This window comes from Cyclopterus lumpus, chromosome 24 (assembly GCF_009769545.1).
Source record: "Cyclopterus lumpus isolate fCycLum1 chromosome 24, fCycLum1.pri, whole genome shotgun sequence".
Classification (NCBI taxonomy): Eukaryota; Metazoa; Chordata; class Actinopteri; order Perciformes; family Cyclopteridae; genus Cyclopterus; species Cyclopterus lumpus.
This window is the reverse complement of record NC_046989.1, coordinates 4,741,226-4,799,336: the sequence shown is the minus strand read 5'-3', so window position 1 is coordinate 4,799,336 and position 58,111 is coordinate 4,741,226. Positions and strand designations below refer to the sequence as shown.

Below are 58,111 nucleotides of genomic sequence, written 5' to 3'. Positions count from 1 at the left end.
GCGTTCAATCCCGCCCGGTGGATTAGTGACGTCGGCAGGAACTCACCCTCTCCCTCTGATAAGGCCACGCGCCGCTGCCTCCCGCTCTCTGCTCCCCGCGCTCAATTTCAGATAGTGCTAATGGAATCTGTCCTGCGCGATTGTAATGCGAGCGAGACTCATTTTCCACGGAGCTTGGAGCTGTCAGCTTGGCAGGACTGTTTTTGGGGGATGCGGGGGGGGGGTGAAGAGAGGGTGGATGGGAGGACGAGGAAGGAGAGGCTGATGATGATGAGGAGGAGGAGGAAGGGGTGTGAGAGTGTGTTTGTGTGTGTCTTGACGTGCGTTATGGTCGGCCTCCTCCCTCTTGTCAGGAAGCTGTAGAGTAGCTTCTCACACACGTTTTCCATTTCTCACACACACACACACACACACATTCCCAGATGTTTACAGTACAGGTTGACTTGCCATTAGTATTTTGAGTATTGAGAATTGTTCCTATGTATTTAAAAAAAATAAATGTTATGTTTTGATGCCGTGAGTGCCACAAAAACAGATGCCACTTTAATACATTTTGGGGGGGGGGGCACGTAAAAAAAAAATCCCGGACAAATCGAACCATTTGCACGGCTACGCTAACGCCATGTTTTTTTTTTGTAAATTTGGTATTTGGGCCCTTTTTAAAAAAAAAAAATATTTTTAGCGATTATCATTATTTTGTCAGCGAAGTCTCGGATGCAGTCGAAAACCTTTTTCCCAGCAGACGCAGCGGGCGTGTCATAGTGGGAACAGGTGTCGTCTGCCCAGTGTTTCCCAGTAAGCCTGCGACAGTGAGCCAGCATGCAAAATGGAGTTCAGCCTTCATTACAGTCATTTCATTATGTACACCTGCATTTCTATACTTAGACGTTGGTAAAATGTTTTCCACAAAAATAGATGCCATGTCTTGAGTTTATCCAGAAAATGATAAGACGTGTAACCTGACTATATATTAAAATAAAAAATGTTAAATAGATATATTTAGGATTTGTGTTCTACACCAAATGTTCCCACAAACAGGTTTTAACATCTGGAATGTATGAGTCCGGTCTACCAGGGTCCAGCTTGGCCACTGGTTCTTAGGCCTATATATATATATATATATATATATATATATATTACTAATGTATTACATTTATATATAATATTAGTTTTATATTTTATATATATATATAAATAAATAAATATCTAATATGAATATATAGAATAATGTTATGTAGGTCTTTTTTGAAAACTTGAAAAATTATCTTGAACATTTTTAAATGGGCTTGGAAGGAACATTTTAAAGCTATTTAAATCAAGTTGTCTCTGGTGGACATACTCCATTTCTATAAGAGGGACACTTTAAAAATAGTCACCGCCAACCTCGTTTGTGGACTGCAACTTCTTGTTTCTTATTGCCAATTTATCATCTATATAAATAATATTGATTTGTGTCTAATTGTAAATAACATAAATGCAACTGATTATGAAGCGGTTGTGTTTTTCAGAGCAGCCTGCAGGTGGCAGTGTTTGCATTATAAACTAAGAGAATGGTTGCTGACCAATAAGCCACTTTCTGCTCCACTTTGTTCCATTCTTTTCTGATCATTTCCTGTATTTAGTCTCTAATTTATTACCTACTTATTATTATTATTAGTTTTCAGAAGTGCATCCACGTCTCTCTTTACACATATCTCCTCAGCAGAGCTAATGTTTTCTTTTCCTTTTTCGAGAGCACCGACGCAACCAGATTCCTGAGACTAATTCCTCATAACAATTGTTGGCACGAACTGTGTTTCTGCAGAAGAATTTAGAGAGAAATTCAGTCGACTCCAAACCAACCGCAGGGCCGGGGAGTTCAGTCGGATCAGTCCTCGCAAGTCTCTCTGCGACGCTCATTCTCTTCCTGTCCCGGTCTCCAACCATTCGGTGCCGCTCGGCTCAGGCAACGGAAAGGAAATACCAATTTGGCAGCGCTTCAGGGATTATGGCGGTAGTGGGCATTTTTAATCTGGGACAGACTGTGGCATTTGTCTGCACTTAAAAAGCTGTCATCAGTCCTGCCCCCCCATCTATCGGCCTGTCACCCCCCTCCCATCCCGTTAAGAGAAAACATGAAACACGGCTGGAGCTGATTAGACTCTTTTTAAAATAAATAAATAAAATAAATAAACAGTAACCTAAATCTCACAGCCGGGGCTTTACGCAGCCAGAGCCCCCATTACTGGTACTCTTGCCCCCCTGGGAAGAGTTTAGTGTCAACAGACCCCCCTCCTCCTGCCGGGGGTGGAGGACGGTCCCCATCCTCGGACATTAAATTAAATGTCTAAAAAAAGAGGGAGGAGTATATTGATATGTACAAATATTGTGTAGAAGTCCAGACCTGTGCAGTTTACCCTGAAGAAAACTTCTAGGGAAGAGCAAACAACCTCTAATGGCCTCGAATAGAGCGTGAGGACACGTATAAATGCTCACACACACACACACACACACACACATATGCAAAAGAGCATATGCTTAATCACCACTGGAGTTTCCCAGGAAGTAAAAAAAAAAAAAAAAAAGAAGCGTGGATTAAATCCATTCGAGCTGAACATTAGAGAAGTGCAGGGTTCAGCTCTTACAGAAAAAGAGGCAAATCATTATCTTCCAGAGAGAGAGAGAGAGAGAGAGGAAGAATCAGAGGTTGAAGGCGGCGGGATGTGATACTGAGGAATAAAGGCGTCACGTTGAGAGGAAGACAGACTGATAAAAGAAGGAAGCCATCAGCGGAGGAAGAGAGAAAAGGCCCCACAAATTGGCAAAGGGAAGTCAGGGTCTCTCTGCTTTGCATTTCATTTACATGGCTGGCCGTATCGACCAATCGGATTGGGAGCGCAGCCCGTGGCTTAGGAAGGCGAATAAAGACTCCAAATGCCTTCACTGCTCTCATCCCTCTCTCTCATAATACCCTGTCTGCCCTTCTTTTCTCTCGCTCTCTCTCTTTTCTCTCCTCACTGTCATAATACCCTTTCTCTCTCCCATTCTCTGCTCTCTGGCGTGGTACTATAAGTAGACCCTGTCCGATGTGATAGTGGGATGAGGAGAGGGGGAGGAGGAGGGGAGCTTGCAGGGATGACTTTGCTGCCACCCACTAAAAGTAAAAAAAAAAAAAAAGCGAGATAGTGCATTTGTGGGCGCATGTGCACGCGGGTTTGTTTTTTTGTTGTTGTTTTTTCTGATATAAACCAGACACGAGCGGAAGCACTTTCATCCCTTGTTTGTTGTTTGTTGTTGTTGTTGTTTTGGAGGGTTCCTGTGGCGCTTACCTGCATGACACGAGCGATGTAACGGCAGCAGAACATTTTGTTTACCTGCCAAAATCCATCGCAGCAGAGCCGACGCAAAGAGACGCACCAAAGGGAGAGACACAATACATGCTAATTAATTTATAAACGCTCTATAATTAATGGTATTAATGTCTGTGTAATTACGTATTACACATAGTAGATGATAATTAACACTGATGGCTATCATGTGACTTTTTTTGATTTAAAATCGATGGTGCATTTTGTCAAAGGAATGTATTAGTGCGCACACACACACACACACACACACACACACACACACACACACGCGCGCGCGCACGCGATTATACACTTGAATTCATTTGAATAATGTAGACAGACGCATTAGAAAAACCCATGAATGACCCCGGGCATTTCTCACAGAAGATATGCAACCACTTAACGCTTAAACACACACACACACACACACACACACACACACACACACAGAGAGAGTCTCACACAGACCTTGAAGATATAATTTTGTGCCATATTACAAGTCTAATACTTAACCTTTCGTCCATGCAAGCGAGACCCCCCCCCCCCCCCATCCGCGAGTCACATTAAAGTTTTGGGGAAGGAGGTGACGGATGAGACCAGAATATATTCACTCCTGTCATAGATGATAACTATCATGCCAGAGCAGCATATTTAGATATTCCCCAATTATGTTTTTAATAGCAAAATAAAAAGACTAAATCACAAGTACAACTCCTGTATTCATACATTCTCCGAAGTAGAATCACCTGGAACATTTTAACTGTTACATTATATCCTTGTATGTTTAATGGGAGCTACGATATTCTTATATGTGCCCGACTCGGCCACAAGAAGACGCGAGTTTCCCACCAGAAATCTCCGCTCTTCCATTCCCACATCAACACAGAGGTACGTCGTCATCTCAGCCGGGCCAGTAAGTCGTCCACCGGCGTTTAACAGCACCGCCGATGGCCGTGTGAAGAAAGCCGGTCTCACCTTTTTACCGACACTCAATCGCAGATCCAGCGGGGGACCCGGAGGTCAGAAAAAAGAGGTGTAACAGAGGTGTAAAAGAGGCGTCGACATCGGCCTCCGGAGGTTCGATGCACGGCAGCAGCTGCGAGGTTTCTTTTTTTTTTTTGCTTAAACCAGAAACACATGAATAAACAAAGTCCCTGCAGGAGGATTATGAAGGAGGAGGACTGTGCTTCAAAAGACAAGTGTCAGCAAAGAAACTAGAGACTCCCCACCACCTTCAACCAGCAGCGGCACTAAGCATCCAAAACCCTCACTGACAGTGTGTGTGTGTGTGTGTGTGTGTGTGTGTGTGTGTGTGTGTGTGTGTGTGTGTGTGTGTGTGTGTGTGTGTGTGTGTGTGTGTGTGTGTGTGTGTGTGTGTGTGTGTGTGTGTGTGTGTGTGTGTGTGTTACATTATATTACATAAAATATGAATCTGCAAAGTACCAGTCCAGCTGTCTGATAAATTAAGAAGAAAAAAAAATGCACGAATCCCCTGGGACATGAAGTGAAGTAGAAATATATATATTAGCAGAAAATAGAAGCGCTCAAGTAAAGTGCCACAAAACCTCCAACTTTCTACTGTTAATACAACACAAATATTATCTCCTCAGACCTACTGTATGCATCTTTTTCCACATTAATATGGTACAATGTTTAAAGTAAGCACAGTGATGTCTTCCATTAGTTTGTGTATTGTTGTTTTGAAGCCTCAAGTTTGGCTTTTTTTTTTTTTTTTTTTGTCCGTCGCCATCTTGGATTTATTTTTCGTCGCTATGTCGTCTTTTTACAACCGGTAGAGACACGAGAGGGCGGAGCTACCCAAAAGGTAACTTCGATGAACTGAAAACACACTTTGAAAGGAACTTGAAGTTCTAAGATAAAAACAGCGGTAGCTACCTGTCAATCACAAGGTAGCCCCGCCCTAAAGCATACCCTGCTTTATGGTCTATTTGACTCTAAATAAGGACCATAATTTACTAAATAAACATCACGCTGTATTGAAGAACACCTAAAACTAGAGATTGAGACCATAAACTCATGTTTACAATGTGAGGGAATAAATCAAGAGAGAAGAAGAGTCATTTCCATATAGACGTCTACACAATAAACATGGATCAATACATATGGGACATATGGCTACTCGGGACTCTCAGCGCCTTGCTCAATGGCACTTCAGCAACTGAAGATGGGAAGAGTATCATTAACGGAGCAGTAACAAATAATGTACTGTCACCATCAGTTATCTTTATCAACTTCCCTCCACGTCGGGGGCTAATCTGTGGTAACACCTCACTTGTCATCATCATTCATCACCTACATCATCCTCATTATCCTTTTCCCTGCCCACACACACACACACACACACACACACAGTACCGTTAATCATCAATAACAATACCTTAATTGTCAGGGAGGAATGTTTACAAAAGGGATCGTGCCCCCCCCCCCTTTCCCTCCCCCCTCTTACCCCGGCGTGTGAGCCCCTCCCCCCCCCCCCCCCCCCCCCCCCCCCCCCCCCCCCCCCTCTCAATCACTGCAGTGTGTCAGTGTGCCACCAATTACTGAGCGCAAACTCAATGAGGTCATAGCGGGATGGGGTCATTAGCAAAACAAACCCGCCGACCCCGTGGGGCAAAAGGAGGCGAGGAAGAGGGGGAAGACGGTGGTAGAAGATTCCCCCCCCCCCCCCAACATCCCACCATGACAGTTTTTAACCACTCGAGCGTCAGCCCGAAGGCCTCTCGACACAACAAGTGTGAAACGTCAAACGTTTTTTTTTTTTTTATGAATGTCCCCGAACACAAAGAGGGCTCGTAGCTCTTTTTTTAAATTTTTTTTATTACGTTCGTTATTTGGCTGTACATCAGGATCACAAATAAATTGTAATTAAAACATATTCATATGACACTGAAGCCCTACATTACATCACCCAGACAAATGTCACGGCGATGACTCTCAAGCCTCTAAATGACGCTCGTTTATTATTATTTTGTTTCATAGTGACATTTTGTCTTTCATGTCCCTGACTGAGAAATTACACTTCATTTACTTAATATACGGAAAATGCAGAATTTATTTATTTCGGATGCTGAAATTAGCCATGATATACAGTTAAACTAGCTTTGAATTAATTGGTAATGAAAAGTTTATCTAGTTCTGTAGTTTAACATTAAAATGATTAAATACATTTATTTTCTCTGTTTTATTTCCATTGTGTTCTTTGATTTTTAAAGAAGTGTTTCTTCCTGCCGTCTCGTGCTCAATGTGACAGAATGACCCTTTAAATTATGAGTCGAAGCTCAAATAATAATATTAAAGAACGACTGAGATAATTATGAAGTATAATATAAATTTGGGGAACTTCTGGTATTGCCCGTATTTGTTTCCACACAAGAATAAGAAACCAATGTCGACTCTTTTCTTTATTGTTTTTCAATATGATCATAAAAAGAGGCGATAAGAGTTTAAATAAAAGTACTAGTATTGTTTAAATACACCCGCCGCTAGTTGTGAAGAAGAATTGTTGTTGTTTGTGTTGACGTCGTCCATGCTGTTGTTGTTGTTATGTATTGTGATATTCTGTTTTGAGGACCTTTCTTGGTTTCTGCGTGTTGACGTCAGTGTTTTTATGGTCGAAAAGTAGGACAGCAGATCTGTTGTGGGTCACACACACACACACACACACACACACACACACACTGCAACAACAAGTCCAGAGAACGGTGCAATGAGCAACAATAATCCTCAATGAACACGTCCGATAATTAATCTACAGTTCACAACCTCCTTCTAAAAGCATCAGTCAACACAAACGTAAACAATCTGTCGTCCAGCGTCACTGTTTACCAAAAAACTACGAAAATATTGAAGATGCTAAAAGCGATTAGCGACGAGGCTGTCCGGTGTGCGCGTGTGTGTGTGTGTGTGTGTCCTTTGTTGGCCGAGGGCATATTTGTGTTTGTGTATCTCCATTGTGACGCGTGTAATCCGCATGCTCTCTAATCCCAGAGCAGGTGGCCAGGCGTGTGGCGGCTGTGGGGGGGTGCAAAGAGGGCACGCTCCTCCTGCTCTCCTAATCACACACACACACACACACACACACACACACGCACTAACACAATCGCACACATATGATTGATCCACAAAGACACACATTACCACCGAGCAGAGGAAACACCTGCGCTCATTGGCCCAATGCAACGCACGACTTGTAACCAGAGGAAGATCTCCGCGGGGGGGGGGGGGGGGCGCGCGTGCCGCGGCCTTTTCCCCGACCGCCTCCTCGCGGCGTGCGTCCGCAACAGACACGCTCACCTCCGGGAGCTCACCGCCGCCATTAACAGGTGGGCGGAGGCGAGGCGGGGCCTCTGGGATTGGAGAGGCATCTGTCCACAGACTCGGCCTCCATCCTCCTCCTTACTGTACGACCTCCCCGTCTGCCCGGAGAGAGGCTCAGGAGGGGGGAGGGGGGGGGCAGGAAGGTAAACAATGGGATGGAAGTGAGGAAACTGAGTTTAACTTTTGATTCATCTTTAGAAATCGTGTCCCACTTGTCTGTAATCGCAGTAAAAGTTGGACATGAATGGAGTCGTTCCGTGAGATCTTCGCTGGGAGGCCCCCTTGACCTTTGACCTCTGTATTGTAACCGCAGAAGAGGAGAGGGTTTGGCAGTTGAGGTCGACGTGTGTTTAATAAGTTGTGCACTTTGTGAGCTGTTGGCCCTGGTTTTACCTTTCAGGAATTCTCAGAGTTTTTGTTTGTTTATTTATTTATTTATTATATATCTTAAAAAAATGAGACATAAATGTTTGGCTTGACATTTTGATTGGATTTTGGGGGTCAACATTTTTATTTTTTTTTTACAGTTAAATATTGTCCACGGTGCAAACTATGACTAAAGAGCCTGACCTCTCTGGTCAGGATGGCGTCCTCAAGTCCAGTAACCGTGAGTGAGCTAACCGGTGATCACGTGCACTAACGTGCACTAAAAGCACACGCAGCTATGTCAACACAGCAACGAGAGGCTCTGATAACAACACACACAGAGGCAGAGGCACTATTACTCCTCTCTATCGTACGATATTTTAGTTTACTGCTATATTAATGCACTGAATCCCGTGTATTGCTTTTTAAAATGTGAAAGTTTGAGCTTGACAACTGAGCAAACTCCTCTTAACACATTAAAGATGCAGTTAAAAGCTCTTAAAATGTCGCTAATTAAATTACATGTTTTAAGAAATATGGATAATCCTTTTTCGAATCCATCTTTTAATCTCCCTAAATGTTACTAGTTCCAGCTCGCGTGTTTACCTGTGAACATGACCTGCGACATGTCACACACACACACACACACACAAAGCGATGGTTTCCAGGTGAAAGAGGAACTTTCAACATTTAAAGGTTTTAGTTTTTTCGAAGTTAACGACAACGCTGGCTCCCAAGAAGAAGAAGAAGAAGATATTTAGCTCCAGTTCAACCTGCTCAGAGCACACGTCGCTCCACCAGGTGTGTTTTTGACGTCATTATTCGTCCGTTTTCCCGTCTCTCAGCTTCCTAAACGAAGCGTCGCTCCGTCGTCCGTTTGCGTCAAATGCTTTTAGCTTCAGCTTATGGATGTAAATTTGTCCATTACAGTAAATGCATGTAATCTGTTATTACAACATCTCCCTTTTTGCACTTATAAGGAGATTTATATTTATTTAATTTTTTTCTCCTCTCTCAATGCTAATGGTTTGTTCTCATGAGGGCAGGAGTGCTTTGTTGGCTGGATGTCCACTGTCCACATAATCCAGGGTCGTAAAGGTCCTGAAGCTAAAAGGATTCTTTGGGTCAAAAAAAAAGAGAGAAAGAAACATTAACTAGGCATTAATTTTATGTAAATCATTAATTCTATGATAGCAATTCTTTTTTTTTTTTACATATGCTGGGATTTTCTCTAAACCTGTAATCAGCTTTCAGCTTTATGTCTATGTGTCTGTGTGTGTGTGTGTGTGTGTGTGTGTGTGTGCGTGCAACATACCATATGTGTGTTTTAAAGCCAAGCGCTGTATTTCTTCAAATGACAGTATCTCGGCATTATTCATATTTTGGCTGGCATGTTTTAACTGAGGCCATATGGTGGAGACGCAGCTCAAATCGTCGTTTAGTTGAACGTTTCACTAATGTTTCCTTTGTAAGAGGTTTTCATCCATTCGTAACAGGCTCAAGTCTTGAAAATCAGTTAATTCTACTTAAATTCAGTTATTATTGGGTGAGATTAATGCACAGATTACGATACAAATTAGATAAAGTGTTGTGATTTTTTTTTTTTATATATACTGGATCGTGCTCGTTGTGAAATCTATAATGTTTTTTGTTTTTTTTCAGTCACGATAAGAGAAACCAAAACCTCTTAAATGAATTAAAAAAGGACTTAAGAAAAGAGTGCAGACGTTTCAGGACGATGTAGTTCACGTGCTCTCTAAGAAAAGCTTTTAATGCATGAGAATATTTTGTAATCACTTGTATATAAAATGCTCTTGTGTTTTGCCAGAGGGTGCATGCAGTACGCAAAGCATATATAGCACAAACAGCTTTTAGTTATCGGAGAAGCACTCCGCGGTCCGGTGAGCGTCTTCTGAAGCAATTTACAACGTCAATTTGAAGAGAGACAAAACAAACCTGGTAATAAACAATCTAAACGGTGATCCTGATGTCATAATAACAACAAACTCAGTCAATAGTCAATAGTCCAGTGTTTATATTTAATACAGCCTTCTTTATATTAACGACAAGGTCATGTTGACTTTGTTATACAAGGAAAACGCATCACTTGTGTCCTGTTTGATGGTCCTCAGGGACACGCAACGGGCTCTTCAAATCTAATGTGAAACTGTATGAAACTGATCATCAAAACCACGAAAACGTCACCTAATTTAATTACAGATATTTTTCTTTTCTTCTTTCATCTCCCTTCAGACCCCTCGGATGTGTCATGTGACCCTTTGGAAACATCCGTGCAGAACAGGTGCGTTCACTTCCCTTACTTTGAGCACATTTTCCCCACTTAACGTAGACATTTGAATGCAGGAATTCACTGTCAACAGAGTACTTTTACATTGTTTTGTATTGTACTTTTACAACGTTTGTATTGTGCATCGTTTTGTATTGTACTTTGACATTGTTTGTATTGTTCTTTTACATTGTTTGTATTGTACTTTTATATCGTTTTGTATTGTACTTTTACATTGTTTTGTATTGTCCTTTTGCATCATTTGTATTGTCCTTTTACATTGTTTTGTATTGTACTTTTACATTGTTTTGTATTGTCCTTTTGCATCATTTGTATTGTACTTTTACATTGTTTGTATTGTCCTTTTGCATCATTTGTATTGTTCTTTTGCATCGTTTGTATTGTACTTTTACCAAACTACAGGATCTGAATACTTTTACCAAACTACAGGATCTGAATACTTTTACCAAACTACAGGATCTGAATACTTCTCCCTCTGCCGAGCACTTTCCCCATCAGCGATGTTTGAAACGAACCCCCCCGGAGCTCTACTTCACTTTGCCAACTCCGTGCCTCCTTTTCAAGGAACAATTCACCAATGTGGAAAACAGCGTTTTTTTTTTTAGTTGTTTTTTTTTACATCCGAGCCCGAATGAGTTCCCCTTTTGAGCTTTCATCGGCAGCACCGTGGCATTCCTGGATCCCAATTAAAAGAACATTTTGCGCCGCTTTTTAAGTCCCATTAAAACATCACATGGCCACATTATAGCGTGTGCATCTGATAGAATTGAGTTTAATCTCATCAAATTGTTGTAATCCGCGAGATGAAATCACTCGTTCACATTGCGTGGCTTAACACGCGGATAGAGAAGGTCATAAAGAGTTAAGGCTGTGTACTTTTAACCATTTACCATATTCCTCCAACCGCCGGTCTTGACGAGCACAGGAACGCTATTGTTTCATTCGTTTGAATGAGAAGATGAATTATGTATGTGTTGATATGTGATAGACGTCGTCTCTCTGGGAATGTAGGACACATACTTATGCATAACAATAGTCTTTAGTTATATATTCTGCACCAACAATATAGTCCGTTTGTGTTCTTTTCTGCATAAAAGAAAACGACGTTCGGATCATCTTTCCGCTTGTTTTTAATGCACAACATGCTGTCGTGAAAATCAGGTCCATCACCAACTGGCGGTTACTGTATTCAAATGTGCAGGATTGTTGCCCCAGTGTGTACTTTCACTAATTCTTTCTTCTTGATAAAGAAAAACTCAGTCATATGCCTGTCAGTGACATTGCACAGCTGGTGACGGCGTCGTCTATTTAAATTAACTCTTGATAGGCTTCTTTTAAATCGTGAATTGTTCATCGTGAATGTTTCTTGATGTTTTAACGGTCATGCCTTCCCTCTCTCCAGACATTAATTGGCATGTTGATTTGTTCCCAATCGGCCCGTTTGTATTGGTCTGACTCAAAAAAAGGAACAATAAGTCCATAAACTGACTATAAAGAGCAGCAACAGCAGCTGATATGAAGCCAATCTAAAAATATTTTCACTTCTAAATCAGCCATTAATGTGGATTTAGATGCAAAACAGATCAATATTCAGTATAGTTTATTTCACAGATATATACTAAGTGATATAATAGTGAGTTATAGGGGCTACAAAAGATTGTATATTAAAAAAAAAGAAAAATATGCAGTATTGCTTTGCGAAAACTCGTATTGGCTGCATTTGTAATGACAAATAAAATCATAAAACCTTCCGGACAATAATGATCCTATATCGTTATTATTATTATTATTATTATTATTACAAGGCTATTATAGCCCATATGTATTGCATATATACAGCCTATATTTGGCAATAGATATTGTCCAAGTGCAATCATTGAATATCGTATTCATTCCTTTTTACAAAGTACTTTTTTTTTTTTTTTTTAAATCACGTTTGTTCTTTATTCAAATTAAACGGTAGATTATGAAGCAAATAAGAAATATAGGTAGGAGGCAAAACACAATAAAAACTCATAAATTATAAATAGCCTAATATAAATAATTGAATAACTATAATAGAGAATAGAGACTGAACCAAAAGGGCCGGAAGTATCTCTACAGTACACTGATGATCAGTCAATTTGGCTATTAATATCACTTTTATTGATATTAAAGCCTCTGTATCTCCAAGGCAATTTAAATATATTAAAAAATGTTACAATGGGAGATTTAAAAATAGAAGGTATATGGTGAAACCCTCAGTCTGTACCATCCCATAATAAAGTGTGTGTGTGTACATTATTCAGGTTGTCTGTATTGATCTGCTCGCGCTACGTTCGCGTCACCGTGACGCGTGCGCATATCAAGCCGCTGGAGTCTGGAGGCTCGAGACGACCCTGCAGCGTCGGTCCGGACCCTCTCCGCCCGGCGAAAACCTCCCCGGTGAAGCGGCGGTGCCTTCGGGGGGGGGGGGCAAGCGCTGCCTCCGGGGGGCGGGGACAAAATGTGCGGTCGCTGCAGACAAGAAGAGGCTTCCGAGGCTCTTTTTTAAATGTATTGTTTGACATCCTCAAATGCAATGAGAGGATTAATGAAGCGCGTCTGCCGGACCCATATGTCCCCTTCAGGGCCGCTTGTGCTTAATTAAAACCGAATGGATACTCGGGGGCCCCGGTGCTCCTGCTGCAGGCAGCCGGACTTCCTGCTCTCTGCTGACGTCCATTCAACCTGTTGGAGCTGCGAGTGTGACAACATAATATAGAGGGTTCAGTTTGTTCACGAGCACGTTTTATATATATATATATATATATAAATAAATATATGTCATCTTTATGGACATGCATATATATTTTGTCATATGAATTATTGTGTTCTTCCTCATATTTGTTTTGTTTTGTGTGTATATTTTTGTTTTTATGTATTTATTTATGAGTTAATATTTTTGTTTCATGATCTAAAGCTTGTGCCAACTCCCAAGTCTTTAATTACAAACATCAGTATAAAAAAAACAATCCCTGTTACATGTACAATATTTAACCAGCTGCACGCTATCGGTTTGTCGCTCTTTAATTGTGGGTGTCATTGGGTGCTAATTGGGGGTCAAGTAGACAACAAAGCACTTCAACGGCAGCAAGAAGTCACACCAGAGTTATTAGAAGCCTCTCTGATGTCTCCTGTCACGTCCTAATTAGACTGATAGCAGGAGCCCTTCTTCTTCTTCTTCCATCTTCGTCTTCCTCGCCTTCCTCCTTAATCCATGCACGAGCCCCTGGACCTGCTTATAGACTCACATGCTCTCCCTAAAACCCCAAAGAGGCTGCCATGGCTTTATGTCCACATAAATCCTCATGTGCCGTGCAGGAGACTAATCACAATCCATGCAACAGATGTCTTGGATGCACATTTTGATTTTGATCGAGCTCATTTTGACCAAAGGACGAAGAGCGAAGCGCAATGATTTAGTGTTGTTAATTCAGTTTTACCCACTTTTATGTGGATGGTCATATTGAGTTATTGTTTGAGGCCTCCAACGCTTTTTTTTGTGCAGTTTTCTTACGCCGTGTAACTTTTTTAATTCAAGTTTTCAGCTTTTCAGAGCTCATTTCACATGTCTGCGTGTGAACTGGCCAGCGGTTCGCCCTGAGCCGCAGAGCAGCCGTCAATAAAAATGTTGGATTATCCTCTTTCTGAGACGGGATTAACATAGCTGTCACATAATTCACATTCCTCCCTGCCTGGACAGAAATCAAGGACTCTAGTGATGTAGTAGAGGGGGTAAAAAAAAAAGGGCATTATAATGATGATGGTGATCATCCAGAGGATTAAATGTGACACTTTGATATAAGATTCAAATTAAAAAAAGGGGGTAATAGGTGATAAACGTGGATGAATGAGATGGGCCTCCTTCCTCGGGCCTGTTTGCATGTTGTGGCGTGTTGTGTGCAGAAAACAGGTGAAACATGAAGAAACACAGGAGATTTGAGATGGATTTACACATGCAGCCACAGTGTTGGGTCAGCTCATGGTCTTTATTGTTGTTTAGTGTGTTTGTGGCCTTTACAGCTCAAATGGACCTGGCTTTATTCACTCTGCGCGTGTCCTCGTAATAATTTATCATTTAAACAACTCGGGACAGGAAAAATAAATCTATCAAATTCACAGCTGCGGGTTTTGTGGTTTGCGAAAAGAAGCTAAAAATTGCATACAGGTGGTACAAAGAATCACAATTTTTTTTTTTTTTTTTAAACAAAGCTAACACATTTGGGGGGAGGGGGGATAATTAAAAAAAAACACACACACACACACAAGGGACGTTTATGCTCACACACAAACAGACTGATTGTCTCTTATAACTAGTTTTAAACATTTCTCATAAATTAATAGTGCATCCAGGTTCATGTCAGAGCTGCTCGCACACACACACACACGCACACACACACACTCATGCGCAACGCTTTGATCAAAGGGGCCCTTCAGCGTGCCAACAAAATAAAAAAATAAAAAAGACAAGAGAAGGGAGTCTTTAAGGAGCTTAGAAAAAAGAAGAAAAAAACCTGACCTATTCCTCCCACTCAACCAAGTTAGGCTTACTGGATCTCTCGCTCTCTTTTGATCCTTTTCTTCTTCTTTTTTCTTCCTTTTTGGATCAACACATTTGTTCCGTGTCCTTGATCAAAGTTGGGGAGAAAGTCGGCCTGAATGTTCAATAAGTTAACCCAACAAGGGAGACAACCGGCTGGCAGTCCTGCTCTGCTCTGCCCGAGGTAGAAGTTGGGGCCCGAAGTGGTGGAAGAACCAAAACACACACACACACACACACAGAAAAAAAAGCCGCATTTGCTGCTCCCAACCTTGGGTTTTTAATTTTGCCTGCAGCTTGGGGAGGGGGGGAGGAAAGGAAGGGGGGGGGGGGGGGGAGGTTGTCTCTCTCTTTTTTTTTCTTTTCTTTTTTTTTAAATGTCTCTTCCCTCACAACACTTGAAATTTCCACGCGGCCTGGTCTTTGTAATCCAAACAGTCCGCGTTGAAATTGAGCTTCCACGAGGAGGCCGTTTGGTCCTTGTAGTCCAGGCAGTCCGCGGCGCTGCTGAAGCCGAGCCCCGCGGCGCCGTACGCCGACGAGGAGAGGGACGACGCGGCGTTGCTCAGGTGGCCGGACACCCCGTTGCTCGCCATGGGGCTCATGGCGGAGCCCGCGGCGGAGAGCTGGTGGTGCATAGGCGAAAGGTAGGAGCCGCAGTCCATCCCGGGGAAGTAGGACGAGGAGCCCGTGTAGCCCTGGTTGTAGCCCGACGCCTGCGTGTAGGCCATGGGGTAGGAGCGCTGCATGCAGGAGGAGGAGGTAGACAGCGGGTCGGAGAGCGGGGAGATGGAGGCCGGGCTCCAGATGGACACCGGGGCCGCGCTGCTGCCGCTGCTGCTGCCGCTCACGGCCGGCAGCGAGGTGCTCGAGGGCGGCGTGAACTGCCCGCTGGCTCCGCTCTCCGAGCTGGCCTCTCTGACCGGGGAGCTTTTCTTCTTCACCGGCTTGCTGACCGCCTTGTTCTGCGCGCCGCTTTGGGTTTGCTGGGCCTGTTGGCGATGTTTGGCTCGCCGGTTTTTGAACCACACCTGAAGGGAGAAAAAACAAAAGAAATAAAGAATAATTAATTTAATTTTAGATATAAAATAACCTCGGTCCTTGTTGCTGTTTCCAGGTTTAAAGACACTTCACCATCCACGCAGTGTAATAAAAAGTGATCACAAAGCCACATTAGAAATAAATAACTATCCCAAATAATTATGTAGGCTGTCATTTTGTCCACCTTTTCATTATATTCACACATTCCTTATACGGTAACCTAAAAAGTGGGTTTCTAACTCAACAATTAATAACAGGATTCAAACCCAGAAACGGACAAAGCGTCTCCTCAAGTAGTCCCCGTTATTATGAAGGACTTGAAACAAGTCAACGACGAGGACACTTCGCCCTGAAGTGGACGCTTCTCGCCTCTCGTACAGATAAATGAACAATTATCGACCTTCCGTGAACGAGACGGTGTGTGTGTGTGTGTGTGTGTGTGCGTGTTGGAGGCTCACCTGCACTCTGGATTCCGGCAGGTTGATCTTTAAGGCCATCTCCTCTCTCATGAAGATGTCCGGGTACCGGGTCTTGTTGAACAGGTTCTCCAGCAGGTCGAGCTGGGCCCGGGTGAAGGTCGTCCTCTCCCTCCTCTGTTTGCGAGGGGTTCCTGATAAGATGGAGAATAGGGCTAAATAACACAGTTTTGACTTCAGAAGGCAGCGTAATAAAAATTAAAACTCGATTATTTGATCCCCCAATGTAGTTTGTACATAATAATAAAAATCGACGTTTTGATCATTGCAGATAACTGCGAATCATGCAAACTGGATGGTATTTAGATGAATGTATTTCTGCACTGCGGTGTATATTACCGTGGTATCCCACTGAGGGATGCAGCATGTCCACTCCCGAGGCGGATAAACTCAGTCCGTTCACCGTGTACGGCGGCTGCTTCAGATAAGACATCATGCTGGCGGCCGAGCGGAGGAAAAAACGAGGAAAAAAAAGTGTTGTTGTTGTTTTAATCCTTTCTCGTCTCCGTTATTTTGTGGGTGTTTCAGCTCGTGCGGACCAACCTGGAGCAGGACACAGAACAGTTTTGTGTTGATATTCGTAGATCAGAAAGTCCGCGGAGTCTTTTACGCGCAGCCCTTTACGCACCGCGCTGGGTTTAAAGAAGTGGGCGTCCTCCAAAGCGCAGCGCTCTTAAAGGCGAGTGGAGACCCCCAGCTGTCCCTGCTGGACTGAGGATGCTCTGTCTGGCTGACAGGCGTTTACGCCATCACCCCCCCTTCTCCTACACACACACACACACTCTAACTGCTACTATAACTCCGCCCCTTACCACCCCCACAAACACACACTCCTCTCCTCCTCTCCTACCACCACCACCAAAACAAAACATTGTCGTTAAAATGCGCACACTCTTTGGGCCCCAACCGGGCTCTCAATTAGCATATACCCACAGGTTAGGTGCAGCTAAATAGACAGCTGATTGGGGGGCCATTTGCAGAAACAAAGCCCACTGTTGACCGATAAGTAATGCTGATAACAAAAAGACTTTAGGGAACAAACAAAGAAACCAATTCTGCAAACTGAGCTCTCATTCAAATACGATCTGCGCCGTCTTCATTTCTTATATATCGGGCCCATTGTTTGTTTCCTACTAAAACCCCTTGTACATTTAAATGTAACGGAATTACAATACGAAGGATAACTTTAGCAAATAATTGGGAGAACATGGAGACGTCCCCCCCCCCCCCCCAAAAGTGAATTCTGACATTTTGTTTGACACTCCTCGCGGCGATTCCCCTCCTTTCCTAATGAATTGCTCCCGGTAATTAGATTTGGAAGGTGAGACTATAACGTGTTGATTAGAGAGGAGCACTTCATCTCAATCTAAACAAACAAGGAGATGGCCCACTACATTTGTCTCCAGGTATATTGTGAGTATATTTATTTTTTTTACAGTAAAAAGTTTTTTTTTTAGCTCTCATATTTTATTTAATAAATACTTTATTGTTGAAAGGACCAGAAACGAGGTATATTAACATTAAAAAAACAGAATAATTCTTAATCTCAATTATATATTTAACAATGACAAAATATGGCAAAAACAATGACACCCTAAATTATATTGACAAGGATTACTGAATAAAATAAAATAGTATTATAGGGTCACCTACGAAATAAATAATTTGTAGGACACGTGTACATTTTTTATAGAAATCCTAAAGAAATAGTATAAATATCATAGATTAAATAGGTATATAGAAAATATTAATCTAGAAATTGGAAATATAACGTTGAATTAGCTAATATAAAAACTATTAGGCTTTTTTTTTTAAATGATTTGGCCTAGTAAAAATAAAAATCCAGGAAAAAAAGAATCCAAAGTTAAATAGACCGTCATATTTAGTTGTTGTCTCGTAGCTAATTATTATTATTATTATTATTATTATTATTATTATTATTATTCTATATTCCGCGTGCCTGCCGTAAGGTTTCCATCAACGCCTACCTGTAGCATGAAGTTCCCAGGACCCCGGGGTGCCTCTCTCGCTAGCCGGACCCCTCTCGTCTTTATAGAGCCAATAACGGCCACTCCTCCTCAATCTGTCACTTGCTTCAACACCCGTTCAATAATAAATACCCTGCCCGGCCATTAGTTATTATTGGCTGCGAGAGAGATTTTTTTTTCCTCTTCTTCTTTCTGTAAGAAATTAACGAGATAATCCGGACGGCACGCGCTGGCCTGATTACAGGACGCCAGCCTCCGACTCCGCATTCAGGCCTCCTTAATTTTCTGCGTCACGAAAATAAAACAAAGACTGGCATTGTATTTATCAGACCAGCTGACTGCCAGACAACCCCCCCTCATACCCCCTCCCCCCTCATACCCCCTCTCATACCCCCCTAACCCCAGCACAACCAACCCTACAACTCACTTTCCCAAACTGACACATGCACGTTTATACATGAACCTTTATTACCTTAATTTAATTTAATTTGAGTTGTTGACCACATTTAATATTGCACTTTTATTTTCTAAAATATGTGTTCCAACAGCTTCTGTTAATAATCAGCTGTTTGATTTGTAAAGTGGAACCTTTTTTATATTAATTAAATACGATGTGTGATTTAAGATGTATTTATTGTTTAGTTCCGTCGGCCTACAACTTGACTGTATGTCCCCCTGAATACACCCACAGTCTATATAGTCCACCATCAGCAGTTGGAGTGTATTATCCGGACTCGGGCTCTGCTCCACCGGCCTGCTATTAACCGGTTGAATGCCCCTCTCTCTGCTCCGCGCGTGAAGCCCACAGAGGGCCACGAGGGAGAAAAGTTTCCTTTTAAAAAACACGCCTCTCCAATTATCTCCCCGGAGGCGATCTGCATTTCCATCGGGCGCGCGCACGCACGCACGCACGCATGCATGCTCCTGGTGGCTTTCAACGTCGATTAACAACCCCCCCCCCCAAACTTCTCACTTCGCTGAAATACATTTAAACAAAACACATCACCTGCGTCCACCAGCGGAAGATAAATAACTCACTTACTTTAGCTGTTGTTGGTTTATTTATAAAAAATTAAAAAAAAGTATTTATAAAAACGCCTCTCTCGGCAGAGCAGAGTGCAAATCAAGCGTCTCTGATTATTCCCTCCCGACTAAGCTTGTTGGATGCGGATAATACGAAGAGATGCTCAGTATTTATTGAGAGAGATGGAGAGAGAGAGGGAGAGAGAGAGAGAGAGGGAGAGAGAGAGAGAGAGACTGCGAGGATTTGTTCTTTTCTTCTTCTTCTTTTTTTTGCAGCCAATGAAAATGAGAGGAAATGTGATGGAGGTGTGAAAGGATGCAGCAGCTGGGTGGTGGCACCATCAGCTCCGAAAGCACGTTTGTTAATCATTTAAAAAAATATATATATATATATATATATCCAGAGCAGCCAATCAGAGGGCCGAGCACCTGCACGCGGCTTGACGATCGCGCACGTGGCCCACATGACCCGACACGGACCCAGAAATCAGGAGGTTCGAGCCGCGGCTTGATTGTCGGGAAAAAGCTGAGCAAGCTCAACGGAAACACTGCTTCGTGGAGAGAGGTGGAAATAAACTTGTCGGGGATGTGTCACGGTTTGAGTCTGTAACCCTGTAGAGGAGATTTAAAGGGGAGAAAAATGCACAGTTCACTTTTTTTTCTTCTAAGCAGAGACATGGTGGGGTTAAAATATAAGAAGAAGAAGAAGAAATAACTACAACTTCCCCATTTGATTACTTATTAATTCAACATTTCTAATTTCCAGAGCAGAAATCTGAACATGGGCTGAAGACATGGTTCAAAATTCTCGTTGCTCAACGTTTTTTGAGTGAATTTGGGATATCTCTTTGTATCGCTCCATGAATCAGAAAAATATCTGCCAAATTCTTGCCATGTTTTTAGGAATAAAATGTTGAATGAATCCTATAAATGAATGATATGCCCCTCTGTGAAAACCTTCAGAATATAGGAAGGAAACTTCATATAAGTGCTACTGGTTTCTGGCTCAGAAATGAAATAAAAGCCACTTTAAAGAAATGTATTTTACAATTACAAAACTTTAGAAGACAAAATTAGATTATTGGTTACTCACAAGAAGACAATTATATTTGTAATTGTTCTTACATGTAGTTTATATATGCACATTAGGCATTATCTAATGCTAACTTGAGAAAAATTAGACATCTACAGACACTAATATACCCCTAAATATATATTTAGGTTGTGTTCTCGTAATGTTATGGATGCAAAACAGCCTCAAATCTCAAAATTGACCGGCGCATGAAAACCAATGTTTTTGCCCGAGGCCGCAGCCTAAATTATAGGCTATATGCGTTGCTTATTAAATTTGCTGGGTTACACCATGAACCACTTGGACACACACACACACACACACACACACACACATTACACCCCTTAAATGTGTGTCCAGAGGGACTTGCATGCATTTTGAATTAAAACGACGAAACGTCTGAATGTAATTGTGTTAATGTAATTTGTTTACAACACAAGTCTATTTTGAGCAAAACTCTTTGGCTTCTGCAGCCCCCCCCCCCCCCCCCCCCCCCCCCCCCTCCCAGACTGACGGTTTTGAGTGACGCCCCCCCCCCCCTCAAACAAGCAGCAGGTTAGAGAACTAATTAGGAGTCTACATGCCAGATGACCAGACTGAGGCCTGTTGTACAAGCCTGAAATCAATACCACCTTTTTTAAGGCTACATGGACTCTATTGTATCGAGGACCCATTGACAGCAGCAGCCTATTGTTTATGAGTTAGAGCAATTATATAAAGTCAGTGTTATCGATACAGATTAAAAATTAAGATGTTTTTTTTTTTTTTTAATATTGCATTTTTAGGCTTTTTTTAAAGTGGAGTTTTCCCCATTTCCCCCTCAGCGGATGAAACAAACAGCCGATATCTGGTCCCCCTTGTTGTCCCACAGCGATGTTCTTGGCTCGCTCACGCAGAGAGCCCCTTTCATCTTCTGCTTCTGATATATAATTCATCGGGAAAAATATCTAATAGCCCTGGGGAGCGTTTCAGCTAAACGGGGTTGTAAAAAAAAAAAGGAAAAAAAAGGTGAAGTTGCCTTGTTAATGTCTGTGGCAATGTGCCCTCCCCCTGTCTCCGGGCCAATTGACGAGAGTCACGGTTTCTCCTGCTGTTAGGGAGACGAATTGAAGGCTAAGAATCGTGGGACTGAGATATGCTCTCTCTCTCTCTCCGCTGCAGTGTGCACGGATAATACACGGCTGGCATCAGGAGAGAGAGAGAGCATGCGATGTGCTGCTTCCTCTCTCCTCCAGCATGCTCTTTGTTTGCTTATAGGAGTGGGTAATATGGTTACAGACCATAAACGATAACGCAAAAAGGAAATACCCTTTTCTGTGGGATTTTTTTTATCTCCTCGGATATCTTCTTCTGAATTCATATTTTGGAATAAACCTCATCAGGGGTATCGGGTTTCCATTAGCTGCTCAGAGGATAGCCTGTATGTTTAATTTACTCTATTATTATTGGTATTTCTTTCATTTCAAGCACTTTTTATGTCCATAATTTGGTTTAATTAAACATTTTAAAGGGGCTATTCCAGTGATTTAAGTTGGGGGGTCTTGCAAGACACACATTTTAAATTAATATATAGATTTAATATAGAGGTTATTGTTGGATCCACAGTTTCTTTTCGCAAGCAGTTGACTTCAGCTGAGCGTCTCAAGGTCAAATCAATGACTTGGCTGGCTCAACCAAACCCATCTGTCACACACTGACGCGCACACACACACACACACACAGTGAACTGTATCGGACATTATGACTGCTTGCTTCTTTTTTGTTGTGTGTGTGTGTGTGTGTGTGTGTGTGTGTGTGTGTTTGCCATCTGCACCGTAGAACTCCCCGATGAACTCATCGATGGATTTATTGATAAGCTCGATACACGTATTGATGATTCTACAACGAACCCGAGGGAGCGTCCTTGGATATTGAACTTGTGTGAAATCAGAGGAAACTACATGAGCTTCAGACAGAAGGTGGGGTTTTTATTCTTCTTCTTTTTCTTTTTTTTTTTAGGAAGACAACAAAATGTTGTGTCGAGGGCCCGGTATCATCAGAAAGTAGTGAAATTAATTGGTGTGTCTTTGCTTCATGAGGACGAGAACTGTAGTAACTAACACGCTAGCAAGCTGGGACCAATGCTAGTGCTTCAACAGCTCTTTAAGGTCCTTTCTGTTTTCTCCCCCGGGCTGTTTACCCCCCGTTGATACTTTCAGTTTGCTTGTTAGCATCAAGACGATAATGTTTATTTATTAAAGGACGTATATGACATATTTCTAGCACCGTAGCTGGCGATGTACTAGCAAACATGCTAGCCAGTCAGTCACAAAAGCTCTCCAGCCTTCTGTCTATTTCTTTCTGTTGGCCTTTACGCCTTTTACTCTCTTCTGACATTTTCTTTTTCTACAGCAATACACATCATTTTATACAACAATGAGGCCTAAACTGTATTAAAAAAAAAACCTTCCTTGTTTCTTTCTGGCTCTCCGTGCCCGCTCAGCACTCTCAAGACGCACAAATTCAAGTATATTTGCTCATCAAACTTCACCAAAGTTGCATTTGACAGTTTAGATTCGTGTGGACTTACGTGGCCCGCTCAAGCAAATCCACTGACTGCAACAGTTCCATCCACATTTATTGGAAAATTGGCCCCCGCAGAATTCGAAAATGTATACAAACCACTTGGTGGAGAATCTTCCTCTGATAGCTGAGTGCTAGTGTGCTTATCACCATTGAACCCCCTCTTCACCCACTCCTGCATGGCCTACACCGGACCATATTCATGCCCTTCATTGAGATACATCCACCACTTGTGGTTTGCCCAGGGGAGGGTTGAATGTCTTGTCCCTGCTGGTACCTCGTTAACCTCCCACGGCCTGTGGCAAGTGTTAGCCAAGCTGAGAGGCTTCATACCTGGGTATTGGTCAGCGGGGACCGGCCCCCGGGGGGGGGGAGCCCTGGACCCCCCACCGGGCGAGGGGAGGGAGGCAGGCGGGACAGAGGAGGGCCAAACAAAAACACAACCTGGCACCCCCACGGCAAACAGCCCACCTACCGTCAGCCAGCATCTGGGGCCCAGCACACAACCTCTCTATTCTCATTCTGATGCCGGCAAATAGTGAGGAGAGCACACACACACACACACACACACACACACACACACACACACAGCAAAATGTCACCCTCGCATACAAATCCACTCCTCGCAACCGAATGAAAAATGGTTTCGTAGTTATTTCGTTATTTCTTTGACGTCGCCTGTGACTGCAGCTAATCTTTTGTTACGAGAGAAAAAGAGACATACATGTAGCTTTTTTTTTTCGGGGGGTGGGGTGGGGGGGGCCCAATGCGAATGCTTTGAATGCATTGTTTAACTGTACTTTCAAGTTGATAAACGGCATGTGGAGAACAGAGTTTGGAAATTGCACGACGGAAAGAATGAAGGACGGAGAGAGAGAGAGAGAGAGAGAGTGGGGGGAGAGAGAGTGACATGAGAGAAAGAGGGAGGAGGAGTGTAAAGTTAATCCAGTCTGAATCGATGGGCCCGGCTGCAGCAGTGACACTGAAAACAGTTTTTCTTTTCTTTCTTTTCTCTGCAAATTTGCTCTCCCCTCTCCCTCTCTCTTTGCTTCCTCCCGTGCCTCTCGCTATTTTTCTGCCTTCTTATCCTTTTTAATTAGAGGGGCTATTCGGCTGCACAGAGAGACCTTAATCCCCCGAACTGACCAACAATGCAAAAAAGCCAGCCTTTGAACAGCCGACCTGCACCCCTTCTCAGCCCCACCCCCCCCACCCCCCCAAAAAAAAAACTTGCACCGCCAATCGCCCAAACACTCCACCGCTCCCCATCGGCTCTTTTCCCCTTCTCCGTCTCTTCCAACATCTCGGGGACAAAGCGCTTGCAAAGCACTGCAAAGAGAAAAAGTGTCTGAAAGAGCATTTCAATATCCGCCGTTGGGTTCCTCAAAAAAGCTTTTGGTTTTGGGTACCGGGGGACAAGGCCGAAGGTCAAATGGCAGGGGGACTCTGAAAGAAGAAAAGTTACTAAAATAACCTGCTAACATCTGAAGTGTCTTGGAAAAAGAAAAAAAAAAGCTAAAGGTTACAAAGGAGGTACTTTAATAGAAGAAAAAAAGGAGTCATTCTAGAGGAAAAAGGTTGCACCTGCTAAGTGTTTTTTTAATTTTTTTTTATGGCCTTTTTCTTGATGTCATCAAGTCGTTAAACACTTATTTCTCTTTTGTCTTCTGTCTCTCGCCCTCTTCGCTCTCTCTCTCTCACTCTCTCGATTGGAATTTAAAGTTGCGCCCGCTCTGTTTTTGTTTCGTCGGTAATGGATTAAATTATTTGAAAGCGCGGCACATGCACACTTAGAGAATTGTGTTTGTTTGAGAGGATTTTGACTTACTTTTCCCGAGGAAGGAAGAGACTATAAAGTCACAGACGTGGGGTTAAAGTTGGCCATGTTCCCTTGAAAGTGACGGTTATAAAGAGTCCCCCCACCCCCCCACTGGGTCTCATTTAAATATGTATATTTATCTCGAGGTGGAGATTATTAAGACTAATGCTTTTTGTCTTGTTAAATGATTACGTGCGGCCATTATTAGTAAATTACCTACAGATTGATGATGAGTCGGGCTCAGTGAAGGGAACAAACTCACACAAACTCAAGATAAAATAGTCCTCAACCAATCACGTGCGACAACCCTGTTTCATGCACTTTCTTGGTTAACTTGACAGTTAGTGGTCCACACATTTAAACTACTAAGAGGGCAAAGTAATTAGAAAATCCGTCAACGCTAATGATTGCAATCAAACTCCGCCTGAGAGGAGCCAAACTAATTTTCCCCGTAATTTTTTTTGTTCAAGCGGATTTTCCTGCAAACATTTTCGCCGACATAGCAGTTTGACAAATTGCCACACCGGAGCACAGTGTACTTAACAAACCCGACGAGCGCAGTGGATTTTTTTCTTCCTATTCTTACTCCACACGACATGCTGGCTCGACACTCCCTCACACAGACAGGAAAAAAAGAAAACACCAGCCAAACCCCTCTGCCTGGTTTAATCACAGGCCCAATATTTCCATAGCAGGCAATTAGCATCTCGCTTTTATGTGCCGAAATGGCTGAGGCGAGAGTGGGAGCGCGAGTCGGGAGAGAGAGAGAGAGGCACGGTCGAAAAACGGAGAGAAGAATAAAAGAGCAATTAAGATGTTGGGTGAGCGGAGGACAGCGACAGGCAGTCTGCTGCCGCGTGATTTGAGGCTTGCCGGCCCAGTAATTAGCCCTTCATTGTGAGATAATGGACTTGGCCCGTCCTTCCCTGGTTTCCCCGAGCCGCCCGGGCCGACTCGACCCCGGCGGAAGGTCAAAGGGCACAATGTGCGGTTTGGCTCCCGCACGTCGTCCGTGTGCACGTTTTAACTGTAAACGTTGTTGTTGCAAACCATCTTTCAAAGACTTGCGTCATCGAGTATTAAAGTCCGCGGAAAAGCCAAGAACAACAAAAGGATGGAAGTGTCAGCATTCAGGTAAATTAATAATCTGTCTAAATCTACAAAAGGTTTTTGGGTAAATCCTCGGTCTGCTTTATCCTTCTTTTTTTTCGGGGGGGGGGGGGAGAGAGAGTGTGCCAGGGAGAGAAGCGCTTGGCTTTGTGGTCGGTCGGGAGTCATCGCTGTCCCGGCCTATCACTGCTTTCTACCGCCATCTTTAGAAAGAGCAGTAATCTGTGAACCCTGAATCATAAGCTTTGGGTAAATCTATGTAATACGGGTAATTCGATGAAGCAGTATTTTCCTGGTGAGAGGCAAAATCCTGTTGACTATTCAAGGATTGAATCATCCAACAGTAATGCCATTAGACCAGTGCCACGGATTCCTCGGAAAATGCTGTTTAATTGCCAGTAACCAGCCATTGTTTGGTGACGGGTAAACACTAGACGAGAGGAGGTAGATGGGATGGGGGGGGGGGCGGCGGCGAGTGAGGAAGCGTGTGAAAAAGATGGCCCCTTCGGGCTTCAGCCAATCGCCATTGAGGGACGGATTTACTCGGGCTCGATGAAGCCCGCGCGGCGGAGTGGCGGAGGCACTGGCTTAACTTAAGTCTTCAGGAGTATAAATGCAGAGCAACTCTTTCCTTTTAATACAGGATTTGCTCAACAATGCGATTTGGGGGGAGACGGGCGAGGGTGGGACTGGGGGGGGGGGGGGGTGTAGTCTGTTCAAGATGGACATTTTTTTTTATTTGAGTGGTGAGGTTTTTTAAGGATCAAGCCTTGTTGCTCACGTTTATTAGCCCGGGACTCCACAGCTCAGGGATTGTTGGTCGTTGTAATCGCCGAGCAGTTTATCCATGTTTGTGTTTGGCTTTACATATATGCACCCTGACACTAAGTCCCATTCTTTCCACCTGTGTTGGAATTCTTTAAGAACAATAACCCCCACCTACAACCATCTGTTTATCCTAAGCCACACTTTAAAAACAATTTTAAAAAAAAAGAACTGACATTAACGGTCCAAATCATCATGAAGATGATCTAAAGCTATACTTTAAAAAAAAAAAAAAAAAAACTTTTACTAGTTAATCCAATTCTCAGCACACATGCATTCTTTTTTTTTTTTATGAGAATTTGAACATTTTTGAGGCGCATTGTTGTCCCTCGGCGCCGACCCCCCCTCCACCCCCCCCCCCCCCCCCCCCCCTCCCCTGCTCTCAGGCCCCGTCCTGCAGGACGCAGATTGGAAGTGAGAGGTGTGGCGGGCCGAGGCTCGCCTCCATTGTGAGCCGGTGCCTGGGAGACGAGCGGCGCTGCCAGGCCCGACACTGATTGGGTTTGACACTGCGTCCAGGAGGCGAGAAGAAGCTTTTCTTTTGCTCTTTTTCTTTCTTTCTATAAGTAAAAAGAGAGCCTTTTTTTTTTTTGTTGGTATGAAAGGCCCCTCCTCTGCTCTCCTCTCTCCTCTAACTCCCCCCTTGGTTCTGTTGTGCTCCTCGCCCTCCTCCTCGGGTTCTTTCTCTCCTCTCTTTACGTTCCTATATTGACTCCCGCATTTTTTGTTTTCTCAGATTAAGACCAGTGGACTTCTGTTTCTTTTGTCCCCCTCTTTTATTGTCCCTGTCACTTGGATGTTGACGAGTACATTTTGATCCTCGGCACTTTAAATTATTAAAAATGCACTTATGTCCTCTATCCCGATATCAGCGACAGTATTTGCCACAGTAATTGCAATTCCAAACTAAATGTGTCTCCTTCTCTAAGCCTGAAACTCGGCCCCATGCTGAGCCCACTCTGTCTTTCGGGCGGACCCTTCGCCTCGTAGGACTCTTTAGCCCCCGAGCCTCGGGCTATGATCACACACTGCTCAACACGGCGCTTTTAACACAGGATTTATCTTTCAATTAACGATGCTCGAGGTACATTTTGTACCACTTCTGCCCAAGTGGTACATTGCGGCCGCTATTTGTGTCTTACAATGCGATTTTCTTTTTCTTAAGGTTTGTGTGATTGGCCAGGTGACGGTTAGCTTAGCTTAGGCCTCAGAACAAGGCCGTATTTTCACCCCCTCCCTCAAACTGGGATCCTCAAATGTACCGCACGTTGTGCGCGGACGTCTTTATGTGATCTTTTACATCGGCATTTCCACCGCGCACAACCCTGAAAAATTGTACCGAACGCAGCATATTCATCGCCGGGTACTTTGAGAAGAAAAAAATATAAACCTGATGAACCGTTAGCGCCGCAAGCGTCGTAGCAACAGCCACGACAACGAATCTTTGATTGAGTGACACATACACGGGCAAACGTAAAGCAATATTACATATGAAAATGCACAATACATAGAAAAAAATATAATAGAAGTATCTGTAAAAAGCGTTGACGGTGTTAGCAGCCTAGCTAACGTCTCCTGGCTCTATGGCTTTGTATTTATTGCACAGACATGAGGAGTGATATCCAACGTTAAACACTTTTACAAATGTAGTTTCAACTCCTGAGGATTATGGGTATGTGAGTTTAAATATCCTCGTAAAAACCACGGGTTTCGAGTGCTGAGATAGTAGAATGTGGGAAGTTTTATTGGTATTGATTAATCTTCCGTGCCGATCGCCGGAGAGCACAACCCCTCTCGATCCGCTTAATGGAGGCGCTAATGACGAGCTCCATTAGTTTAATATTTGCTTTTATCGCCGTGCCCTTAGATGACTGTAGCGTTTCATTAGACATGTCTGCCTCATATCTCACTTTGCACCCAGAGGAAACTGTGAAGGGATTAATTTTATGATGGACCCCCTGCCTCCTCCTGCCTCCCTCCCTCCTCTTCACTCCTTCCCTCCTTCCCTCCCTCCTCAGCTCAGCTCCCAGCCACAGCCAGGGGACCCAGGAGGAATAGTGTCTTTGTCGTCCTGCCGTTTTTTGGAGTTGAGGAACAAGAGGAGTTTAATCCTCATTGTCCAGGAGACTGCAAAGGGTGAGGGGGGGTCCTCCGGCTGTAAAATGATCCAACTGGCCTCGGCTAATCCCCTCCTAACCCCCCACTCCCCGGGCCTGACCCCCCTCCCGGCCTTAATTCATGCCCCCGCACTACCACAATATCACGCTGCAAACACAAACACACACACACACACACACACACACACATCTAAAAAATGTAAAACGTGCCTTTTTTTAAAAACACAAAATATGGCGAACGGTGACAGAAATCGCACAATATAATAAAAAAAACTGTTTTATCCACTTCCTGTCTCTTCCTCACACTCTATAATAATAATGTCATTCATAGATATGCAGTAAGTGGTTTAGTGGGGTATGTTTAAGTGGGATTTAACTTAATCACCTGCACATATAGAGGCTTAATCAACTAGTAACCCATCTTCCACTCGGGGGATCCTCGCCACCAGGAGAGGCGTCTAATCAACTGAGACGACGTGTGTGTTGTGAACTGAAGAGTTATTTTCAGAAAAGGAAAACAGCCTGATTTTACACATATGCGGTAGTGGCATGTATGAATATATATATGTGTGTGTGTGTGTGTGTGTGTGTGTGTGTGTGTGTGTGTTAGTGACAAAAAATGAACAACAAACAGCCTCGTGTCATGGCGTGATTAGGAGTGGATGTGTAAGAATGTGTGTGTGTGTGTGTGTGTGTGTGTGTGTGTGTGTGTGTGTTGACACAAAATAAAAAACCCAATAAATAGCCGTGTTTTATTGTTCTTCTCATTAACTGAAGGATTATTTCCCGATCGGGCAGGACAGGGCTGGACGTCTCTTTGACGTTAAGTCTTTCCCCGACGAGACGGATGCTCTCCAGTCTGCGCAAATCTCCTCCTTTGAATTCTCCTTTACCTTTGCGCACAGACCCCTCCCTCCCTCTCCATCCCGTCTTTATTTCTCCTCTGTTTCTCGCTCCCCTCCTCTCTTTCTTTTTTTTTTTTTTCCCGGCGCTCCTCCCTGAGTGACAGCTCAATGCCCGGCTCTCCCAGGCTTATCTAGCCTCAGCAGATGGTTGACTTGGATCACTGTTCATACGCCACGATCCGGGCTGGTGATAAAGACTGTAAGCGAGTGAATGTGTGCTATCTTTCTCTTTTCTTCCTTTTTTTTTTTTTACTCCTTCTCCTTCTCACCTCCTCTTGAGCTGCCGTCTTTCTTCTCCCTCTCCATCCATCTCTTTTTTTATTATGCGGCTCTTTGCCAGCTCTACCTGGACACGTCTGCTGTTCTCCTTGTCGTGTCCTCCACCACTCATGAACTGTGCACTTTGTCCCCCCTCCCCTCCCTCCTCAATCCTCAATCCTCCCCTCTGCGCCTCCTCATCTCCATCCATCTCTGTGCATTGGATCTGGTGCTGCTTGATTGTCTCTGCTTCCCTGCTGGGCTGGCGCCTGTCTAAAGGGCCCCGGGACCCCTCACACACTGAGGGCCGCCAGCCCTGCCAGAGATGCCCTCTCTCTCCCCTGTCCTCGCCCTCCTCTCTCTCCCCCTGTCCTCTCCCTCCTCTCTCTCCTCCCGTATCACTTCATCTGGCCCCTCTCCATCTCCACGGGACAGAAGAAAAGGTCAAATCGTGTGTCTCTCGGCTCTTTCTCACACAATCAAAGTTACACACATAGTCGGCATCTCGGTGCATATTTTGTTTGCGCTCATCTACGGACAAAAATAAATAAAAAAGCTGCAGTTGACCACTTTAATATGTTTCAAATTATTGTAAACGTGTGCCAAAAGTACAACGGTCAAACGGGTAACCTTCAAAGCGCCGCCTGAAGCTTTCCCTCAGTCACATCTCCTGTTTACACTCGTTTCATTGACACGATCACTGCGTTTTAAACAACTGATGTGCACTTCACAAGGCCTGGAATTGCCCATTTTATGCACTTCACTTGTCTGGACTGGTCATTTGATGTCCTCCTCACATGTTCTTCATGTTACACCGCCGGCCAACAAAGCAAAAAGGAGAGGGGTATAGCTGCCACTCACAGATGAAAGAAGGGGGACTGAGTGCTGCGAGCGATACGAGCGTGAACGTACAACGCGGCACCTCGTGTGGAAAACGGGAGAAAGAGACATGGCAAAGACATCACTTGCTCACTCCATACATTAGATCAGCTCCTTGTGATGTGTGCCAGTGTGGTGCGAGAGGGAAAAAGACATGAAAGTGGGAAGGAAATTGTGGGAATTGTGAGGTGGCTTCTTGAAGAAAAAAGATGTTGAAATGTATCGAATAATAGGCCCGATGATGCCAGCAACGACGCTGCCACCCCATATGTGGTGGAAAACCTCCTCCACTAGCGATGCACCGGTGGGTCTATCTCTCTCTCTTCAATACTCCACATTGTATTGCAGCCATCTTAATCTGAACGGTGGAATCTGGCTACCACAGCGGAGCACCTGCATCCGTCCAGCCCGACTTGCTTTTGTTCTGGGTCCGACCCCCTAACTTTAGCCCCTAATTAACCCAATGGAAACTAATTAAATGCAGCTCTAGTGGACCAGACGCCAGACAGAGAGAAGAAGAAGGAGGAGGAGGAGGAGGAGGAGGAGGAGGAAACAGGCAAGTGAGCAGAGCGAGGAGAGAGCGAGCCAACAAGACAGGCAGGAGTAAGGAGGAGATCCAACGCTTGGCCTCCAGCTCCTGAGACCAGTTCAGACACACAGGAAGACGGGGAGAGGGATTCAACGATGGCAGGTGTCTAGGTGTCATTGTCCCATGCTGACCTTATACTTATTCTCATGCTGTCGCTTTTTTTTTTTTTTTTTTCAAGCTATTTCGGGGGTTCTTCCTCATAGAGGGAGCACGGTTGCCAACTGCTGTAATCACAAGCGCACCAGTCACATGACGCAACCGATGCCCTGGAGATATTTGGAAAAGGGTATAGACGGGATGGGGAGAGCCACGGAGAGGCAAGAGCAATGTAGAATAAAAGCAGGAGGAGGCGGGGGGCGGGGGGGGGGGGGGGGGGGGGGGGGTTACGGGACAGGATTGTGGGAAAGAAGATATCTAAATATGGGTTCAAACCAGCCAAGTGTCTCTGGCACGACGCTGCTTGCTGCTAGTCCCAGGCACGGCTCGCTAAGTGATAGAGAAAGTAATTAAGAGAAGCCTGTTCAAGTAGATAGGCCTGTAAAGGAGATTTGAAGAGGGGAACTGATTGTGCATGTCTGATTCCAGCTCTTCAGAGAGTTCTCAGCCCCAAGGCTTAGCTTTCAAAGGGCCGTCTCTCTTCTCCTGTCTTATTCCTCCGTTTCTTTTTTTTCCTTCCTGTAACGTGTTTGTATATATATATATATATATATATATATATATATATAAAACTACAAACAAAATAGGACTTTGTCTTTCCACGTATCGAGCACATGTGTGTTTGCGGTGAATGGGGATTTGGCTCCAATCAAGAAATCTATCTCTCTATTATAATATAGCATATACCTTAGAGCTCGATAGATGTTTCCTCTGGCGTTGGCTATGAAATAGTGCATTGCTATTTGGACTTGAAAGTTCACACAATGTCTTTCCCAATAGTGATGCCCCTACACGGACATGCTGAAGACACATATATATATATATATATATATATATATATATATATATATATATATATATATATATATATATATATTTATATAGAGAGAGAGAGAGAGAGAGAGAGAGAGAGAGAGAGAGAGAGAGAGAGCAACACTGCCACCTACGATGGGCAGATACATTTGAATAAAGTCTTGGAGACTATCGGTCAAGTCTGACTTGAAAAATGTATTTGATGAAGTTGTGTTTATCTCTTTGCCAAAAATATAGAACGTGTCAGTTTGACAGTGTCATTTGAAAAATCCAAAATATCCCCCCCCCCCCCGCATGTTTTTTTCCATTCGCAAGAAAGTGCCCAATATTTATGCACAGTGTATAGCTATAGGGGCCCAGACAGACATATCCCTGATGAATAAAGATTTATTTGGATTTTTTTAAATGTGTATTTATGTTTCCTAATGTCAGCGATAACAGGGCCTTAAACCTTATGCATTACTGGATAATACCAACAGAAAAAGTACTTCTTTCTTCTTCTGTGTTTGTATGAAAACATTTGATACAAGTCTCACATTACATGTGTGTGTATATATATATATATATATATATATATATATATATATATATATATATATATATATATATATATATATATATAATACAACTCACCAGATCTATCTTCGGCTACAACGATGACAACATTCTTTAGTCTGAAATAAACATTCAGATTTTAATGCCCAATTTAATTGATTGAAACATAACTCGTTCCTAAAATGGATCTTTCGAAGCAAAGTACGTTACGATCATTATATCGTTTTATAAAATGATCTTTCAGTAGGTAATCCATTCTTACTTCAGAGAGATTACACACATCTCTATTGTTTAAAGAGTCCATCATCGGAGGTCACACACACACCACATGGACAAGTCTGTCTGTCAGAATTAAAGATTTTAAAACACCAAGCATGTAGGTTGTATTTGTTATTTTCGGTTCCTTCAGAATAAAATGCATGCTGTTACACATATTGTATAAAGCAAGGTTTTACCTTATTCTGAGATAACTGTATACATTATTCCCATTTCCCTCTGGAAAGTAGTGAAGTGAAAGTATTAAGTCTCACAACTTTAGTAGGCTGCTCAAGATAAATACGTATAGCTCAAAACTCGTGTACTTACTTTGCAGAATGATAGCAAACTGGTAAGGAAAGAAAATAATCTACTGGTGACATCTACTGGAGAAACTGCAGTGTTGATGCAAAAAAGTACAAAAATAAAATAATATATCCAACAATTTAGTGCCCTCTGCTGGTGAGAAAGTAGACAGTTATCACAGTTGACAGAAAATTACAGTTAATAAGTCCGATAATATGCAAACAGATATGTATAAAATGGAAAACATATACTGTGAGAAGAGTCTCTGTATTTAAATATCTTTCAACATAATTTAAATGAAGCATATATTTCCCTCTATCACTATCACTAATTTTGCTTAGAAACTTCCTGTGAAATATAAAAATAGACTTGTTTGTGATTTTGCTCGTTATTTTTTTTACAGGGTTAATTGCGAAATACGTCGCAGGGCTTTATAGGCTATACATCAACGTAAGAATATTTTTTTTTTAAACCGGCTCCATATATCCAGTTTCCCTTTCTAATTTGTCTTTTTCTTCTCTTTCTATAATCCTCTTCGATATTTTGACATTCTTACAAAACTAAATTGACGGAAGATGGGTAGGCTAATGACTTTATTTAAATATACTAAGCATATTGGCTCTGGTGTATGGAAAAAAAGAAGAAGAAAAAAAAAAACTGCATCTGTCACGCCACTGTCGTAAAACGTCTCTGGCCGCTGTTGCAATGGCGTTTGCTGCGACAGCACTTTCCGGCAGTAGGGAAATTGAGGAGAAAGCAGCGACAAACGTCGCCAGCGGATACGTTACCGCCTCAAATATCCTCGGATTTATGCGATATTCGGCGAACTAACGTGTATATTGATTGTATACACCTTCGCCTTGTCGATGAGCTCGTGTTCAACGATTTCCAAGCGTGAATCTCCACCTTAATGCGGTGGGATGGCCACAGTGCCGCCTGGGCCTAGTAGCTCACTGCCCGCATCCCCGGCTGAAATTCCTCCTTTCCCCGGGGCCGGGTGCGCGGAGCCGGCAGGGGAAGGCGGAGAGCCGGCCTGCTACAGGGAGGACTGTGTTCCTGCCGGTACGGGTAAGACGTCGGAGCCGGTAAAGGAGATCAATAGGCCGGTTAATAAGAAGCAGAACAACATGCTCGCGAGAGCTAGCCCGGCGGCGCTGCACCTCAAAATGAAAGCCCGAGAGCAACAGCAGCTAAACGGCTTGGTCAGCCCGTCAGAGGACGCCGACAGCCGCCAGCACGCGGGGAACCGGCCTGACAACCCGAGACCGTCCGTGGGCAACTGTGACAGCGGCGACGACGAGGCTCCGGCCGCCAGAAACAATAGCGAGCGTTGCCAACGCGAAGGCCACAGCCCCTTCTCTAAAAACGGCCGTCACTCTCCTTTAGTTAACAATAGCATGAACGGGATGCCGGGTTACACGAGAACTGAGGCGGCCTACGGACACCCGGGGGACGGCGGCGACGAGGGGTTCGACCTCACGGAGCCACCGAGGCCGCCGGATGCCGGGCCCGGCCGAGAGGAGAGCCCCGGCGACCTGCAGCCGCCGGTGGCCGAGCTGGCCCGGCTCGACCTCAGCGGGTCTCCGGGCCGAGCGGAAGAGGACAGCCACGGCATCCGCTATGTCCGCTACGAGTCTGAGCTTCAGATGCCGTGGATCATGAGACTGATCACCAAGGACTTGTCTGAGCCTTATTCAATTTACACCTACAGGTACTTCATCCACAACTGGCCGCAGCTCTGCTTTCTGGTGAGTATGACACTGACACCATCTCCACGTGAGGACCATACCTGTAGTCACTCAATAACTCTGTTCCTCAAGTCGAGATCAAGTGTGATCCAGCTCATGGACTCCCTAAAGGTTACCTAAAGGTGCATTACTGAGGCTGGGCGTGACTGCACACTCATAGCTTCCCATCGACTGTCAGTGTGTCTCTAGGCAGCCACATTGCTGATCTACACACACACACACAGTTTAATCACACACATGTAAAAGTGTGGCTGACAGCACATAGTTTTTTAAATGTGTATTGTATACATTGGCAGCTACAACATCCACGTTTCTATGATAAAGCCTTGAGCCTTGTTGGTTTTGTTGATTCCCACTTCATGGCCGTCAAGTCGAGGGAATTGAACTGACGTGACGAGATCGTTTACGGTTCGTGTGTCTTTTTGTCACATGAACAGGAAATTCAGGATGCAAGCAAAGGTTGTTTTTAAACCCTCGCATTCCAGTTTTAGTTGAGGGTAAATAAAGTGCTGTAAATCTGTGTTTCAAGGTCATGAACTCAGTTCCAGTTTGTCGGAAGCGATCTGTGTGCCGTAAGAGGAAGTGTCTTGAAGTCAGAGGGTGGACAACCCTAACGTGTGTGTGTGTGTGTGTGTGTGTGTGTGTGTGTGTGTGTGTGTGTGTGTGTGTGTGTGTGTGTGTGTGTGTGTGTGTGTGTGTGTGTGTGTGTGTGTGTGTGTGTGTGTGTGTGTGTGTGTGTGTGTGTGTGTGTGTGTGTGTGTGTGTGTGTGTGTGTGTGTGTGTGTGTGTGTGTGTGTGTGTGTGTGTGTGTGTGTGTGTGTGTGTGTGTGTGTGTGTGTGTGTGTGTGTCACAGGCCATGGTGGAGCAGGAGTGTGTCGGAGCCATCGTATGTAAGCTCGACATGCACAAGAAGATGTTCCGCCGTGGCTACATCGCCATGCTGGCCGTGGACTCGAAACACAGAAGGAAAAGCATCGGTGAGATCTGGACCCTGCATGTCTCATACTAAATAATTCAATTTATTTAAACACACATTCGCCCATTAGCGAGCCCTGGGGGTGACAGTGGAGAGGAAAAACAAACTCTCCTTACATATCACAGAATAAACATAAAAGGTCTGTCCTTTCGCAAAGTGGAGCTGAGACAAAGTTGCGCAACGCCGTCTTTTGTGCTTTCCCTGACAACCAAATTTGTTGATGCAAATGCAGTATTTAGATGAGTTGTACACTCTGGGTATGATGTGTAACACGATACCTGAACCTGAAGTGACGGGCCTTCACGTTATATACTATCGGACGTCATGTGCTCTTTTATGAAAAGTTTGTGTTTTTGTTAATTTTGCATGCCGTGCCTGACTTGGTCATCTTCTGTTTCAGGTACTAACCTGGTGAAGAAGGCCATCTATGCCATGGTGGAGGGTGACTGTGATGAGGTGAGCTGCACTGTGAATACAGAAAATAAAAGCGCATGAAATGATTGAAGCACATTTGGTCCTTGGTTCGGCTTTGGCCTCCGGGGGTGAGCACAAAGCCAAAGAACCCAAAAATGTGCTGCTTGAATTTCAAGGACCCCCTCCCCCCGCCCCCCTTCCCTCCTTCACTTATCTTATTTTGCTGGTAACCTTGGAAAGATACTCAGCTGCTCCGAGCCTCTGTTGCGTATTTCACGCTCTGAATAAACCACACGCTGACTCGCAGGCACACAGTAGGGTTTTGACATCATTTGGAAACCTCAAGAAATTGCAGGCGTTTTGAGGTCGAGATGAGACTGAATGAAAACTCTCTCGGATCATTTGGGTGACTGAGACTAAAGGACTAACACTAATTGTTTTTCTGTTTTATAGGAATTCATTTTGTAATCAATTAAGCTGTAACTCTATTGCAAGCTGCGTTTTTCTTGTGTATCAGTGTATAATACACGTACCAGTGTGTTTACAGGTTTCCTTCCCATTGACTCAAATGTATCACTTCACACCTTTACCAACTATTTTTTCCCAAAGCCTACTATACGTATTAATACGTCTAATCTTCCCCATTGTTTTGTCACTTTGTTGAGGCCTCCAAAGGCAAATGTCCTGGACCTCTACAGCCGGCATGTCTTTAGAGTTTAATTTCCCAACTGCTTTGCTTTTAAATACAAAACCTCTAGATAGACACACAAACAATAAATATCTCATTCTTGCATCGGCATTACTACGTGATAACAAATCTTTGACAACACGCATATCTGTTCCTGACATTCTCTGCAGTCGTGCAGTGAATGGAAACAAAAAGCTACTGGAGGAGCGGTGTGACGTCCTTCCCTGTCGTCGGTGTAGCTCTATAGACGACGGGTCGGCACGACGCCGGCTTGTAGAGGCAAGCAAGTTACCGCTGTGGACGAGGGCAGCAGCAAAATATGACGGCCATTTCTGACCAGCATCATCTCTGCAAAGCAAAAACAGAAATTTGACCCTCGCAAGAGCATGCTGGTCTACCGAAGCCTCGGATCAGTTGGTTTGTTTGCGTTATTGTGCGTCTTGGCTGCATCCGAACTAACCGACTGTCACACAATAACACAAACTAACTGATCGAGGCAGCGGTAGACCGGCAACCCCTCGTATTCTATGAGGAAAAATGTTTGTTATTGTTTGTTTTCAATGGAGTCTGGCGACTGTTTTGCTGTCTTACGGCATAGTTAACGGACAGAAATGTTCTGGATATAGTGTACCCATAAACTTAATATAGCTTTGTTTTCCACAGCGGTGCTTTGCTTCTGTGTGGTTCCTTCCGTCTTGTTTCTCCAAAAGTTGGAAGCGTACCGGCCGTCATCTCCTGCTCTAAAGTTTGCACTTTATGTGTGAGTGAGTGCATAGATATAGAACACGGGACATTGTGGTGTAATCAGCAGCTAGTTTACTAATTGAAGCTGTTCAAACTGCACTTAAAGCATCTAAGACGTCAGGTGCTTGAGCGCTAATTAATTGTCTTTTTTTATTCATCCAGAATAATCCCATTGAGATTGTGAATCCCTTTAACAAGGGGGGGTCCTGGTCATGATGGCAGAGTACATAAAAAACAAACGCATGAAAACACAAACAACAGATTTAAAACCAACCAACAAATTCTGAGTCCATATAAGGACGAGTACATTCAGTGCTCAAATGAGCCTTGATACAATTTATTTGTTTTGCATCCTCGAGAAGTAACTTAGTTTAAAATGTCACTATAGCGCACAACAAGATGAGGGGGCTGAACACTTTTTAAAGCGTTCTCACCAAAAAACGGTGCAGGAATTAGGAATGACGTCCATCGTTTGACCCCAAGGACAGAGGTCGCAGCTGCAGAGTATTTGGCGTCAGTGGGGAATATAAATAAGGAGGCACTTATTATGGCTTTAATGTGTGTGTGTGTGTGTGTGTGTGTGTGTGTGTGTGTGTGTGTGTGTGTGTGTGTGTAATATGGCCTTTTATACAGACAAATGTAGCAATGTTGTATAAGGAGGGCAAACTAAAACTTTCTCATTCAGACAACCAGGATGTGTGCTTTTAACCCCGTAACCTCTTCTGATAAACAAGAAATATATCTGCACTCAGCGAGCAGAGAATATGTTGATATTGATGACGACCAATGAGCTAAAAAAAAATTAGGCGTTAACTTCCGGGTCTGAAAAGGGAAGCCAATTCGTAAGTGCCTTAAACATTGATTCTTTCTTATTGCCTCTGGTTGTATAGAAGTCTATGAGAAAATGACTCTACTTCTCTCTTGATTTTATTCCCTCAGTAAACATGAGTTTATGGACTCAATATCTAGTTTCAAGTCTTCAATACAGCGTGGTGTTCATTTAGTAAATTAGGGTATGCTTTAGGGCGGAGCTACCTCGCGATTGACAGGTCTATGCCACGCCGTTGCCCCTGTTTCCCGTCTTCCAACTTTAACCCTTCAACAGTGTGTTTTCACTTCATGAAAGTTCCTTGTAATACTTTGGCTGTCCTAAAAAAAAAAAAAATGTATTGTTCGATTGTACTTAGCTTCCACCCTCTTGTGTCACTTCTGGTTCCAAAAAAACAAGATGGTGACGGCCAAAATTCGGTATTTGAGGCCTTCGCAACTGTAGTCCTCAAACCAGTGGGTGTTGTCATGGTGACTGTCCACTTCTTACATGCAGTCTTTGGCTAATTTCCAATAATACTGTTTTTTAAATTTTTTTTTATTGGGTTAAACATGCAGAACATACTGTTTGGGTCCACGACACGCCAACTACATCTCTAGTACCCACGTTACACGGTTCAGTCAGCCCTCTGGCGGAGAAAGCAACGCACTGACGTGTCCATCTGTCTGTCCGCAGGTTGTCTTGGAGACGGAAATCACCAACAAATCGGCCCTGAAGCTGTACGAGAACTTGGGTTTTGTCAGAGACAAGCGGCTGTTCAGATACTACCTGAACGGAGTGGACGCGCTGAGGCTCAAACTGTGGCTCCGCTAGAGGGGACGAAGAGGGGACGGGTGAGGACGGGACCGCGGGTGCCGTCACCTCGTACGCTATCGGCTTGACGGTCTCAGCCCAGCCCTGGTCATTTACACACACACACACACACACACACACACACACACCTGTGTACAAACATAAGGAGTATGCACAGACACGCAAACCCCATTTTTTTTGTCCCTGACCTCTGAACAACTGTTGTTTCGGACTGACATCCCACCTGATCTTCTCATGAAGGGGGCCCCCTGATACTTTCTGTGAGCAGGAGGGGGGGGGGGGGGGGGGGGGGGGGGAACTAGATGACCTTCAAGCTTGGATGCCGCACTGAACCGGGGGACACAAGTCCGAACCCCCAGAGGACAAGGCACCGCACCAACTCCTCCTGCAGAACACGGGACAAAAAAAACAAAAAACTGACTTAAATTAAACAGCAACATGTGAAACGAGGAAGCCGGGCATTTTAAAAAAAAAAAAAAAAAAACGTAAAAAAAAAAAAAAGAACTACTGGGAAGAAAATATTTGTGGAGTTTATTTTTGTGTTTCTTTTCTTTTCTTTTTTTTTTTTTTTAAACCTTGTGAGTTGGTCGGGGGCGGGTGGAAGAAGCTACAGTATGACTGTTTGTACTGCTTCATGTTTTTTTTGGTGGGGTGGGGGAGTGTTTGGCTTGTTTTTCTTGTGGATGTGGTTGGTTTCTCCGTGAGCGTGTGTGCGTGTGTGCGTGTGTGCGTGTGTGCGTGTGCGTGTGTGCGTGTGCGTGTGCGTGTGCGTGTGCGTGTGCGCGTGTGCGCGTGTGCGCGTGTGTGCGTGTGTGCGTGTGTGCGTGTGTGTGTGTGTGTGTGTGTGTGTTTTGTGCGACTGAGTCTGAATTGTGCGCAATGTCTGTTTTTTTGTTTGTTTTCCCATCCTGTCCAAAAGGGCACGGCAGCTCCGTGCTGCTGTCTCCGTCACCTGCCCTCAGCCTCCAGGACTGAAAGCCTGTAAAGATATGCATGCATTTATTTTAATGGGGGAGGAGAGTGAGCGGAGTGTGTGTGTGTGTGTCGATAAACCCAGACTGAGGCTAAACCCTCCGAAACCCTTTCCAGTGTTTGGTGTCCGCATGTCGGTGCAGAGCGGTCGATCGAAACAAATCACTCCATTGACGCACCTCCTCGTTGCTTCAGTGTCCTTCACTCGACCTCTCATCATCAAACCCTGACACTATGTGCAAGCAGTTAGATTATTTTCTTCCTAATTTTGCAGATCATAACTTGTTTTTTCCCCCCCGAATGCACTGCCAGCCGCTGCAAAATCCCCCCCCCGCCCACACACACACACACACACAAAAAAAGGAGAAAATGTATTCTTTTAAAGAGACTGCTTGCCAATGGCTGTGTGGTCAAATGTGTCTCTATTTTTTTTTTTTTTTAGAGATTATTTGTTTGTTCTCCTTAATGCAAGTGCCACTCGATCCATCAGCGCACTCGGGGGGGGGGCCACAGCTGCAGTGGCGAGCTCGCTAACGGGCGTCACGCCGACGCCTCGGCCCACTTCTGGTCTGCACCGGAGCCCGGAGGCGAAGTGTTGCGTCATGCTGGAATCATGTTTTGAGTACTGTGTATGTCTGTCTGTGTGTGTGTGTGTGTGTGTGTGTGTGTGTGTTTTATCTCTTGATAAAAAAAAAAAGAAAGAAAAAAAAGGACAATAGACAAGTATTCTTAGCAGATTATATTTTATTGTTTTTGTTGGCTTTCCGTTTGTTTAGATTGTCTTAATACACACCTGTTATAACCTCACGCCGCTCGCGAGCGCCTGAGTCCACGATGCACTTCCCAGGTGCCCTAACTCGATGCACAACCAACCTCGCTAACATTTTGGAGATCTCGGAGGGGGAAAAAAAAAAAAAAACCCTGTGGATGCACCCGGACATTCCGATCCACGCTAATTATACGAAGAAAAGTCTGCTTCAACCGCTTTTTTTTGTTTTTGTTTTTGTTTCTCTTTAAAAAAAAAAAAAAGTAATATGAACAAAGGTCAGATGAACTTCTTTGGAAATTGCTGCAGTGTGTATGTGTACGTATGAAAGGTGTCGATCTGTTGGACTTTTATTTCCTTACTTTCAGAGCCGCCCCCGCCCCCCCCCCTGCACAGGAAGAGCATCGCCTTTTACCGGGATGCAACGACTCACACACTTTATATATATTTTTATTTTTTTGCGTTCTGGGGTTCGAGTTAGTGTTCTCGCTGTGATCGAGAAAAAAAAAAAAGGGCCCTGCAGACGCTTTGGGTTCATCGTTGAGGGAGAGAATAAACCCTTCAATCCGCTTTTTTTTTTTTTTTTTTTTTTTTTAAAAGTCAAATCGAGAAGAGAAAACAATCCACGTCACAGGTTGTTCGTGCAATTTTTAAGTCAAATTATGCATCTGCATGCTTTTTATCCTGCCTGCAATATTCAGAGTAGAAAGCGGCGCCGGACACACTGCCACAATTAGAGTGAAACCTGCAACAAACAAACAAACAAACAAAAGTCTGCAGCAAACGTTCATGGTAGTCGGATGTTTTAATGGTTCCCATTCTCCATAAAAGAAGCCACAAAAATACCGTCTTCGTGTGTTTTTGGGGTTTATTTCCCCGTTCAACAGACCAGCTGAGACGTCTCGTCCCTGGAGCCCAGGACTGAAAGATAGAGTAGATGTTTACAGAGTCGCCGCCCTCATAACAGTGTGTGTGTGTGTGTGTGTTTGTCTGTGCATTTGGAACAAAGGATCAAATGACCTATTTTTATTTTATTTTCAGATTTGTATACGAGTGTTGTTCTTATTCCTTGGATATATTGAGAGCATGTTGTATTGGGGGGGGTTGAATCATCTGTTTGGGAAGGGAGGGTCGGTTTGGGTTTATTTTAATTTCTGTGCTACTTTCAGCCCATCCAGAGGTGGAACGGGAACTTTGAGCGCTCAACGCCATCACCAACGATTCCTTTTTGCTGCTCATCTGACGCTGTTTAAATTTAAAATGATCACCTCGTGTAAACTCCCCCTGGTTTTTGTTTGGAGGTTTAAATCTTGTCCCCCCCCCCTCCTCCTCACTGTCCGGGCCTTTTTCCTCTTCAACACAGTGACTACTGATATGGATGAAAGCACAGGTTAGGTAACACCTTTTTACAAAAATGAACCTGCCTCGTTCACACCAGCTATGGGTGTGTATGAGGAGGCGTGTCCTGGGTTTAACTCCTGTGAAACGGTTCCATGTTGGGCATTACAGCCTGTCGTGGGGGGGGGGGCTCCGTTTAGCTTCTGATCCCAGACTGAAGGGCTTTGTCATCATCCATTGGTGGCCGTGGCCTGTGGTGTTGCACAGTTGTACCCAGCGCTCTCTCTCTCTCCGATGATGCATTTGGAATAAGTTTTGACTTGACATGCCAGTTCAGTGTTCTCGGATGTCGGAGGCAGTTTCTTTCCTCCTCCTGGACGTCCAGCTGTGATATCCAGGTGTGTATATTATAACAATCAAAACCCTACTCCTTCGTTCTCACCTGGGGCGACGTCTGCCATCCTGCGATTCTAGTTTACCTATAAATTACCCTCCAGAAAACAGTTTACTGGTCAGATGAATCCAGATGTTTTATTTTTTTTTTAAAGGCTGTGGTCCCGTCAGCCAATCAGGGGGCTTCCTGGCTTCCTGCTGTCTTTTTGAGAGCAAAAGGTATTTTTCCGCATGTCACATTTCTGTTTTCCCCCCTGTTCCTCTTCCCTGTCCCCTCTCTCGATTTTGATCTGGAAATATGTCCGATAGCTTTTATTTAATGTGGAAAAAAAAAAAAGAACACAGAAATAAATTATTTGATTTTTTTTAATGCTGTTAAACCGGCTTCCTCTTGTCTGCTGTGTGGAGTGTTTTTTTAATTTTAAAAACAAGAGTCAGACATCTAAAGGAATTGTTTATTTGATCACACGTTTCATATCTACATAAAGAAACAACAAAAAAAAGTGTCCACTATTTTACGCCACGCATACTCTTAAAACAGTATTATTGCAAATAAACAGGCAGTTGTACATGAAGCATATCCGATGGCTCGTGAAATTACAGAAAATTAATATTTCCCTTGGAACAAAATGCAGGACTTTGTATTGGTGTTACAAACATGACTCAAAGAGCGGCTTTCAGGTATTTTTTTTCTCCCTCCTTTTCCGTCTAAACTACAGATCCTTTTTATTACATAATTTCCTCATAAAACATAACGACTTGTTTTGTTTTGCATCGATTCGAGTCGTCCAAAACGTCTCTTTCTGTCCTCGTCTGAACCGGATTAAAGCACAGACGACACGATTGTGCAAAAAAAGTTAAAGCTAGTTAAAAATAATCCACTCGTGAAAATATGAACTTCTGGTCTTTAATGTTTGTGCTTTTCCAGCCATCAGTAGAAGTGCATGAATAGACTTTATAGTCATGCACTTAAAAAAAAAAAAAAAGAATAATCTTCTATCAGTTATATTGTACATCTAAATCTGTTTATGCTACATTTATATTTTTATATTTACATTTTAAGATGTTTTTTTTTGGGGGGGAAACGCACAAATAAAATTTAGACTGATCCCAAGTCAGCTACATATACAGTACATGTATATATTTACATTGTTTATGTAATGTAGCTCTTCTACAGCCCTTTTTTTAAAATGTGTTATTACTTGACAGAAAACCCGCTGATGGTCCACACTTTTCCCTCTACTCAAACAATTTTACCAGCAACACCATCCAGCCAAAACCCTGCTAATGCATTATTATAATTTTTTTGTTTACAAGCAGCAATATCATTTTTATGTCAAAGTGCATCCCGCCAGCGCTGCGTAATATTCAACATCAGCCAGCGACGTTCAGAGAAGTGCTCACGTTGGTACTTTCACGAGGGCGCGTTCAAAGCTGAGCGTTGGTGCACATTGTCACGCTGTGGATCAGATGAGTCAGAGCAAACAGCCCCGGGGGGGTTGGAGATGCGGTAGTCATGGCGATGGGGGGGGGGGTTTGCTGAGCTTCCGTTACGGGAGGTCGATCAGCCCATTGGTCACCGATGAAAAAGGGGCCCAGAAGGGGTCTCGTCAGAACTCGTCCTCGGAGCTGTCGGCCAGCAGCATGGCCTGGTCCTGCCGGCTGGTCCCGGGATCTCGAGGTTGCTGGGGAGCGAGAACGAACTTAACACAGAACCGAAACACTGAACTAACCCTGAACCGTAACACTGAACCTTAACACTGAACCTTAACACTGAACCTTAACACTGAACCTTAACCCTGAACCGTAACACTGAACCTTAACACTGAACCGTAACACTGAACTAACCCTGAACCGTAACCCTGAACCGTAACACTGAACCGTAACACTGAACCTTAACACTGAACCGTAACACTGAACTAACCCTGAACCGTAACCCTGAACCGTAACACTGAACCGTAACACTGAACCTTAACACTGAACCTTAACCCTGAACCGTAACACTGAACCTTAACACTGAACCGTAACACTGAACTAACCCTGAACCGTAACACTGAACCGTAACACTGAACCGTAACCCTGAACCGTAACACTGAACCGTAACCCTGAACCTTAACACTGAACCGTAACACTGAACCGTAACCCTGAACCTTAACACTGAACCTTAACACTGAACTAACCCTGAACCTTAACACTGAACCTTAACCCTGAACCTTAACACTGAACCCTAACCCTGAACCGTAACACTGAACCTTAACCCTGAACCTTAACACTGAACCTTAACCCTGAACCGTAACCCTGAACCGTAACACTGAACCTTAACCCTGAACCTTAACACTGAACCTTAACCCTGAACCGTAACACTGAACCTTAACACTGAACCTCAACACTGAACCTTAACACTGAACCCTAACCCTGAACCGTAACACTGAACTGTAACCCTGAACCGTAACACTGAACCGTAACCCTGAACCTTAACACTGAACCCTAACCCTGAACCGTAACACTGAACCTTAACACTGAACCGTAACACTGAACTAACCCTGAACCGTAACCCTGAACCGTAACACTGAACCTTAACACTGAACCCTAACCCTGAACCGTAACACTGAACCGTAACCCTGAACCGTAACACTGAACCTTAACACTGAACCGTAACACTGAACTAACCCTGAACCTTAACACTGAACCTTAACCCTGAACCGTAACACTGAACTAACACTGAACCTTAACCCTGAACCGTAACACTGAACCGTAACACTGAACCGTAACCCTGAACCGTAACCCTGAACCTTAACCCTGAACCTTAACCCTGAACCTTTACACTGAACCGTAACACTGAACTAACACTGAACCGTAACCCTGAACCTTAACCCTGAACCTTTACACTGAACCGTAACACTGAACTAACCCTGAACCATAACCCTGAACCGTAACACTGAACCGTAACACTGAACCTTAACACTGAACCTTAACCCTGAACCTTAACCCTGAACCTTAACCCTGAACCTTTACACTGAACCGTAACACTGAACTAACACTGAACCGTAACCCTGAACCTTAACCCTGAACCTTTACACTGAACCGTAACACTGAACTAACACTGAACCGTAACACTGAACCTTAACCCTGAACCTTTACACTGAACCGTAACACTGAACTAACACTGAACCTTAACACTGAACCTTAACCCTGAACCTTAACCCTGAACCTTAACACTGAACCAAAAAAACTGAACCGGAACCCTGAACCTTAACACAGGATCGTTACGACCTCAGTAACGAGTGGAATAAGTGCGAACGTGATGAACAGAAGTGGGTTATGAACCTCTGGCTGCCTGGCCTTCCTCCTCTGGTGTTTGAAGCTGTTCCTCCTCTTGCGGTGAATCATTCGGATGCTGTAGAGGGCGCCGACGATTAGCAGGGCCCCGGTGATGCCGATGCCCACGGGGGCCAACATCCCAGACACATAACCCGCCTATCGGGGTCAAAGCGGAGCAGAGTCGTCAATAACAAGATTAAATGTAGTCAATCTTTTCTTATATTCCAAATGACCAACAATTAATTTGCCTGGATATCGAAAGACAGGAGAAGAGAGAATATCGACGGCTTTATCCATCACATTCAGTCAGGGAGCAAAGGAAACTGACATTCTTTGGGCAGCAGGGGGCAGTCTTACCTTCTCTCTGATCAGCTCCAGCCAGCTCCTCACTGGAAGAAAAGAGCCACAGCTTTATCCCCGTTTCTCTCTGGTAGTTTAAATATTTCTGGTGGCAGCGAGTGAAGGTATATGAGCTTTAAATACAACGCTATGTTGAATTCTAGGGTTTCTAAGGAGATGAGTTATAGGAACCGTGTTCACTCACTCAACCCCTGGTTGCGTTGAACCCAGACGGGAGGTGGAGGGATGAGGCTGTACGGAGGCCTCGTCGAGGACGCTTTGGGTCTTTCCGTTAGGTCCTCCTCGCTGTCGTCCTCCACCGATTCCTCAGAGTTCTCGTCATCCTCATCTTCCTCTGGCTCCTCTGCCGGGAATTAAAAAAAAAAAAATTGTCTCAACAGCCATGAAAATATCACATTCATAGGATTCAAAATAAGATTTTCAGTTCAGTCGATAAAAACTCACCCTCAGACTCCATCTCCTCCAACCCTGATCTGGATTTGTGCGCCGGCCGACGGGTCGCCACGGTTACCGTCGTCACAGCATGCTGGAAGGATGAGAAGGAGGGGCCGGCGGTGGGCACGCGCTCCTCGAGCTTCGGCGTCCTCGCGGCGCCTACGGGTGGCAAATCACCGAGAGCAAGAGGCGCCTCTTTTTAGACGTCTCGTAATGCGTTTAAGAAATGCAAAGCAACTTTCAAGTCTTTACAAGTTGATGTGAATTGCAGAGGCTGCAAAGAACATCTCATCAAATTAAAAAAGATGCATGGTAGAAGAATGTTGCCGCACCATCATGCCGTATAGGCACCATACTTCCACTTTTAAACTAAGTTTTAGATGCATATTCTCGTATAAATATGGCATACAATGAACTAATTATGCCGATAACACACTTCCTGATATTGGAATCACATTTACATCCTGACCCTTACCACGCATTTGCTTTAATGGTAGAAAGAGAATGAGTCTTCACTCATTGTTCTGCAGACGTTAACGTTGACATTCGTTCATTCATCACCTCTCTCGGCGTGGTCCTCCGCTCCGGCTCGCGGCTGCGACACAGACGGACCCGGGGAGCCGATTGGCTCCAGGAGCTCGCCGCCGGACGTCTGCCAAGGTGACGTCCAGTCTGGCATCAGCAGGGACGGGGGAGCGTGCGAGGGCCCGTCGCCGTCTGTCTCCCCGGTGACGAGCCGGTCCAGGTCCACCTCCGACTGAGGCGTTCCTCCGGTCGCCGTGGCGGCAGGAGGTTGAGCCCCGCCTGGCACCCGTGTGACCGCCGCTTCTGCCGTGACGTCTTCAAACGGCTCGAAGATGAGAGGCAGAACCTCCGATGACATGGTGCCCTCTGTGGCCTCATCCTGAGACGGCGGCACCGCGGTGTCCACTGTAGTGGGGTCAAACACATGAGGCCCGAGTGGCGGTTTAAGTTACAAAGGGCAGAATTGTTTGGGGCCTTCCGGTAAAAGACTGCAGTCGGAAACTCGTCGGTTCAGTTCAGTGAGTGAACTGGAGCAAATGAATGAAGCTCTTGCAGTTTCTTAACGCACAACTCAAAGTAAAAGACGTCTCCTGTTTCTGAAACTGCATTCGGCACATATTTAGGCGCTGCAGAATTCATAACAGCGTTTGGCTCTTTGAAAGAGGAACCTCTTTGGACGTGCAGCTTTCTCATTAGAAGCACGAGTTCACAGTGCAGCTATAAGACACAATGAAAGGAGGATGGTTTGAGAAATGGTTCGTTTCTAGATAAGAAGGCCGGCCGCAGAGGAGAAACCGCCACTGCATAGACCAAAGCATTTATAAAGTTGGTTGAAAATGCTCACAATACTTTTTTTCTTTTTTTTATATAACGCTGTTTTGGGAATTTTTTTCAGCTTCATCAAACAGGCAATCCCCCAAATGGACAGCCGGAATACATATTGGCTCAGACAGACTGCTTTAATCCATTTCCCTCCGCCTCTGAATAATAATCTGCCTGTTTCTTTACAATAGTCTGGATGGGGGAGTGTGAAGGGAGGGAAAGAAGGAGAGGGGGGGGGGGGGGGGGGGGGGGGATATATAGATAGAGAGAAAAAAGGGGGTTGAAGCCTGTATAACGTACCTCTCCACCAGCCCATTCCTATAGCAGTTGTGTGTGTGCGTTCTCTGTTTTTCTTTCTTTCTTTTTTTTACACAGGCTCGAGTCAAGACCTAATTAGACTGCCACGGGTCCCCGCTGGGGTTCAAAGTGGAGTGTGGAAAAGCGCGGGGGGGGGGCGTTTTCTTTGCCAATCATCAAAGGCAATCTCTGCCATGAGACGTGTCGTTTTCATTCCCCCGCCTCACTTTTTAATGAAGCCTTTAATGAAGCCTTCTGCAAACTCCGGCGAGCCAGAAAGAACGGGGCCTGTTGTGGAAGGAGAAGTCTGAAGAGCATTTACCTCACACCGGGGTGAGTGTGTGTGTCTTGGAGTTTTGGACACGTTGAATAATTGGGATTATAGAAAGTGTTTCCCCACCTCCCAAAAAAGGTCAATTTTCCATACGCTTCTCTATTTGTTCTGACTTACCTCCACTGGGCCTCGCCGCCTCCGTCCACAGGCTTTCTGGTCCATCCTCTCTGGGCATCAGGTTTGGTCCAATTTCGGGTAACAAGGGTTCTGGGAGGGAGGACATTGTTTCATCGTGGTCCCAAATCGACAAATGCGTGGAGGTCTGGGGGGAGACAAGGATGGAGCTGTGGGAGGCTAGTTTCTGGATCGGTGCGCCAGGATTTGGAGATTCTGTGGTTGATGGCGAGCTAGTTTCTGGGTCCTCCTTGCCTTGGTCTTTGGCCTCCCTGGCTGCGATGCTCACCTGTGGGGGCTCTGTGGAGGAGGCTAAAAATCCATCTCTCGTTGTATATACTGCTGTGTCCCACAGCTTTCTCCCAGCGGTGGGACTTGACACCGGCTGATTGATGCCAGTGATGTCCTCCTGTCTCCTGTCTGGATCAACAGACGGCACTGGACCTGCCTCCGTCTGACTCAGAGCGTCTCCCATCTCAGATGAGCTCCCAAACTTCTTTACCCCGCCACTTTGGCTGCGTGCCTCTCCGCCGGCCTCACTCGGCCCAGATCCTCCGCCAACGCCGTCCCCGTTCTCCGCCTGCGTCACCGGATTCGTCCCCTCGGGTCGTCCATGTGGGCCAGCCCCTCCCACACCTACATTCAATATCAGGCCGGTCACACGTTCTGCGTCTGAGGGTTCAGGCTCTCCACCTGTGGCGTGCACTGACCCGACACTTGTAACCGAGCCGTCCCAGGTGGGGGTGACGTTTGGGAGGTGGACAGGCGTCCCGTAGACACAGAGACAGGTCCCGGCCAGCAGGAGGCGATGGAGCCTCCCAGACATCAGCATCATCTCTGTCTGGTCTCAGTGCCTGCTGAGAGTGGACACACATGATGAATGCTAATAGGCTCAGCTGAGGTGTGAACAGTCTCTGCCTGCAACTTCACAACACCCTGCGGACACATGGTCAGAGAGATGAGGTGGCGGCGGTGGGGAGGAAGATGGGAGAGAGGGTGCATTAAAGGAAAGTGTGCAAAGTGTGTGGAACTTGACACACAGCAGATAACCGCAGAGAACCGGATTCACTGTGCCTGCTTTTGCTTTGATGCCCGTGGTGGCACCGTTTTTGAATAATTTGCATGAAATTCCCCTTTCATGCACTGCAGAGAGAGAGAGAGAGAGAGAGAGAGAATCTGACACAGCAATCCTTAGCACCCCCCCTTACCTATAAATAGCAGCAGGTTTTCTATCCTCTATAGATCCATGAACGTTAGAATGCACAAACCTGCAAAGCGGCAGTTTTCAAACGCGCGTGCACATTTATCAAAATGCTCGATTCGGAAAACATAAGCAAACAGTTGTGCGCGGCGCAATGTGTTGCTCCACGTGACGTGACGTGACGGCAATAATCAACCTATACATCTGTAGAGAAAAAGGGGGAGAGAAACGACAACGACGTCTGGCGTTCCCTTGGGTGACACCCTTTCATGTCGTCTGAGTCAGACACGCACGTCCGAGAGGATCGATCATTCCGCCCCGGTGATGCACAAGTCCATCAATGTCACAACGCAACCCCACGTTTCAGTCTGCCCCCCCCCCCCCCCTGCGATCAATACAGAGAAACAGCCATGCTCATGCATGCAGTCCGCCTGTCAACACAATGGCTCGACATCCACGCCGCGGAATGATCCTCCATGGGGCTAATCACATGCACGATGCATTCCCCTTAAATAGCCTCGCCCATCGCAGAGCGCAACATGCATATTGGTCACAATTTAAGTCGCGTAAAAAAAGATAAAATACCTTCCAGAGTTCATGACGGGGATCGCTGTGCCTGGCGGACGCAGGGTTTATATTGCAGTGTGCAATAATAATAATAATACTACACAAATCCGCTCGTGTGAGGAAACAAATTCCGGAGAGTGAAGTGTGGGAAAGCAAGCTGAAGGAGAGGCTTGTTGTTGTGCAGCTTTGGCGTCACTCAAGTCTCAGTCTTCTCTCCGCGCGTCCGCCTGCTTCCAGAACTGAAGTGCTGCCACCGAATGCTTAAAATCGGCTGAATTTATGCAAATTGTCGGTTTCCAAATCGGCTTGATGTGATATTGCCTTTCACCGTGCATCTGTTCCTTATACATTAGTTCCCCTTTTCATTGTCTTTTCCCAAAGAGGTCTTCCGGTGGTGCTGAACGGACAGCTCCTTGACCTCAAGTTAAAGGTCGCCTGCAGAGAACAGCGGGGAGCCGTCCGTTTGTTATGCTGAACATATTATATTAAACTTGTTATTGATTTACCTGTTAGTCAACTCTGTTACAACGGGGACAAACAAACAGAAGCATGTATTAGGTTGGAATGCATGTTTTAAGTTATTTATATTCATGTGCACATCAAAGAAGGCAGTCTTTGGAAAGAAAATCAAATCTATAGATCTCAGGCTCCCTCCAACAATGCTCATTAAATAAGTATAAAAATAAAAATATCAGGCAAGTAAAAATAGAATCCAAGGCATAGTGCAAAAGTTAAAATATGGGGATACAATTATTATATATAATGCCTCACTGAGCACCGGACTTTAACATTCCATTATATTGTGAACAAATAGGCTTATAGACTTATAGAAATAAATAATTGTTTTATGGACAGTGGCATAATTCCTCCCTGGCCCCTTCAATTAGCGCAGTTATTCCTAAATAGAGCAGCATACCAGCATGTGAATAAGTGCTGATGTACGCACATGAATTAGGGGACATGCTGAAAACAGTTAATTATATGGTAATGTGGAAAAACAAATGGGATAGTAATTTGCTTGTATTTCCACCTGATTTTTGTGACTTCCGTTGGGACAGAGATAATCCTTAATATTAAAATATTTTATTGACAGCCTGGCAAAGCTGGAGTGTACTAAGAGTTTGGTTGGGGCTATAGACTGTGTACACTGGGGTTGGAGCTAGACTGGAAAAGTCAAAGTGACCCAGTCACGTGGTCTTGTGAGGTTACACCATCAGCATCCATGGGTTACAGTCAAAGGGATCATCATTGGACGTCTTTTATCCATTTCTAATCCATATATTATAATAATATATAATATAATAATATATTTGTTATTCAATTCAATTATATTAAAGCTCTTTACTGTTACAAATGTTCCCGGCCTGCACATCACATGGTGTTTCAGTGCTTCAAAGAAGACTTATGGATGCACAACGTAACACAGCACAATGATATATCTGCTGTATATATAGTAAAAAAAATATGTAATCTGATAGAAAATATAGTTTGAATATAAGACTATTTTGTTTGTTTAGGTTTATTACTTCATTTATTCACCTGAAAAGGTTTTTTTCTTGTGTGGAAAGTTTCCATCTAATAGTTTTGAGCCTATTTTCAATCAGGCAATTCCCGTGACGTCATCCCGTTTCTTCAGGACCCCAACCCGACGCAACCGGAAGACAACAGCCTTTTTTTGTGTGTTTGTCTCTCGATACGATGCGAATTGGGCGACTGTCAACCCAACGCTGAGCCCATTATTTAACAAACTGGTAATAAAATGCCATTATTCGATGGCTTAGGAAGCGGAGGAGAGAAGACTGCGATCGTTATCGATTTAGGAGCCGCGTACACGAAGTGAGTAACGGCCGGATTTACGTTTAATGTCTGTTATATATATATATGTTTGTTTCCAACACACGTCAGATAATTAGTTAATTTAAAACCATAATTCAGGGCAGGTTATTGTTATTTATCTGTTGTGAGAAACACACAATGCTGCGTTACCTGTTGTTCGAGTGTCCTGAATAGTCTGAAAGCTACTAAACGTCACGTGACCTCACCTTATATACATTATTATACACGTCTTTAGGTTTATTTGCAGTGAAGATGCTGCTGTGAATTTCTTCACATATTTAGCTGGCAGTATAAAATGGCTTCAATGCTACTGTGTCTGTTTTTATGGCATCCTGCTGGAGTTGGAGGAATTTGTATGATATTATGAGGATGGGAAAAACTGGCCTCGGGGCAAGTCACATGAAGATCAAGTTTAATAATGATCTCTTTGTTTTCTTCTTCTTCTTATATGCAACTTACTAAAAGGATTTAGCCATTTCTAAAAATGTCCGTGTAGCCCTTTGAGCCAAATATTTATATTAGAGATTGTACAGGAGCCACACAAAAAAACAAATATATATATATATATATATATATATATATACCAAAAAGAGTATAATTTTCAAACTTCTCTTGCAGATGCGGCTTCGCAGGGGAAACGGGGCCCAGGTTCATCATTCCGAGCGAGATCCGGAAACCGGGACAGCAGCAGGTGAGAGAGACGCCGCTGGGTGTGATCGTTTATTTAAAAACTCTTTTTTTTTTTAAAGTTTGTTTGGAAAATTGGAAAAACATATGATAAATGCGGTGTCTCGCTTTCAGGCCATCAAAGTGGTTCAGTACAACATCAACACAGAAGAGCTTTATGTCATCCTCAAAGAGTTTATCCATTTACTTTACTTCAGGTGAGTTCAGCTTCATTTTCTACAGAACATATACAGCTTCTAGCTGAAATATGAGAGCGGTCCGGTCAAATCAATGTTTGTCTTCCCATTTTACTTTTCAATCAGGCACCTGCTGGTGAATCCTCGCGACAGAAGAGTGGTCATCATCGAGTCCATCCTCTCTCCGTCTCACTTCAGGGAGACGCTCACCAAGGTTTTCTTCAAACAGTTTGAGGTGTGAAAACCCCGAGCAGATCCATCTTTTATAGAAGCTGCAGAACATGTCTGGAAAAAAAGTGTTAATGTGTGTCACACAATGTACTTATTTACAGTAAGGACAGTATTAATTGTCATTTTCCAGGTTCCTTCTGTGCTGTTTGCACCGAGTCACCTCATGGCCGTCATGACTTTGGGGATCAACTCTGCTCTGGTGATGGACTGTGGCCACACAGAGACGCTGGTGCTGCCTGTATCCTTTTCCTGTTATCTTTTACTTTCATTTAAAAGAATATTCCCACTATTTAGGATGTGGATTTGTTTGCCTTTTTACCCATAATTAGGAGAGAAGATTGATATCAGGTTAATCTCTCTGTTGGCTTAATGGACACACAAAGAGAATGGAAATTACAGGTTATTTTGTAGAGGACAAATGCCAGAACAAAATGCAAAAAGGCTTATTTTATTGTGTATAAACTTCATATTTTACCGCCTTAACTGCAAATAAAAGGTTTATGAGTGCACTCCTATTCTGCCGGCTTGGGAGGCTTTGCCTTTGGGTGGGAAAGCCATCCATAAGTAAGTAGCTCTATGATATTTAAGGAAAGTGTGTGACTTTGCATGTTGGTGTACTACTTTGCGCACACATGTTTTGTTTACACTTGCAAATCTAATAGCAGTAAAACTGACCTTTTTTAAAAAATGTTAAAAAAAATTAACGATGTGCTACGTTTTCGTCCCCTAACGTCATGTGTCTGTATTCATTGTAGAGAATTGGATGGACTTCTCGTGGAACAATGCACTGTGGACACCGACACCACCACAGGGCAGAGTGTACCAGCTGCCATTGGTAAATACAGAACGAAAACTATACACTTTGTGTCTTTTGTCTTTTTTTAAATGGATAAATGTGTAACTCTGATATGGTGTGATTTTGTTTAAAAATGCAAAAAAAAAAAAAATCTAATAGCTTTGATTTATTATTCATAAAAGAAACACGTTTCCCCTTTTCAACTTGTGAATTATACATATGCACGGTACATTTTAGGGTTTTATTTCCACACTTTTTTCTTGGAGGAGGAAAACCCAGCAGTATTATAACTCTACGGCTGCAGCAGAGTGAGAGAAGCTCCACATAATAATGCCTCAATAATTGAGACAGGCGGCCGGTGTAATCGACCATTTACCCTCGGCACGACTCGAGGATCCATACAGGAATTTGTTAATCATCTATATGACGGTAGTGACGACAGGAAGCTGTGTTTGTTGTACAGCAGCCGTGTTTTTCATGTACTCGTCCTTTTGCTGCAGCTTCAGCTGGCAACTTTCCCGCAAACGCTTTGTCGTACGTCAAATTATTTGTGAAATTAACGATGTTATTTTGTGGCCGATTTGTCGGAAAAAAATAGAACGCCACAGTTGTCTTTTTCATCTTTTTTTCCTTTAGGGACCATCCCAGAGGACACTGTGGAAGATATCAAGGGTAAGTTTTGATGGAGTTGTTTTCGTGTTTTAAAATCTGAACCCCTTCGCTTTGGCCTCCCCCCCCCCCCCCCCCCCCCTCCTCCTTGGGGGACGATGCATCAAGATTTTAATTATTCCCTTCAAAGGCAGCGTTCCCAAAAGACTCAACAAATACAAAGCTCTGTTGAGACTGTGGCTGCTTTCCTTCGCTACCATCCGTCCACTGGAATATTAAATCCCAGCTGGGCGTTTCATAAGGATGCATATATGTCATTTACATAACCGCCCTCATCAATAATGTAATTAAAGCTTTCATTGTGCATCTTATAACCCGGTCAGTAACATAGCCTTCATTCATGAAGGACGTTTGTAAAGTGTTATGAACGTACTTGTGTTTTAGTTGTTTGCTCGTTTGTTTCCTGCAGTCAGAACTTGCTTCGTCAGTGACCTGCAGAGAGGCCTCAAGATCCAGGAAGCCAAATTTAACCTGGATGGCACAGCTGAAGTGAGGGACACGTGGTTTGCATATTGTTTATCGTTATACTTCGTCGACCTAGTTATAGTCAGTCTGTAAACCAATGTTTGCATTAAATAACGCACCGCTGTGCTTTTATTCTTGTGTGTGTGTGTGTGTGTATATAGCGTCCAGCCCCTCCTCCGGATGTTGATTATCCTCTGGATGGTGAGAAAATCCTTCATGTCAAAGGATCCATCAGGTAGTTCATCAAACCCAGTGTGTTTTTCCCTTTGTCCATCTGTAACAAATAAGATCTTCTGGTGTTAATGCTGCACTCTGCATCTGCAGGACAATTCATTAGTCTGTGCTTGTTTTTCTTCACTGTGTCTTTTTAAATCTCTGTCACAGAGTTGTCCCTCATTAGATTCTTTTTCCTCTCCAGGGATTCTCTGATGGAAATCCTGTTTGAGCAGGACAACGAAGAGAAGAGCGTGGCCACTCTGATACTCGACGCTCTGGTCAAGGTAGAGTCATCTGTTCGATATGACGTGGCATGTTTGTGGGGAAAAGTGTTATCTTTACGAGCACTCACTTTGGATCTTTCACAGTTTATTAATGTAAGTAAACTGACACCTTTAATTAGACAGTCTAATATCTTTATTCAATATTGTAAAGAGCTGATTTTATGGGTGGAATATGGTCTACTAAAAAGAAGTATGTAAGGCACTCCGTTGGGTGTTGTGCCTTAAATGGACCCTGATTGAACACATAATAAAGGCATTTTGATTTAGCACAAACTTGACATCGTGCCTTTCTATTTTTATTTTCATTTTTTGAGAGCATAAGCCACCCTTCACAAGGTTAATACACCTGATGGATGTTGTAATTGAGTTATTGATGTTTTCACAATACAGGGACCCCTCCTAAATGTACTGAAGTAAACCTTTTTTAAAACGCCTATTTATTTAGAAACTCCAACTGTCTTTTAGAGTTTGCATGTTGCGGCTCGCGAGATCTCGCGTGGCCCCCGTCACCATATTTTGGGGTCTCGGTTGACATCATTGACTATTCCTCCCTTTTTGCTCGATAGCAGCTTTAATTAGTTTCTCCCTAATTACCCCGCCACGGTATCTTTGGCGGGGGGAAACGCGGCAGCCCAGTTTCACGTCGCCAAATTGCACAGTGTGCAGTTTGACTCGAGCGCGGTTGCCATGGCGACGCTCATCTGAGGCCACTCCATGTAACCAAGAGCAGTTTTCATGGCGCCTATGTGAGGATGAAGTCCGCCTCCGGACAGCCTAATTAATCTCCGAGGGTACAACAGCAGCAGACGTTACACAGCCTCAGACATTTAAACCCCAATCTGTGCTCCCCTCCACTCAGGATATGTTGATTTATATCTGTTCTTCTCATTTAAATTGCACATGGAAACCAGAAAGTGCTGTCCTGTAGTGGTACAACTGGCTGCTTCCTCCGGCATCACGTTTTCTCCTCTGAGGACTGATAAAATGTCACATCGGGGTGAAGGATCTAATTCGGTGACTGCGTTTTCCCCCGCAGTGCCCCATTGACACGCGTAAGGTGCTCTCGGAGAACCTGGTGGTGATCGGTGGCACCGCCATGCTGCCGGGTTTCCTGCACCGTCTGCTGGCCGAGATACGCCTCCTGGTGGAGAAACCCAAGTACAGCAGCGTGCTGGCCAGCAAGAGCCTGCGCATACACGCTCCCCCTGCCAAGCCCAACTGCACCGCCTGGCTCGGAGGTCAGATATGAGATTTTATGGAGTCGTCCCTTTTTCAGCGTTGTAGACGGGGAGATTCTCTAAATGATTTCTGTGTGTCCTCTCGTTGGAAAGCCCTCTCCGTGTATCCATACTGCCCTTCTGCTCAACAGGCGCTATCTTCGGGGCGCTGCAGGACATCCTGGGCAGCAGGTCGGTGTCACGGGACTACTACAACCAGACGGGCCG

At 44.2% G+C, this 58,111-nt stretch overlaps 3 protein-coding genes across 4 annotated transcripts in view; 2 read left to right on the top strand and 1 right to left on the bottom strand.

Annotated features, from left to right (window-relative positions):
• Window positions 1-15,288: 15,288 nt before the first annotated feature.
• On the bottom strand, window positions 15,289-16,852 carry LOC117727437 (homeobox protein OTX2-like). Of its 2 annotated transcripts, none has more exons than XM_034527752.1 (3): window positions 16,744-16,852; window positions 16,399-16,571; window positions 15,289-15,930 (listed from the first exon to the last, which is right to left on the bottom strand). In XM_034527752.1, the coding sequence occupies exons 1-3, from the start codon at window positions 16,850-16,852 to the stop codon at window positions 15,289-15,291; spliced, it is 924 nt and encodes a 307-aa protein (XP_034383643.1). The 2 variants fall into 2 exon arrangements, with proteins under 2 accessions (XP_034383643.1, XP_034383644.1); XM_034527753.1 differs by having other exon boundaries at window positions 16,399-16,550; window positions 16,756-16,852.
• A 17,485-nt stretch (window positions 16,853-34,337) lies between these two features.
• Window positions 34,338-40,345, top strand: naa30 (N-alpha-acetyltransferase 30, NatC catalytic subunit). The gene is made up of 4 exons (XM_034527592.1): window positions 34,338-35,396; window positions 36,251-36,374; window positions 36,774-36,829; window positions 39,724-40,345. Exons 1-4 carry the CDS (start codon window positions 34,569-34,571, stop codon window positions 39,859-39,861), a joined length of 1,146 nt encoding a protein of 381 aa, XP_034383483.1. The 5' UTR covers window positions 34,338-34,568; the 3' UTR covers window positions 39,862-40,345.
• A 12,588-nt stretch (window positions 40,346-52,933) lies between these two features.
• The window catches only part of actr10 (actin related protein 10), a 110,401-nt gene continuing 105,223 nt past the window's right edge, over window positions 52,934-58,111 (top strand). Inside the window, exons 1-13 of the mRNA XM_034528150.1 lie at window positions 52,934-53,142; window positions 53,761-53,833; window positions 53,944-54,026; window positions 54,132-54,240; window positions 54,367-54,474; window positions 54,733-54,800; window positions 54,992-55,071; window positions 55,669-55,704; window positions 56,111-56,190; window positions 56,328-56,401; window positions 56,585-56,666; window positions 57,703-57,904; window positions 58,036-58,107. Of these exons, the coding sequence (XP_034384041.1) occupies window positions 53,066-53,142; window positions 53,761-53,833; window positions 53,944-54,026; window positions 54,132-54,240; window positions 54,367-54,474; window positions 54,733-54,800; window positions 54,992-55,071; window positions 55,669-55,704; window positions 56,111-56,190; window positions 56,328-56,401; window positions 56,585-56,666; window positions 57,703-57,904; window positions 58,036-58,107 (1,144 nt within the window). The 5' untranslated portion in view covers window positions 52,934-53,065. The remainder of the gene's footprint in view (window positions 53,143-53,760; window positions 53,834-53,943; window positions 54,027-54,131; window positions 54,241-54,366; window positions 54,475-54,732; window positions 54,801-54,991; window positions 55,072-55,668; window positions 55,705-56,110; window positions 56,191-56,327; window positions 56,402-56,584; window positions 56,667-57,702; window positions 57,905-58,035; window positions 58,108-58,111) is intronic.

Bases quoted from the DNA above. Each gene is read 5' to 3' on its own strand.
- LOC117727437 (XM_034527752.1), bottom strand. From the start codon at position 16,852: ATGATGTCTTATCTGAAGCAGCCGCCGTACACGGTGAACGGACTGAGT. The intron at 16,572-16,743 runs GCAGTGCAGAAA...TGTGTTATTTAG, and splicing joins ATACCACGGTAATATACACC to CCCTATTCTCCATCTTATCA. The intron at 15,931-16,398 runs GTGAGCCTCCAA...TTCTCCCTTCAG, and splicing joins TGCCGGAATCCAGAGTGCAG to GTGTGGTTCAAAAACCGGCG.
- naa30 (XM_034527592.1), top strand. From the start codon at position 34,569: ATGGCCACAGTGCCGCCTGGGCCTAGTAGCTCACTGCCCGCATCCCCG. The intron at 35,397-36,250 runs GTGAGTATGACA...TGTGTGTCACAG, and splicing joins GGCCGCAGCTCTGCTTTCTG to GCCATGGTGGAGCAGGAGTG. The intron at 36,375-36,773 runs GTGAGATCTGGA...CTTCTGTTTCAG, and splicing joins ACACAGAAGGAAAAGCATCG to GTACTAACCTGGTGAAGAAG.